Source organism: Rissa tridactyla, chromosome 5, assembly GCF_028500815.1.
Source record: "Rissa tridactyla isolate bRisTri1 chromosome 5, bRisTri1.patW.cur.20221130, whole genome shotgun sequence".
NCBI classification, from domain to species: domain Eukaryota; kingdom Metazoa; phylum Chordata; class Aves; order Charadriiformes; family Laridae; genus Rissa; species Rissa tridactyla.
Genome location: NC_071470.1, coordinates 81800129 through 81861076, shown reverse-complemented (window position 1 = coordinate 81861076; position 60948 = coordinate 81800129). Strand labels below are relative to the sequence as shown.

General features: G+C 47.5%; 1 protein-coding gene and 1 long non-coding RNA gene across 3 annotated transcripts; both read left to right on the top strand.

Moving 5' to 3' along the window:
- The first annotated feature begins 284 nt into the window (after positions 1 to 284).
- G3BP2 (G3BP stress granule assembly factor 2) lies at positions 285 to 24629 on the top strand. Of its 2 annotated transcripts, XM_054202771.1 has the most exons (12): positions 285 to 423; positions 7807 to 7925; positions 10224 to 10305; positions 11356 to 11529; positions 12427 to 12517; positions 13360 to 13462; positions 14247 to 14427; positions 15403 to 15501; positions 19992 to 20094; positions 22143 to 22271; positions 22464 to 22582; positions 23268 to 24629. In XM_054202771.1, the coding sequence occupies exons 2-12, from the start codon at positions 7831 to 7833 to the stop codon at positions 23538 to 23540; spliced, it is 1449 nt and encodes a 482-aa protein (XP_054058746.1). In that variant the 5' UTR covers positions 285 to 423; positions 7807 to 7830; the 3' UTR covers positions 23541 to 24629. The 2 variants fall into 2 exon arrangements, with proteins under 2 accessions (XP_054058746.1, XP_054058747.1); XM_054202772.1 differs by lacking the exon at positions 15403 to 15501.
- Positions 24630 to 28659: 4030 nt separating this feature from the next.
- Positions 28660 to 31234, top strand: LOC128910536 (uncharacterized). The gene is made up of 3 exons (XR_008466750.1): positions 28660 to 29046; positions 29561 to 29717; positions 30469 to 31234. It is a non-coding gene; the product is annotated as an uncharacterized LOC128910536 (long non-coding RNA).
- Positions 31235 to 60948: the final 29714 nt, after the last annotated feature.

Here is a 60948-nt window from a genome sequence, read left to right as displayed (position 1 = left end):
GAGCTTAATACAGACGGGAGCGAGGGGAAGGGAGACGCCCCGCTCCTTACCTTTCCTCACCGCCGCGGGCAGCGCCTGGGCCGCCCACCGACGGCCACCGGCTCTCCTCACGGCCGCGGGCGGGAAGCGGGCGCTGCGGCAGACGTCACCGCGGCGGGGCGGCGGGGATTGGCGGAGAGCGGGCGGAGAGGGCTCCGCCCCGCCCCTCCCCTGCCGGCCCCGCCCGCCCGCCGGCCCCGCGCAGGCGCGCTGGCACGCAGGCCGAGGCACGCGCGCACGGGAGCCCCGGCCGTCCCTCCCCCGCCCGGCCCCGCCGCCGCCGCCGCGCCCCGTCCTGCCCCCGCCGCGGGACACGCCGAGGGACACCGAGCAGGCCCCGGGGGGGACGTGCCCCGGCCCCGCGCACCCAGACTTTCCCCCTAGGTGAGCGATCGGGATCGGGGGTAGGCCCCGCCGCAGCCGTGGGGGGGGCGGCCGTTTAACGGTCGCGAGGCTGAGGGGAGCGGCCCCGCGGCCCGGCTTCGCCCTTCGCCGCCCGCCTCGCCTCAGGGCGGCCGGGCCCGGAGGTTGGCTGCCGGCCCGTCTTCTTGCCCGGTGCGGCGCGGGGGCGGCGGGGCGAGGCGGGCGGAGGAGGGGGGGGGCTTTTGTTCGCCGTCACCTTGGCGGCGAGCCGGCCGCCGGCCATCGCCCGCTCTCCCGCCTCGCCCCGGGCGGCGCGGGGGAGGGGAGCCTGGGGACGCCCCGGGCCCTGCGGCGCTCGGCCTGCCTCCCGCCGTGCCTCCCGGGGGCCTCCCGAGGTGTCTGGCCTCGGCCTGTGCGGGATGGCGCCGCCGCCGCGCTCGCACTGCGGGAGCAGCCGTGGCTCCTCGTCCGCCGCCCGGCCGGCCCTCCTCTGCCCTCCCGGGCCGGGACTGCGGCGGTAGCGCCGGCTGCAGCATCTCTCCCGGCTCTGCGGACCTCGCTTCTCCGCCGTCGCGACCCGAGCTTCGCCGTTTTCGCACGTAATATGGCTGAAGTTGCTGCCAGCACCTTTTATTCTGCAGATCTGGATGCCTCGAGTAGATCCTTGAGCTCGTCACATTTGTCATGTGAGCTGGGCTCGGTGTGTTCTCGGCTTTTGCTCCCCGTCACCTCGCAGGGCTAAAGTAGAGGTCATTGCCGCTCCAGTGTGGGTGCACAGGAGCATCCCCACAGCAAGGCTTTTAAATCCCTTGGTTAGTTGGGTGACCCTGGATCTTGAGCTGTGTGCCAAGCACCGCTACATGAAAGGACTAACGTGGTAGAGAATATGAGATTATTGTTTGATTTAACAATAATAAGCCGAAGGACTTAGTCAGTCGTGTAGGTTTTGTTACTGTGGCCTTCCATGTGGGTTTGGCAATTCCCAAACCCTCTACATCTTTTAGGCATTTCAAGTTCAGGGTGCAAGCTCTGCTTGGGTTCTGCTCTGCTACAGAAACAAGTGTAAAGGTACCCACGGTGCTTTTGATCTATTGGGGAATAGGGTAAGTTATTTTTTTCCTTGCTCAGTTCTTGTACAGGTAGACCACTTATATACACAAACTGTATGTTGATCTGTCATGGGATGCAGGAGTATGAGGGGCACGATATCCTCTCTTAGTAAGCATTTATTTTTTGCATGGAGCACACTCTGCTTTCTCAAGTATCTCAGGGTTTTTTTCATTTCTCTTATGGACACTTCTACTGGGGAGTAGTAGCAGAATAAAGATAGTGACCAATTTACAAGAAATGGTGCTGTCCTGCTCCATGAAGGCCCTTTATGTGAGGTCATATGGAGCAAGCACTGCTGTGTATACCCACCTTCCTGCAAGCAGTATAGCGGTATTGTCGTGACTCTGACTGAGTATAGGGTTTGTCAGCTTGCATCTGAGCAGAGAAGGTGGTGTTACTGACAAACCGGTATTGCTTTAGCTTCTGGAGTTAATTTATCATTAACGAGGCGTTCTGCGTTCATTGTGATTGTAAGTATGCCCATAGGGCCATACCTGCCCTAGGAAAGCCTTTTAATTCCGTCTTGTTGGGGACTCTGGTAGGTTGGGTGAAAGAGACAAATCTTTGTTTGCCATTTGAAATGTTCTTGTAATGTTCTGATCGGCAGATGTGGGCTTGCTGCGTGGAATTATGATCTGTATCATATGATTTTTCTATTAGCAGAATAAAACGTTTTTTTGTGATAGCTAATTTAAAGTGTAGAGAAGATAGAATGAGCTGACCATCCAGTCTACTTATCCGCTGCGGTCCTCACAAATAAAGTGTTTTCCGTTATGGAATGTAGGTTTCAAATCGTACATCTACTCTCACACTTAAATAGCATTTTACAGTGCTGAAAATTTGCTGAGGAAACACAGTATCTTAATGCACGGTGTTGAATTTGAGTCTTCCTTCTTACTGTAGCAGTTGTGACACTGGATGTCATTTCTTTTGAGAGTATTTGACAAATGAAGAACTGCGTTGCAACTCAAGGAACATGTGAAAAGATTAATATGCCATACTAATAGGTATATCTGATGAGATACTTGGCATTGGGTGGTGACAGGGAGAGAGAGGTGCGGTGGCTTCCCTGGAAGGGGTGGTGCCATGGGCTGCAGTTGCTATTGTTATTGCTATTTGGGTGAGCTCTTCTGGGTGGTGCAGCTTAACTGCCCAGAAGATGGTCTCCTATGGTAGTCATGCACCTAAAATACAGGGTGCTATTAAGCTCCTCTCAAAAAAAAAAAAAAAAAAAAAGGAAAAAAATAACAACAAAAAATCCAACCCAGCCCTGCAGGACAGCTTGATTTGAAAGAACTGCATGCTGTGCCTTGGGGCTCGGCCAGTTCAGACAGTAGCGGATTAGATAAAGGAGATCATAAAGTAAAGGGATTCTGGTAGATTATACAGGTTTGCTGGCTCTTAGTGCAGATGGAGGATGATCTGAGTGCTCGCCTCGCAGAGCATGACGGAGCGAAGGTGGTTTCAGTACTGAACTGGGTTGTTTGGGACTTTCGATTGCTCTTTCAGTACGTTTTCATTTTAGTCGATGCTTATTTTACTTTACGATGGAGTACCCGCCAACCTGTGCAGGGCTGTATTACAGATGCCCTGCCTTGCGCCAGCTGGACTGCCAGTTGCCGTTCGTTTTTTTAGCTTTATTCAAGGTGTGGCTGCTCACACAATGTGTTGCAGTAGTGGGATCTCAGTCACGCTTGTGGATCACGGTAGCAGGCACACACTTTAAGGCATCATTTGTTTGTCTACAGTAGGAAGCGCAGTTTAAAAGGGGTAATCTGGATTTAGGAGAAACTCCAAGATGGTGAAAGCTGCTCACCCCTTCCCTTCTGTTTTCCCTTGGCTCCCGTGGTGTGAGAAGCAGCACGGTGTCCCTCGTGGCTTTGCTTTGTGTGCTCACTGTGTGGGGAACATCTTTCTGATTCGCGAGAGCGTTTTGACGAATTTTATTTTTGGTTTAAGCGGCGTATTCAAATCTGATCAGCAACTTGCACAGGAGTTGCAGACTTGAGGATTTAAGAACAAGCCAGGCTGTTGCAGATCTACGTAAAAATATAGTTCGTGTACCTTTAGTCATGAATGAATTGTTCTGTAGACAAATTGTTCAGAGGAGGAAATTTACTTGCCAATAAAACAAAATATTTTACTTGCATATAGTTTTTTAGTAAAACAAACGGTGAGGCCTGCATCTCCCTCCCAAAGCTTAAAAGTTTGTCTTGATGGAGATTACCTTCAAATTCAGGTGATACTTTCTTGATGTCCCTTCAGAACTCGGTTCAGCTTTTTATCTTTTAATTTTTTTTTTAAGTGGAACTGGTGAAGCATCCAGGCAGCGTCGCTGTTGTTGGTCTGTCTTGAAACAGGACGGAGGGGTCTTGGAACTACCACTTTGGGCGCAACCAAAGGCTTTGTGCCTTATTCTCTGGGTGCCTAGGTTTGAGCACGTACACCAGCATTCTATAGCTCTGTCGTCGCCTCAGGTGACTTAATGCCTTGCCACAGATTACTAGTCACACTTCTTTTTTCTACAGGATTAGGGAAATAATAATGAGAAAACTTACATATATTTTAGGAAAAAAAGTCTTCTCTAATGTGAGAGGTGCTTATCGAGCAAGATGCGTGCTGGTGAACGTTTTGACTACTCAATGCATAGTGGCCTTCAGTACTTCAGAAACAAATTGCCCTCCTCTGCAAATTGATTGCTGATAGCTTGGTGGCTTGGTTTGTTTTTTTTTCTTTCAGTTGAAGAAGTGACAGGGGCAGTTTAATAAGTAAAGTTTTATGTCTAAAGATGATTACAGGCTGAATGAATCTGTATGCTATTAATTCAGTGTGGACTTGAGAGATTATGTAGCAGTTGTTCCCAAGTACTTCAGCACAATTGTCCTAATGTGCGCTGTATCTCATCCTTTTAGCCTTTAGCAGTTTCATCTTATTCCAAAGGCTAACTTCTTGCTTTGTTTGTCGCGGTTGGCATTTGTTATCCTGGGCCATTGAAAGATGTTTTTGCAGAGCTAAGCAAGGTCTGTAATAATCTTGTTCCTGAATCTAACAGAATGTTGCTGGGAAAGTTAAATGAATGTTACTGTATTTCAGCACTTCCCTGCAATTGTACTTGGTGTTGCTCTTGAGAGGAAAATGTCCTTTCTGCGTTTGTTCATTTGCTTATCTTTTCATGAAAATAACAATTCCTTTCTGTGCTAACTCTCCTATTGTTTTTGTTTTCTTGAAAGAAGTGGACGTGGAAATAACTCAAGACAGGAACTTGGTTGTTCGAGGTAACGGTGACACGCTTATCCAGTCCTGCCTGTAGGGTTAAGTTGCTGTTAAGTTGTTACGAACTTGAGTCATGCTAATTGAAGTTGCAAGAAGTATTGCACTGGCGCCTGCACGTGTTCCTTCAGTTCTGCAGTCTGGTCGCTCGGGTGGGTGCCTCTGGGTCCCTTACCTCTGAGCCTTGTCTGGGGAAGAAAGGCATTCCATGTTTCGTTGGGTCCTCCAGCTTGGCAAGTCTATTAGGAAATATATCTCGTGGCTGCCGATTCTCTTTCATTCAAGAATGCACTGCAAATCCAGTGTGCCTTCCTGGCAGCACAGGAATCAGAGGTGCTGAACAGGGTGCAAATGAAATCTCGTCAATGAATCGTTACGTCAGCTTGATGTAGGCAGGATTACCTGCGGACAGGCAACAGTTGCATGGGTGCGCACGTTACGCTGTCAGTGTAGCTTTTCTCAGTGAGCGTGATGGAGGGGGCTTCTTTAACAGTAGAGTTGCACCGTAAAGAAACTAGCAGATAAATTTATTTGATTTCCGGTGTTTACTATCTCAGCCTCAGTATTTTGTTTCTGGCTACTACGTACTCGAGTGCCTCCAGCAATAAGTTCTCATTAAGACACTTTTTCAGTGACTGCTCAGGCTGATCTAAGACTATGTCTCATTTTATTCAAGTGAGAAGAGTGCTCAGATTCTCCTTTCTTAGCTGTTATTTCTTGACTCTTGAGTATGTACCGATGAAAACTGGAAAAACAGCTTTTATAGAGCATGTGTATCTATTAGTGCTTCCATTAGTGCTTGGTAAAACGTGGAGATGCCGTTCTAAGCTTGGACTATTTAAATTGTTGATGCCCGTGCCTTGGGTTTTGGCTTGTATTTCACTGGTGCCTTTACCTCCGAACCCCTTGGGCCTCCTAAGACTCGGGTCCTTGACTTTAAGGAGGTGCTATACTAATTGGGACACTTGGAGATTTTAATCTTTTTAAAACCTGGTTTCATGGCACCCATGTTGAGAGCAAGGAGTACCTGCATTTTTATTTTACTGCCTTTTAATGACTTGGAAACCTGAACAGTTCATTAAGCTTCTGCTACCCCTATTGAGATCTCTGAAGAGATAACGAAAGGAAATAATACTGAGACGGGTGAAGAATTGTGCTGAGACATCCTGTAAAATACTGTGATTCTGTGGTGTAAATCGATAGTGCTGTCACTTGAAATATGGCCAGAGGTGGATGATACTCATCTCTCTGAGCATTTAAACCAACTTCTGTTTCAAGTCGTTAGGGAAGAATTGGCTGCGTGTGATGATTACGTGCTTGCCTTTGTCAGATTTTTCTGAAAGGTTTCATCGGCCTTTCCCGAAATAGCGCAGTTTCCAATGAAGAAAAGATCTAGTGTGATACAGATCTCATGTAGTGTAATGACTTGTCACAGATTATGATGTTTTGTACCCAGAGGCATTTTCAGTGTTCCTTGTGGTATGCCAGCAATTTGTTAACATACGTACTTTGCTTATTGCCATATTCATAAGAGTTTGTGCTGGCTATGATGTGCTTTGTAATAGTTTCTTTAAAAAAAATATATGTGGTGGAGGTCCATCCTTGTGTATCTCACAAGTGCTGCGGTGAAGATCGTATCACCAGTTTTGTGTTCATCATCTGCCTGTGGGACAGGGGAGAAGAAAAAGAAGAGTCTCACCTGTAGAAACTGAGGTCCTTGTTCCTTTAAGGTTGGTTTCTAAGTAAAATTCCCACGTTTGTCCCATTGCGGTAGTATGAGTCATGTTAGGAAGATCCCCAGATTGCTCAGATTTTGTTTCTTGGAAGGTTCCCACTTTGAACATGCACAGGGCTCAAGCCTCTGATGTACCTTAGTGTTCTTGACATTTGGGTTTGGGTCTGATTATCAAAATGGCTTCCCATGAGACACAACTAATACTGTGTTTGAGCCTTGGAAGGTTACAATAAAAATTTTGGGTAATCCTAAAATAAGTTTTCTGATTTCTTATGTCCAAGTTCAAAACCCGTATTTTGGGCTCTGCCTGCAGCCTTCCCTACACTTTTGGTTTTTGAGAGAGAAAGTAGATTAAGCTTTCTTTAGAGAACTGGAGGGAATCTCCTGGCTGCAAGCACTGGTATTGATGAAGTGAGTTCGACTTCCATCAGCTACCTGATGGGAGGGTGTGGGTCCACACTTCTCCGTGGTGCACCATGACAAAATGACAGCCGACAGCCACAAATTGCAAATGGAAGTTCTGTTTACATGTTACCAAATCACGTTATTCGGAACTTGTTTTAATGAGCAATGTGCTAGAAACTGGTCGTGCTTTGCGCGTGGGGTTGAACCAGGTGACCCCCAGAAGTCCTTCCCAACCTAAATTATTCTATGACAAATGTAAAATGCAATTAGCTTGGACGAGTAGTACCTGAGGCTTTGCTCATCTCCGAGGCATAAAGGTTTCCCATCCCAGTCTTCAGGGAATGTGAATCCAGCCTACATAATAGCTTCAGAATATCGGTGCTACCATCTTCGTGTTGCAGATGTGACAGTAGCCTTTAGAAGCAGATGTGCTTTGGGATAAAGGAATGGTACTGGTGGGCTTAAGAAAGTGTATTCCTGTTTGGTTTGCACTGCTGTTGAACATGGGGTTTTAATTGTTCATCAGCTGATTGCCAAAGGGTTAAATAAATGGTGCTAGGTGTTTTTAAGAGGGTGTTTGTTTGTTTGTTTGGGTTTTTTTAATTTTATTTTATTTTAAAAGCACCTGTTCTGCAAAGAACTTTGTCGTCAGTGTTCCCTCTTTGTCAAAGTAACACACAAATTGGCTGAAATCTTGTTATTTACTCAAAGGAAATGGTGTCCTGAATTCGTGGAGTAGTTCTGTGTGAATGAAGTTCCTGTTCGCATAATCGTTTCAATTCTAATATCCTTATGCTCATCCTTTTATGTGAAAGTTGTGTTATAGGGCTGATACAGTTGCAACAGGGCTGTCTTCACACTAACGTGAATATTTTTAATTACAGCATCTGACACTGAGTACCAAAGAAATGGTGATGGAGAAGCCAAGTCCCCTGCTCGTAGGGCGGGAGTTCGTGCGACAGTACTACACTCTGCTAAATAAAGCTCCTGACTTCTTGCACAGGTAACGCTTTCGTGCACAAAGTGACTTATGTTGTTGAACAAAAGTTTGTATTGTTCATTATAAATCAGATGAATGTTAATTTCTGAGTGTGGGAGGAAATGGACCTGGCTAACTTTTGGGCTCCTGGAAAACTATTTCATATTACTGAAAACTCCTTAGGCTCTAGAACCAAATCTGATCATCTGGATGTATGACAAGTCATCAAGGTATTTGCTGTGTGAAACAGTGAGCTGTGTCTCAGCTGATAAAAAGGTAATGAGGGCATATTTCAGAAATACTTTTCTAAAAAGACAGAAAAGGGAAGGAAAGAAAATGGCAGAGGAAGAACTAGTATTTAGTGCCTAAGACAAGCGAGCTAATTAATTCAGGATGCCGTGTTTTATATTGCCCCTGAGTTGTTGTCCAGGTTATGGTTGGAGATTTAAATATAAGTGTCACAGTGTGGACAAGGTAGGTGGAAAATACAGTACGTTCTTTTTCACCTGTGTCCACTATTTAAATGGTACTCTGAATGTGTTTCTTCCCTCTTTTTTTTTCCCTTTTTTTTTTTTTCCTTTTTCTGGTTTTGATTGACTACATACGGCTTGTCACTTAAGATTTTGCATTTCCACATTTGGACTTAGAGCAGCATGGATTTGGAATAAATAAAGGTGAAAGTAGCTTTGCCAGTATATGAAAAGGAAAAAAGCAATCAGTGCTTGGGCTGCTCTTGTCTCGGAACTTGACATAAGGTTGATGGTGAAAAATGGGACCGTTTGATTGAGCACAAGTTAGAGCTTTCAGGTGGCTTAGTTGAGAATTCAGTCTTTTGAATAATGCCGCTTTTCATCTATAGTTTTGAGGTAGGGAAAACGAATGGTATCATTTTTACTTAAATCACTGGTGCGCTGTGGAACCACGTTGTTTTCTGCATCTAAATCTATTTTTAAGGTGTCTAAGCAGTGTATTCCAGGCCTTCCTAACCTATGTTTAGTAATCTAACAAAAGTTGAAAGCAGCATTTTTAGCAATCGCAGATTTTTCTCTCGCTCCCAAAACTTAAACAAATGAGTCAGATGAGATCAACTGGACAAGTATGTCCATGTGACGTGACAGCTCTCTCTGACCCAAGAACCGCGTTCCTTGTGTACACTCATGCCTGGGTGTTTTCCACGGGTGGCCTGGGAAAGGACCTCTTGCCTTGGAGTCAGCTTCGGAAGCACCTCTTGGGCATGTCCGGCAGCAGTCAGCATCTTGTCAACATCCATAACTATCCATTGCCTGTAAAGGTCAGGCAGCTCTAATTCTTTTCAGAGACTTTAAAGGGTGTGACTATAGCAGTTTTTCAAGGCACCGTTTATATTGTGAGCAAGTGGTGAAATGGAAATCCTGATATCAGAACAGCAGGGTCATTTTTGAATGATAGAAAAGCCCGAGTTAGTAAGACAAGTTTCCCGTGAAGTGTGCTGTCACTTTGCTCTGAAATCCAGAAATTGTTTGCATAAATAAAGAGACAGAGAAGAGTTTATAAGGGATGATCAGGCCATGCTTCGTACCAAAGACAGAGGGAGAATTGGATCGGTTCTACAGTGAGATTGCCTTTTCCTTTTGTAACATTTATTTTCAATGGCAGCTAAATTGTATATTGGGGTAAATCACCCATGCCTCAAACTTGGTGTTGAAAATAGTCTTCAATTTTGCTCATAAGATCGTTTACCTGTAATGATAGTGACTGTAACCTTGGCAGGATTTGGAGGGGGTGTGTGTGTTTTGATTTAAGAAGCAAAATACCGTTGGTATGTTTTTCCTCCTTAACTACTTCAGTCAGAGGAGAGCCGCCAGCTGTTCCAGGTTTTCCATCGTATGGCAACATTACTTCCATTGGATCAATATTAACACACGCTAGGGGAGCATTACGGAGCTGGTGGTCTACATATGGGATGTAGACTGATGCTTCCTGGTAGGGGTGATAGGAAGTTGGCAGAAGTATACACGTGAGGAAAAATGGTGTCTGTGGAGAGATTTAGCCTGTTGAAGACAACTTTGGTGCTTTAGAGGACCTCCTCTAAGAGGTCCTCTTAGATTTTACTCCCACCCCTCTAAATCTCAAGCTTTACTAGAACAACTCTGAAATCCAGCTTTCCAAATTATGCTGTATGCCTGGTACATTGCGTGAGAATGGGGAATTGTCCATAGATCTTGAATTTCTGTTTGTGCTGAAATTCCTGATGCATTGAGCTCTGCTACTTCTAGTCAAAATACTTGTTGTATTTTGTTCTGTTTTTTCACGGCTCTGACCTTCACATCTCTTCATTTGCAGGTTTTATGGAAGGAATTCTTCTTACGTCCACGGAGGACTGGATGCCAGTGGGAAACCGCAAGAAGCAGTGTACGGTCAAGCTGTGCGTATCAAAATTGGTTCTGTAGTCCTCATTAATATTCAGAACTTACTGTATAAATCAGTCTTTTTCTTTAACAATTACTTTGACTTTCTTACCTGGTAAATAATGTATTGCCATGCTGCGTCCTGTTCAGAGGCAGATAGGAATTCGTTGGCTTCAGTTTTTTTATTTGATTGTTGCTGCTTTTACTGGGAGTTGTGTTTGGTACATCGGCTTTGCATCTGGACTGCAAAAAATGTATTTAGGATGGGAAACAAAATCCAGAGGACCTGATAGATTTGCCCTATTGATGTATCTTATTTCAGTTAGAAGTGGTTCCTTGTGAAGGGGACTTTGATCTTTGCAAGTTACGTGGAATTCTGTATCTTAACAAATTCTTCTGTGAGTGGAGTTTCCTGAAGTCAAGATAACTTTTGAAGAAGTGAAGTGAGTCCAGGAAACACAAGTTTTCGCTTCGGTGGTAGCTCTTTATCGGAATTGTGTCTGTCACCTTCAGAGGCATCTGTTCATGTGGTAGCCGCATCTTTGAGCAATGTGGCGTTTAGCCCAGGGCAGGTTTGGTTTCTTCCCCTTTCACCAGCAGATCCTGGTTTGGCAGCACAAAAATCTTGGCAGTGCAGATGTCACCCACTCCTGTGACATTTGGGTACTTTGTGGATGAGTAGGGGGTTGGGGTTTTTTGTTTGAGGGGGGAGACAGATTTGTGTTTTTTAAACACGAGGTAAATCCTGTCCCTCTCGCAGGCCCTTCAAAAAAAAGAAAGTCTTAAAATAGGTCATACGTTGTAATACAGCTGGAAAAATTGGACAGCAAGTTGTACGCTATTTGACTACTCTGAGAAGTACTTGAATCCTGGGGGAAAACTTCAGAGTGAAAGTTAGATGAGCTCAGGTAGACCGTTCTCAGTGAAAGACACTTCTTCATTCCTGTATTTAGCTTTTGAGCTTCAGGAGTGTCCTTTTTTTTGTGTTAGTTCGGACTCGGTTATTTAAGAGGTGTGAAGCTCTGTACAAAATGCGATGTAGCTAAAATGTAACTCTCTATTTCTAGGAGATACACAAGAAAGTGATGTCATTACAGTTCAGTGAATGCCACACCAAGATCCGTCACGTGGATGCTCATGCTACGCTGAGTGACGGGGTGGTTGTGCAAGTAATGGGAGAGCTGTCAAACAATGGGCAGCCGATGAGGAAGTTCATGCAGACTTTTGTGCTTGCTCCAGAAGTAAGTATATGTAAGATTGTGTTTAGCTTCAAATAATGATGATGGAAACCTGACCTGTAGCTACAAGTTGTCGTACTGGGGCAAAAGGTACGATCGGGCTTTTAGAGCTGGGCCTGGGGGCTATCATTAATTATGTCGCAGTATGTGAGTGCAGAGAAACGAGTGTGTTGGACCCATCCAGAGCTGTTTTATGTTCTTAGACTTGAAGTATTGCAGCAGTAATCCAAAGCAAATTGGAGCTTGCATTTGGGAGCTGCCATTAGCACAAATAAATAAATAAATACAGTGTTGAGCTCTGCAGATCGAGTCTCTAGTGTAGTTCTGCGCTTTCTTCAAGTCTGCTGGCAAGTGTGAGTATGGTGTGATGCTGTGCAAGTTACTGCTCAAGTTTAGCTCTTAGGGAGAGCAGAGTTGTGTAAGGGTAAAGGGCGTCTTGTGTCCTTTGTACTTCTTTCCCCCACTTCATCACAAACTATTGTGAGGTTGATTAACGTTTTAGAGTCTTGTTGAATTTCTTTGTTGTTTCTGTATGCCGTGCTATAAGCATACGGTCACCTTGTGAAAGTTCATTCTATTTTTTAATGTAAAGTTTTTGTAATAGGGAAAATTCAAAGTCCTTGATGAAACTGAGGGACTTTATGTTTAGTTAGCACCTTTGATCACCATGACTTAGCAAAATTGGGGGGTTTTCTGCTCAAAACTTCCTTCTTCAGTTGAGCAGAAGGTACCGTTCAGTTGTTTGCTTAGGGAAGAGGTACCCCTTGGAAAATGGCTCTAATTAAATAGTCCTATTGCAAAATGTTGGTGTGTACCCCGAAGCTTATATCTCTGATCCGTCCTTGTTGTTGACTGCTAATATATCGTATATGCAAAAAAATGCATGTTGCTTTTTTACAGGGTTCTGTTCCAAACAAGTTCTACGTCCATAACGATATCTTCAGATATGAAGATGAAGTATTTGGGGATTCGGAAGGAGAACTTGATGAAGGTGAGAAGAACTGTCTTGTTCCTCTAGCATGTATGCAGAGCTTTCAGAAGTGTCTAGAGGGGATGGAAGGACGCGAAGTATATTGCATTCTTAGGAAGCATAGTAATTTGGGAGAGGCTGAGGCAGGGAGCATAGGTTATGTCGCTGGAGCTATCTGCTGGTCCAAAACATTCTGTAAAATTAAGATCGTATAGTGGTACCTTACTCCTTGAAGGGCTGAGCTAGAGCTGGCTCAGGGTGGGTGAGGCTTGGCAGAGGATGGAAATAATGAGCAGTAGTACTTTCGCTGCCACTGTTTTCAGTAGGTAGACCCGATTTCTCTGATCAGTCAAATTTATAGGTAAAGTGATTTGGAGAAAAAAATGTAATTGGCTTCTCAAATATGACATATAGTTCATTTTGACATCATCATCATCACATTCACTAATTCATTTCTATTCAGGGGCTGAACTTGGCCTGGGTGGGTTTTTTTCCTCTATTCACGGAGGCAAAGCAAATCAGAGTACAGCCAGAACAAACATGTACATGTGTTCACTGGATGATGTCTGGAATTTTTTCATCTCAGTTCTGTGGAACAAAGCATCTCAGGCAATCTTCCTTGCGTTTGCAGTTAATCTTCTTAGTTTTAGACACCGAGATTTATGAGCTAATAATGCAGTCTTTTACTGCCACCATATGAAAAGCATCTGCTGCTTTAAAAGTCCCTTGAACCCTCTTCCCAGAACTTTCTAGCAGGAATATGTCTCTAGTTTCTCCCTTTTGTGAAAATAGTAAGAATTATTTTACATGTGGCGTGTGTACACTTGCAGAGATGTTTAAGGAAGTTTTTCTTTTTGTGTCAGAGTCTGAGGAAGAGGTGGAAGAGGAGCAGGAGGAAAGACAACCGTCACCTGAACCTGTGCAAGAGAACGCGAGCAGTACTTACTATGAAAACCATCCTGTAACGTAAGAAGTCCATTTTATTATATGAAGTTGCTTTTTTAATAAAAAAGGCAGAATTCCTTTGGCTTTGGATTCTGGACATGATTTAGCAGGTAGTTTAGGAAAATACACTTAACTTAATGTGAATCTGTGTTATGTTAATGTCGTATTATTTTGAAACATTGCTTCTTGAAGGGAGAGAGAAAGTGGGGGATGTTCTTACGTTTGTTATTGTCGCTTCTGGTTTCAAACGTGAGGTGAAAAGGTAGCAACCATGTTTATGCACACACTTCATGGAGTGAAGAACCTCAGATCCCTTATATTTTGAACACACAGAGTAGAGAAGTAGTTGCATGTGATTTTCAGTAAACGAGAGTCACGACTCCTTTGGTAAGGAACTTGTATGGCATTTTTGTAAGCAAGCTGCGGGTTTCGTGCCAAAGTCGTCTTCGTTTGTATGTATAGCTTAATCTTTCATCGGTCTCTTACTGTGCTTCTGTTCTGTTAGGAGCAGCAGGTCTTGAGTTTAGCACCTATTCCTTAAAGGGTTTATATGCGTGTGATTTTCAGATTCTCTGCAGAGAATTGTAAAACTTGTCTTTGCTTCAGCAGGAGTAAAATCTGGCTTTGTATGCAACTTAGGAGTACAGCTTAACTTCTCACTGTATTTTATATATAGGTACCGTATGGTAGCAACTGGAAACAGAAGGATCTTTTTAATACCAGCCGTTACCGTAGCGTAGCTTATAAAACGTCATAAAATAGAAAGCAATTGATAAGCTGCATAGAATGTGTTTGATTATTGTAGCAATGGGATAGAGGAGGCACTAGAAGAATCACCTCACGAACCTGAGCCGGAACTGGAATCTGAAACAAAAACCGAGGAGCTGAAAGCCGAAGTAGAAGAAAAGACCCTTGAGGAGCTGGAAGAGAAGTCTCCATCCCCACCTCCTGTAGAACCTGTTTCACTACCACAGGAACCACCAAAGGTTAGTTAAAAGTCCTATCTGTGCTTCTAGGTGCAGACGGTAAACCTGAAGATTCAGTTTTGAACTTAGCCTTTTTGAGTGGCCAGACTGGTACCTCTTTTCAGTGTTACGGTGTAGGAACAGCTAGACTTGAATCTTGAACTTGTAAAACTGCAAAGTTTCACTAAAAAAAGAAAGAATGTTGTTTTTAAGTGCTGCTCAAGTCACCTATCATAAATTTAATGCTCTGCTTGTAAAGTGTGTGTGTGTGGTTTTATGCATGTGTAAACCTTTTTAAATGTGGAGTTTAAGTATTTTAAGAAAACACGTCAAACTACCACCAACAAAAATCTCATACAATGGGAACCACTGCTCTTCCTTGAAAAAAACCATAATGCATTGACACCTGCGAAATTGCTGGCAGCATAGGTCCAAAATCAATGTGGGGGCATTGACCGTCTCCCTTAGAGGCAGGATGCCTAATAAAAAACCACCGTGCACACCGTGCGTCATCTGGTATGGTTGCACTTAGGAAGTTTCAAGGAGATGGGAGGAACCGGTGAAAGCTGGAGAGAGGTCGTTTTCTAGCTCCGGTGTGTCTCCCGTATTATTTTTTTTTCAGTCCTTTTTCTCTTTTCCGTTTTTACTTCTAACTTCTGGCATCCACTTTCTTTCTTTGTGCAGAAGACGCTCCACACTACAGTGTTTTCAGTCCTAGGTTTGGTTACATCATGGAAAGCAGTGATCTGGGGATGTTGAGGGCGCTGGGCTCGCTCAGGTGGCGATAGTGGGCACAGTACACACTTGCTCTACGCCGCTGGAGTCCACAGACGGCTAGGACTGCAAATCCTTCTGTATCTTCGTTGTAATGCTTGCACAGCAATTATTTAATAGTCAGAAAAGAACCAAAAGTGTATTTTCAGCAGACGAGTTTCCCTGTAGGAATGTCAGTGGTTTGCCATGATTAGTAGCCTAGGTTTGTTGCATTTCCTGCAGGCTTTCTCTTGGGCTTCAGTGACCAGTAAAAACCTGCCTCCTAGTGGTACTGTTTCTTCCTCTGGAATTCCACCCCATGTTAAAGCACCAGTCTCACAGGTAACCCATCTGTGAACGCCTTGGATTGTCTCATTACTTCTGCAAACTGCTTCAGTTTTTTAAATTAACAGATCAATTTGTTTGACTTCGATTGCACAAATTAATTATGTCTTAAATGTTAATGCGCTCACCTTCTTGTCGCAAGCAAAGGCACGTACACGTAGCAGGTGTAACTTTGGGTGATGGTGACGTTAAAATGTGTTCATGTGGAAACAGCAAATCACTACTGAAATTTTTTTGACTTATCTTAATGGGATATGGTTTGGTTTACAAGGGGAAAAAAAAAAACAACAAACAAACAAAAAAGCAACTCCCCACAAAATGGTAGTTTTCTAAAGTGTGTTTGGAAAGGGGTATTTCATTAGCAGAAGTGCCCCAGCAGTAAAAAGTGATAGCACCGCTTCTGAGAACGTGCAAGATTGCCTTGAAAGGCTAATATCTACAGAAATATGCTGGATTTCATTTTTCATTTATAATTAACTTGTCACAGAACCCTGTACCAACTTATGACTGTGTGAGGAATGGAAGGATTCACATTTCCTTGCCGGGACAATGCTGTCTTCCCATTCCTAGGTTGACTGGGTGAGGAGGGGAAGGAGGAAAGGAAGTTTGACCGGGTGATAGCTCACATCCTGCACATGCCAAACTGGTGTGAGACAGTCTGAGACGCAATTCCGCAGCCTCGGTCTATACAAAACCCCTCAAAATGGAAAATGTGTGCTCTAACCTCTTCTACTGACACTGTGTAGTGCTATATGTCATCATAGCTCATGTCCAACCTTCTTAAAAGACCGCAGTTCTCAGTAGAGCTGCTGGGTTATTGCAGCTGTTGTTTTCGCACTGATTTCTTCTCCATTTTTTACTGACAGAGGGGAACCTGTCTAGGATTGCCCTTCAGCCAAATGCATGTTAAAAAAGAAAACAGAAAAAAAAATTAACAAAAAACCAGCACCTTGTATGGTGTTGCTTCTGGTCTGACAGGGCTGTCCTGGAAATCAGCTAATGGCTATGTAATGAGTTGGGAAGGCTGTCTGTCTTCATCAGCTTCAACAGGACTTTGAGCACTTAGGTGGTATTTCAGCAGGAAAAATGGTGTTTCTTCTAGTACGGAATAGATTTTTCTTATGCAGAACCAACCTTGGTTTTGATTTATTTGCAGTAGAGCGGGTGGATTTTTGTAATATGACTGCAAAAATAATTCAAAATTATCTGTACAAGAGAGCAGAATATAGCTTATAGATGTCCCCTTAAACTCTTTTGTGTTGCCTCTGCAGCTTGTCAAACTTTCTGCCTTTTAGATTACTTTTGCTGTGACTTCATGTTTAAGTAATTCTGCGTGGAAGTTTGTGAACAATGCCGGAGTGGCAAGAATTCAGAGCCCAGCTCTTCTGGCGACAGAATTAGTTCTTAGCTCCTTTTCTTGCACACTTTTCAGACCTGGTATACAGAAAGCTGGAACAAAAGGCACCTGAATGATTTCTACAAGGGGTTACAGATCGGTAGCAGCTTTTTCGTGTTCTCTCGGACCCATTAATGCTAGATACTGTGCACATAAAGAGGACAGTAGATTGCAGTAGTGGGTGTGCGGCTCCTTTGGGATGTCGATCTCCCCAGCATCAGTGATGTTACAAAGCAGCTGTTCACTGCCCTTCTCATCCCTTTCTCTGCATCACTCCAGTTCTCCCCCCATCTTTTCTCCAGTTAAAAATACAGCCTCTGTAGTATTATCTCAGAGCCCCTCAAAGGACTGCACATGTACTGTTTGGGATATAAGCCAGTTTTAGCTCCTGTTTATTTACAGCTACGGAGTTAAACAGGTCAGCATTTCTTCCTCCTCTTCTTCTTGTGGGCAATGGGAAATCAGCCTGCCTACACTGATAAATCGAGCCTTCTCTTTGTAGGATTTTCAGATATTCTGACCTTCGGTTTGCATTAACACGTCAGCTGTCGCAGGGGTGCCAGAGGGGCAGAGGCAGGCAGGGTGCTCCCTGGCTCTTGTCTTCTGGCTCAGAAGTGGTGAGTTCAGGGAGAGAGGGATCTCTTTATAGACACTGCATCCTCTCACCACCACAAATCTGTTCGGACTCTGGATAGACTCCTCTGTAATCTACAGCACCTTTGTGGAAGTGATTGATGAGCGCCTTCAGTAAGTTGTGTGGTCTGCCTTGACCTCAGAGACAGTGTGGTAGCTATCTGAGGTATGCATCTAACCTAGCTACTGGAGTTATGGTGAGGTGATGTGGGATTTTTTTCTTTTGTTTCATGTGAAGTGTGGTTTCTTCTTTGTTTGCGTGGCTAGTTGGTTCTTTGCATGCATGCGTTTAGATTTTGGCAGGCATCTCGCTCTAGAGAAACTGTTAAGCCTTGTACGATTTCAAAAATAGGATTGTACCAGCCTTTGGAGCCACCTCTTCTCTTGCACTCTCTGTCCCTTCCTCCTCTGTTTCAGGGGGGTATTCAGTTCCAAGGCTGGTGAGTAGAGGCTGACTTGCGGCTAGTTTTGCTGGCATTGCCAGTAGCATTGCCGTAGCAGAGAGAGGTCCCTTTCCCTCCCCATGTGAGTACCTGAAGAGAAGAGACAGTGTCACCTTTTCCTTAATTGTTCTCACAGCTCCCTTAGGCTGAAGCTTGTGGCATACTTGGCTCCTGGGCTGAGGGCTCTTTTAGTCCTTGTCTGTTGAAATCCTTTTTCTGTGCCTTTCAGTCCACTTTGTGTGCTTTCTGTGAAGTGAGAGTTGCAATTAGCTGCTGCTTGGGCTGTAAATGGCAGCCCTTAATAGGCATCTTGTGATGCTGCTGATAATTGCAGTGTTTTGGGGAGCACAATTTGCGCAAGTGCTTTCCTCTTCGGGCAGCCCAGGGAGCACTGAGGCAGTCTTCTCTGTAAAAAGGGATGGGACTGATTAGAAAGCAACTAATGAGATCAGCTGTTTGTTGTTTGGGCAGACAGAGAGTATTTGTGCGATAGATGAGAAGTTCAGTGAAATACAAAGCAAGCGGGTAAAAGTTACATGTTATTCAGGATTTAGTAGAACGACACCAGTGACAGCAAGTCTTTGCTAGGGTTGATGGAAGGACTGAGTGTTTAAGCCTGACAGCCATAAGTACCTAAAAAATGGGGGTCTGAATGTATTGAGTTTGGCTTTTGAGGGCTAGTTTATACTGCAGTAAAGATGTACAAGTAAACGTGGCAAGGGGGCTCCAGTGACCCGTGAGGAGAGAGAATGAAAAGAGATTTAACAGGAAGGCTGACTTTTCTAGCTTATTCTTGGAATTGAAAAAATGGTCCTAGAAATGTTGGAAGGACAAGCTAACGCCTAGCTGGGTAGAGCACGAGAGATAGGAGGCTTGAAACATTTATTTGGTGCGTACTATTTGTACGTTTCATGTAAAATACAGTCTTTCTATCCCTGTGAGCTACTCTGTGGGTGGAACCGTCAGTTTTCTTGAGTCCTCAAAGGAAAATAAGGGAGATGTTCAACATAAATTACTTCTCCGGGCCTATAACCGTTGTCCGTGTGTTTAATCTTCCTCAGAAGCTAGTGTTCTTCTTTACGCTCCTAAGGATAATTTTGTTTTTCTAAGATAAGAACCCAGCACAGTGGCAGCTGCTGGACTGTAGTACAGAAAATGGAATGTAAAAAATGTTGGAAATAGCTTCAGTAACCAACAGGCTGCGTAGAAATATTTTTTTATTGTTCTGTCTCTTTTTCTCAAATTATCTTAAAAAGCATTTTTTGCTTGCGAAAACTGGAATAGATGTTCTAGTTCCTGAGAATATGAAGGGTGTGCTTTGAGCATCACGGTCTTGACATCAAGAAAGCTGAAGAACTATCTTCAGCAGGTAGTCTGTACAAATTGTCATTTCAGGCGCCTTTATTGTATCAGAAATACTTACTACACTTCTGAGGGCTTTTGTTTTGTTCTCCGCTCCTTTTGTTCTAAGATAGTTTCCTTATAGTTGTTCTGCACTCGAGGAAAAGAATCCCTCAGGAGCTCAGACAGAAAATGTGATTTGTCCATCTCTTCGTGTTCGTCTCGGGGTACCTCCTTGTCCGTGAAGTTTGAGCTTGGCGTGAGGAAGCTTTATTTATCTATGTGGGGTTTTTAATCAGGTTGAGGGATTCTTGAGTAACGGTGCGTTGGAGTCTCGATGCCTGGTCAAACACGGAAAATTCACCTGAGCCATGTTTTGGGGGGACGCTCTGATTGAGGGATGTTTGCTTTGCACCTTTTAGCAGAGATAACTGAACACTGCAGTCCTGGATTGGTACAGAGGAATTTATAGAGGTGAAAAAAACGTATTCCCAAACACGTTGACGTGGATGTCTAACTTCTGGAGTTCATTTTGTGCATGCCACTTATCTATGTCTTGTCTTGTGGGGCTTTTTTGTTTTGGTGAGTTTTGGGGTTTGGGGTTTTTTTTTGGTTTTGTTTTTGTTTTTTTACTGGGCCAGTGTTTAATAATGTATGTTCTCCTCCTGTTTTAGCCAAGAGTTGAAACTAAACCTGAAGCTCAGTCTCAGCCTCCTCGTGTACGTGAACAGCGTCCCAGGGAAAGACCAGGTTTTCCACCCCGCGGGCCTCGACCAGGTAACGTGGGTCATTGGCTTGTGTGTCTGCTTGGGACTAGCTAATGAGAGGCGTCTCCTTGACGGGCCTTGTCTGTTCCTGTGTTGTATTTGGCTGACGATGAACTGTCTGTTCCTGCTGCCTTCAACAAGAAATGGGGGAATATGATTTGGAGTCCAAGCTGGTGAGGAGTTGTTGCAAAGATCAGGCGTTATTTCCAAGCATCTGTTTTGTTGAAATGTTTTTTAATAGTCAGGCCGCTCGCCTTTATGCTTGAGTACTTTTCACGTGGCTTGATGCAGTTCTGAAAAGCTGGTGTGGAAATCTGAATGTTTTTTTCCATGTCCTCTAGTTTTGCTGAACCTTGGAAGCGAGAGCTCATAAATACCTGTTGTTGCTCTTTGTTTTGGAAGAAAACCTTCCCAACGTGTCAGCCTCAGTCAGTTAATAGTTTTATACATATTTTTCCATCTTGTGTAATTGTCTAAAATACCATTCTCGGTTTGGCTGCCTCGTGTTTGTCGTAGTTTATGAGCCGCCAGCTCTCTGCCTTTTCTTACTCATACAGAGTATCCAGACCTGTAGGATGGTCCGGGTAGAAAACACGCACGTTGCTCAGCAGTCGCCAGAAGAGGTGCTGGGAGGTGAAAGCCTCCTGAGTTGCATTCGTCAGTCCAGCCTGCTCGCTTGGCAAACCTCTGCGCAGCGCTGGGCAAAAGCCAGCTAATCAGGGGCCCCGAGTTACAGGATGTTGATCAGTCCGTCGTTTTCCCTAAGTGTGAAAATGTCACGAGTTGTAAGGGGAGGGGTGGTACTTGCGATTATCCTGAAGTGGGAGTGTAAAGCTGGCGGGAGCTGGCAGAGCGCTGCCTGCAGAAGCGGTTAGATCTCGGAACGTAAGCTTCTCCACCAGCTCTGGCTGAAGTTGGTTCTAGGGACAGTTTTCAGTAAGTGCGTACCAAACTGTGGCACAGGTTAGGCTTAAAAGTGCTTCTGGCTTTGATGGGTGCAAGTATATCTTCACTCAGGGACAACACTGAAATGGAAAGGATTTAAGGCACCGAGAAAGAACCGTGACGTCTGTTACCTGTTAACATTTTTTGGGGTTTTCAACGTGACATGTGCAGCAGGGAGCAAAAGCTGCAGCTCGTGTCTAAATGAGGTTGTGAATCTGCATTTCCACTACCCGTGGATGTAATACGAGTCGCAGAGAAAACACGTAACAGAGCTGATCTGGCCGTGGGGGTAGCAGAGGCGGGGGGAAAAGAGCTGAAATCTCAGTGACCAAATGGTAGAGCTTCAGCCCTACGGTGTTACTTTCAGAGGAGGTCAGCGAGCTTTTATCTGCTTAACGAAACCTTTCAAACGAGCTAGCAAGCTTGCCGAAAATGTCTGGTAGGGGAAGCTGGGGAGAGAAGGAGGTACGTACCTACGCTGTAATACTTCAGGCACAAAAGGGGTAACAGTGTGCTGCTGTCGCACTGCAAGGCAGGTGATGATTTAGTAGGGAGATACCAGGAAAGATTTTATTTGTCGTGTGCTAAGCGTGCTTTGGTTGAGCTGGAGAGAACATGAGGAACTCTCACTTGTATTTGGGACAAAAAGGCGTAAGATGAAAGCTAGAAGAGGTGATTGGCCAACACTTTTTAATCTGACTGCCAAAGTATACTGTTGTTCTGCTAAGAAACCGATGAAAAGGTGTCTTAAATCCAAATCTTTTTAAAAGTACATTTTAATAGGTAGTGAGCTCCTCTTCAGTATAATGATTTAAGATGTAACACAAACCTTTTAAACAAACTTGCCCAATATGCCAGATGTTTTAGTTCACATAGATTTATTTAACCTAAGCAGGGAAACCAGACAAAAATACTTTGCGGTCTTATCACAAAATTGTCAGGACTATGTAAAGAGGAAGATAGTATCCTCCCCACTGCGTCACCCGCTCAAGAGCTGAAGGTACCGGATTGTTTGAGTGAATGTGCTTGGTGCTGTTCGTAGATGTGTTCATCCCACTCCACACACACCTTCTAACCTCAGTGGCTCAACTTTCCTCTTTCTGTCGACGACAGGGCGAGGGGACATGGAACAGAATGAGTCGGATAATCGTCGAATAATTCGCTACCCAGACAGCCACCAGCTCTTTGTTGGGAACTTGCCGCATGATATCGATGAGAGCGAACTGAAAGAGTTCTTCATGAGTAAGTAGCAATTTCGGCTGCAGAGACTAAGAAGAAAAACTGTGTTGAAAAGTCACATAACATTCACTTGGAACCGCACAGGGGAACTTCTACACGATGTAACACTACAAGTGTTGTCTGCAACAAGCGGAGGGGTGGTAGAACCAGCACTGTGGTTTTTGATAACGTGGCTTTTCCCTTGTGTTTCCCCAGGCTTCGGAAACGTGGTAGAACTTCGCATAAATACTAAAGGAGTGGGAGGAAAACTGCCTAATTTTGGTTTCGTGGTATTTGACGATTCTGAGCCAGTCCAGCGAATTTTAGTTGCAAAAGTAAGTATTGAATAGCCTCCAAAGGATGGATGGAATGCCTTAAAACCTAGTTTTCGTACACGTATTTTGTCAGGAGTGTTCTGTAGCTTACGAAAGCCGTGCCAGGGTTCCTCAGACCGCGTCATACCAAATGCATGTTTTTTTACCTCTGCACATAGACACCACATGGAGCTTAGCTCTTGCTTTTAGAGATCCTTTTAAGCTGAGAGTCAAGTCCGTAACCTTTTGAAGGGCATCGCCTGGATCTCTGAATTCCTGGGGCTGGGAAAAAGGAGCGAGGTTATTTGCGGATGTGACTTGAGGAATTTGAGAGGAGAAAGCAGCGGTTTTCATTTCTAGTATGTGGGAGTGAGACCTGGTAGAGCAGTTCTTCGGGAACTTTAGCCCTGAAGTGAAAAGGCTAAAGCCAGCAGTGAAGAGGCTAAAGACAACCCTGCCCTTACTTGAGAAACACATTTTAATTCCTTGCATGCCAAATGAATTTCCAAATGCTGTTCCATGTACCGTAAACCTCTAGGGCTAAGGTTGTGTGCCACAGGGTTGTGTTACCGGCCAATTTTTGTCTTCCGCGTGTAAGTGAAGGTAGGCCGAGGCATGCAGCGAGTGCAGTGTTTGCATATGCCTTGTATAAACGGACTTTGTGAAATGGTGACTAACGTGTGCCTTGAAAACTCTTCCCTATAAGCCTATTATGTTCCGGGGTGAGGTGCGCTTGAACGTAGAAGAGAAAAAAACAAGAGCCGCTCGTGAAAGAGAGACCCGAGGTGGAGGCGATGATCGTAGGGATATTCGTCGCAATGATAGAGGCCCTGGGGGTCCCCGTGGAATAGTGGGTGGTGGCATGATGCGAGACCGTGACGGAAGAGGACCCCCTCCGAGAGGTGGCATGGCACAGAAACTTGGCTCTGGACGAGGAACCGGGCAGATGGAAGGCCGTTTCACTGGACAACGTCGCTGAAATCTCCACTGCAGGCAGACAGTCTTGGCAGTGGTACATTATCCATCGTGTTTGCATTCTTGTTAATTTTTTTTTGGCTTTGGAATGTGACACAGCCCTTCTGATCATTTCTTTGATGTGAAAGCATCCTTTGGTTTCCAGTTTAAATTGAGGTGGACGTTCTTTCCCCAGTTTCACAACAGGAGTCACGCTGTTAATTTATAAATGTAGACTTGGAGAATTGAGGACTGAAAAAAAAAAAAAAAAAAAAGAAAAGAAAAGAAAAAAAGACCGGTTAACTATCTGCAACAAAAGTGAACTAAAGGACATGCCCAATAGAATTCAGGTCCTTTCAGACAAAAACCCTCTGCTGCACATTTTGTGTGAGTGTTACTGTTTCTGCCTATTACTGTTGGAAACACAAATAGTGCAATTTGTGCAATTGGAGAAGCTTGCCTTTTTTTTTTTGTTCCTTCTTAGAACACTTGGCTCCAAACAAACTCGTGTTTACGCACTCATCAAAATGCACTAATGGGTACTCGGAACTCATTTATATTGACATCTGCAGGAGGCATCGGAGGAAAAAAACCCTTCATCCTCTTTTTCAGACAGAATAGCTTGTGAAACGATGCGGGCGTCTGATCTGCTTGCTGTGACCAACATATGTACACACACAAACCTTAATAAGACTACAAGTTTATTCCAGAAGGAATCCATTTAGCTGTAAACTAAACAGAACCCAGAGTTTCAAAGTCGTAGCCCTGAGTACGCAACAAGTTTGATAGTTCACGTCAGATTTTTCTATCTGCCCCTCTTTAGTACAGGGATGGCTGCTCAACACACTCCTCCTTCCCCTTTCCCCTTCGATACGCATTGTACAGTGAAATTTGTCTTGACTGTATTTGAGTTCTCTGGTAATGTAATAAGCATGATGGTGCCTTCTATGAATACATCATTCCAGTCTCGCTGGTGATTTTGTACAGTATAGTGTATGAATTACTGTGCTGCAAAGCCGATCGGCTGCAAAGCATTTAAAGGAAATCATTGAGAAATTGTATTAAAAAAAAAATTGCAGTATCTTTCAATCAGTAAACGTTGCTAAAACGATCATCCACCTCGCTCTTCAATTAACAAGTTCGCCTGTTTTTTTTGCAGAGGGGGGGAAGGGAGGAAGAAGGCATCCAGCTAGTCTCCAGGTTGTCTCTTCTCTTTAATCAGTGTCAAAGCTAAAGGAAACGGAGTCGAAATCTCTCTTGGGCGTGAATTTCAGAAGTCAGCCCAGAACGGTGAACGCTTTTGGCCAGCTGGTAATCGGTAGAACTGAGCATCCTTTGTGAGGGTGAGCTTATCAAACGAGGATACTGCAATTTTCAGAGAACAAATCAGCAGCTCTTAAGTATTTGCATTTTCTAGTTGTGCTTTTTTAAAAACTCTTAACTCATTTTGCACATAAGTCTCAGCTGAAGTTGACCCTTACGTGGCTCCGGACTGAAGGATAGCAAGGAGACGGCCTCTTCTTCGGTTTGACAGGGGGTTTGCAGTGGAGAGGTCTGCTTCTGGGTGTCGTTGTGCAGCGCGTTCCCGCGCCTGCACCCGCAGCTCGGGCCGTTGGCCGGATGCCGGGGCCCGCGGCAGGCGCCCGGCGCCGAGGCCTCGGAGGAGAAGGGGAGGGTGTTTGTGTGCGTCTGTGTGAAAGTGTGACCACTTAACGCTGCTTCTCAGCATGGAAGACCTCAAACGCAGTAATGGCAATTTCAAGCAAGAGCAGACAGGGCGTCATAGCGATCTGTCTCAGGATCATGCAATCGTTTGCTGGTTTCGAGTCAGTTGGAAGATTTTGCACATATTTTTCCGATACGTTAGGCAAAGTGAAGTGGCGTCTGTCTGTTTTATCCCAGACTCGAGGTCTTCTGTGTTCGATGGTAAGTCTTGCACTATTTTCATAGACATTTTTTCCGGGGCACATTTCTTCCAGTTCCCATTTTCGTATTTCAGTTTTTCGTTGAAGGTCTTACATTTTCAGCTGTTACCTGGAAATCTGTAGTACTTGAACTGCTCGCCACATACCACCACTTAGGTTTGAAGCCTTGGGGACAAATTGCTGTCAGCAGTTAGCAGTTTGTTTGCCACCAGTGTGTTTTGTGTAGCCTTTTTTTTTTTTTTTTTTTTTTTTATTTCCTTTTGTAGTGCTGTGGTGTTTTGCTGCCACCTAATTCATTGGTGTGGCAGATGGCACTGGGAATAATCTCAACAAAAAAACGGAGTATTAAAAAGAGCTACTGAGCCGTTCTGCTTTCTGGCTTGCTTCTTGTTTAAGTGACATGAACAACCGTTGGAACGTCATCCCGAGAAGTTTACGTGGTGATAGCTCACCTGCTGTGCTGCGGACTCTTACGTGTTCTCGACCCTCTCGATAGTAAATGTACCTCTTAGAGCAAAGGAAGGGATTCACTGACCATTACTGTTAGTCGCTGATTTGTGGATGGTGGGAGTATTTTGTCATTACGGTTCTATTTCAACAAACTTGGCTGACCATCTTGGCTTTAGTAGGTATACCAGACAGTGGATTACCATCTTTATTGCTGTAACGTGTCAAGCATTATATGCTAGTAGATTCTAGTTTAATTGTTGCAGGTGGAAAGTATTTTTACTTTTAAGTTTCCATTCTGAATGTGTTTTGACTAAACATACCAATAAACTACTGATGTCTGCAGCATTTATCCATGTCCCTAATTCTCTTGAACGCAGGTCGCTGTAGAGCGCTCTTCATCCCTTGCTATACAGAAAATGCTTTTTTCAGAAAATTGTCGCTGGTTTGTCAGAAGGCGCTGGGAAGCCGTAGTAGCGCAGTGTGACGCGCTTTGGTTGAAGCGTTTGAGTAGTCGGTGAGCTCTGGTTTGTCGTGGCTGGATAAACTCCTTTCCTGGGACGTTGGCTGAAGAAGACACACGCTCGGAAGCCCTGCCAGTGCCACTGAGAAGCTGTGCCCGGTCCCCTCCTGGCTCGCAAGGGGTCCTGCCTGGGTCGCTGGGGCTCCAGGGCTGAAAGGCAAGGAAACCGGACATGGTTTGGTCACGGCACGTGCGGCTGCCCCGGGTGAGGGTCGGTGCCCTCGGGGTGCCGTGGTCGAGGCTTCCCTGTGCCCCGTCGGGCCGTGGGGGCCGCGGCGCCGGGCCGTGGGGGTACAGCTTGAACGGAAGCTGTGGTGGTGCTGGGAGGAACTGAGCGGTCTTAGAAAAACAAATCTGCGAGTTGCTTCTCTAGACTTCAGTGTCACTTGCTCTCGATACTGTGGAACTGATTGCCGTACTGCAAGATAATCGCTGGTTTTTCCCTTTTGTGTTCGGTGGCATTGCCAGTGCCAGCATTCACCCAAAAAGGTTGGTAAAAGGGTTATTCGCACGCTGCTTGTAGCTAAATTGTGTCTGAATGATGGAATCGATGCGGAGCTGGTCTGCTGTGTCTCGAAGTCCTCTGCCCAGCACACGTCTTGGCTGTAATATTTTCTGCTAAATGGCAGTTGGGAAGTGTCTGGGAAGTTGCACGGTTGTGTGAGCTGAAATACTGGGATGGAAAAATGAGATCCTGTAGAAGAGCCCTAAGCCTAAGTCACCAAAACCTCTGAGGAGGAGGAGGAGCAGCCTCGACAGCTACGGGATCTGCTGGCGCCGAAGATCCCCAAAGAAACGCGATCCCCTCGGTGCCATCCCAGAGCGTTCAGACCATCCTATTGCTTTATTTTATGAATCTCGGAGGCCTGTGAATGCGCGTTAATCTGGGGCTGGGGAGGAGGTGGCACAGAGAATGGTATCTGAAACCGAACGAGGTCGGCAGGGCCTAGTTTTTCTTGTGCCGTGAAGTCTTACATGCTTTAAATCGTTGCAGAGCACATTTTATCAGCCCCTGGGACGATGTTTAGGTTTCGTCAATGACTGTGTAATGATCAGCCTGTACCCTTTGGTTTTTTTGTCCCTTTTATGTGGTTGAACGGAGGGAGGTAAAAGTCGATCCATGTGTGGGCCAGAATGAGAGCGGGGGGCTTGGAGCCGAGAGAACAGAGAGGAGAAGCCAGGGGGCAGCCGCAGGGTGTCTGTCAGAGACACGGTCAGTGCCGCGGTGGCCTCGCCTGTCCCTTGGCCGTCGCCACCAGCAGGTGCAGCCCCCACCAAGGGACCATCGTGGACTCCTGTGGGTGGGAGAGAGTGTCTGTGTGCGCACGTGTGTGTGTGTGCGCGCGTGTGTGTGTGTTTACGTGCGCTCGTGTGTGTGCGCACGTCTGCCTGTGTACAGGTGCACGTGGTGTGTGTGCGCGCGGGCAGTTTTTGTGCGTGTGAATTAACGTTGAGAACAGCTTTTGCAGGTGCTGACACGATGCTGTTCTGGGCCGCCTGCTCTCAGCGTGGATTCAATCGCGGCCCTTTCCATCACCGTGAATCCCCGGCCCCCCTGCACGCTACGGCACGGGAACCGAACCCGCAGCGGGTACAACAAGCACCAGGTACCGGTGGGTTTCCCGCTGCCCCCTCCGAGGCCGCCGCGGCCCCGTGCGGCCACGGAAACGCTGCCGGCTCTGTCCGGACGGACCCGGTGCGCAAACTGCGGGTCGGGGCGGCTGCCGCTACGCAAACTCCGGTTCGGGGCACGGCGGCGGCGATGTGGAGGGCGGGGGCCGGGTCCCCTCTGGCTCGGCTCCAGAGCGGCGGCTCTGCCGGGGGAGCGCGGTTCCGCCGCACCGGGCGGCAGCCGCCGGAGCTGCCGCCGCTCCCGGAGGTTGGGGGCGGGGCGGGGGGGGGAGCGTCCCCTGCAGCGGGGCCGAGTCCTGTCCCGGCGGGGGCGGGCGGGGGCACCTCCGCCACCGGCGTGGACCAGGGGGAGCGGGGAGCGCTGCGACACGCAGTGTCGCTCCGTGACCGCCAGGGGGCGCCGTCCGGGGCGGGAGGGGGCGGTGCTACAATTCCCGAAGCCGACCGCCAGGGGGCGCTGCGGCCATGAGCGGCGGCGGCCGCCAGGGGGCGCTACGGGCCGGGCCGGGCCGAAGCCACGAGCCCGTGTTCGCTTCGCCGGGCACGACCGCGGCTGCGGAGCCGCCTCCGGGCACCTGCGGCGGACGGACGGGGCCCGGCGGCGCTCCCCGCGGCGGGGCGGCCCCGGGCTGGGCTCGGCAGCGGGCGGCCATCCCCGGGCGGTGCCGGGAGCCCGGCTGGCCCCGCCGGGCTGGTGCCCCCCCCAGGGGGCCGGCGGTGCCCGAGCCGTGTCTGTGCACACGGGCGGGGGTTTTTTTCCAGACCGGCTCCTGTCGGTCGTAGCAGCGGCGCAGCGCCGCGGGGACGGGGCTCCCCCGGCCGCAGCCGCCGGCCGCACCTGCGAATTGGGAAAACCTGGGCGAAGGCTCCTGATTGATTCCCGGTGGCTGCAGGGGAACATCGGGGAGGACTAGGTTCGTTACGGGGGACCGGGCCTGGGCAGCGTCCGCCCCGGCGCACCCCGCGGAGCCAGAGCCGCTGCGGGCGGAGCAACGAGACCGCAGGTCAGCCCTGGGGGCCTCGGGGGCCTGCAGCCGGGGAGCGGGGAAGGAAAGGAGGCAAAGCCTCCGCTCTCTCCCGGGCCCTGCCTGCCCGGGAGGAGGCTCCCGGGGCGGCGGCGGGGTTTCTTGCTCGCCCGGGGAGCTGCGGGCGCCCGGCGTTGGGCGGGCAGAGCCCACTGCGGTGCCTGTGCAGAGAAAAGGAGGGAGCGGGCAGCGACCAACGGGGTTCGGCTTTACGCCTTGAACCTCTTACGGGCAGGGTTTGCCTCCGCTGCGCGGTTTCGCTGCCCGTGGGAGGAGGGCGGGAGTCCCGGCAGCAGCCGCGGGGACGCCGCGGTTGGGCTCGGCCGGGGGAGCGGAGCGGGGACGGCCGGGCCGGGCTCCCGCGGTGCCCCGGGGAAGGGGCGCTGGTACCAGGCACCCCGAGAGGCCTGTCCCGGCGTGGGCCGGGGGCTCCTGCTCGAGCGAGAGCTTCGACCCCCGGCTGCGACACTCAGGAGGGGTTTTGTCGGCGCAGGGGAGCAGCTGAGCGGCAGAAAGGCTCAGCTCGGGCCGGGGTGAGGAGAGCTCGGCCGGTCCCTCCCGGCGCAGGGACACGGGAGGATGAGTTGGGCGAGGAGCCCAGCCCGGACACGGGGAGCACCGGGGGACGCTGGCACGGGAGGAGAGGTCCGGTGAGCGCGCTGGAGCGGCCGTGCCGTGCTCCGGGGGTGCCTGGCGGGGCCAGGCACACAGGAACGCGCCTGGGCTGGGGAAGCTGGGCCTGGCTGCGGTTGAGGAGGAGGAAAATACGCCGTGCTTGTGGCTTCTGGTGCCGCTCGTGTTGCGGGGCCATTTGGGGCTGTCGTGGCTGCACTTTGCATCTCCCTTGTGCTTGGAAGGAAAATGATTTTGCTTGTGCTTTCTGGTTGTGTTGCGTGTCCTGCTGCAGGGTGGTTTGGGGCTGTGCCCCACGGTTGTGGGACCGGCTGCTGAGCAAGGCTCAGGTGCTGGTGCTGCTCCCCACACCATCAGTGACCACCTGTGCTGGCGTGGCTCTTGGCCACAGCCGGGCTGGGGACAGCCCTGCCTTGTTCCCTTGTGGGGGCTCCTGGTTGTTCTGGACCCCTCCTGAAACCCACGTGGCTTTGTTCGGCGGTAGTTGGTGTTTGGCACTGGGCAGGGCAGTGCTGTGCCAGGCTGGGCAGGAACGGCCCATCCTCAGCTCCACTATTCCTCGGTGTTGTCTTGTGCCTGAAACACAGGTGGGTTTCAGCAAGGTGTGCGTTCTCGCTTGCTCTTCTGGGGAGGAATGTGTATTTTCGGGTTAAGCCCTGAGCTCTCCCATCCCCACGGCCCCTGTGCAGTGCTGGGCGCCCTCCTCCTGTGGATTATGCGGGGCTGGGCTGTGCACCCCAACTGACGGGTTCTGCTCCCCTTGTGCAGGTACAGAGGAGACACAGATGCTGCCTTGCCTGTGCCCGGGAGAGTCACTTCATGCAGAGGGGGGCACCTGGCATGGACTTATCTCCAAGGGAAGAGATGGGGCTCCCCAAAAGATGACTCGCTGTACAGATCCAGCTGATGGCTCGTTACAGCTCCAGGTGACTTCAGCACTAGCCCTGAGCTATTCCTGCTAATTGATAGTTACGCTTTCCTATTACAGCTGCAGATGTAAGCACTGTTCTCCCTGACAGAGGCTAGGGACAGCAGATGCTCCCCTCTTCGACCGTGCTGAGGGCGCAGCCATGCCTGACGGACATCATGGCTTGTTACAGCTCCAGCTGTTCCTACTCAAGGGTACCTGAAGCCCCAAGTAATTTTGACTCCTAGCTACTGGACAATCCAGTATGTTGTAGCTCTGCCTTGTTTCAGTTTGAGGTAATTTCATGTCCAGCTTGTTGAAGCTCCAGCCTTGGTGATGAGATGTTCCAGCTCTGGCTGCAGGATGCTCCTGCTGATGAAGTTCAGTCCTGGTGATGAGATGCTCCTGCGTCATACAGTGCTGGCTTAATAAATGTTCTGTCTTCTTTCAAGCCAATTAAAGCTCTAGCTCATTGCAGTAATCGGGGCTTTTGGCCAGGTCGTAAATCAATCACTGTCATGGCTTGTACATGAATACGAACTGTCATAATTGTACATTGTCTAAATATTGAATAACTGTTCTGGTGGTCGTACCCACCTTGAATAAACAGTTGGACTCTCAACTAAAGTGTGGAAAGTGCCTTTTCGCCCACCTCGGACGTTTAATTCGGCCCGGTGCATGCTGGTGTCCCAGAGTTTGGGGAACAACACGACTGGATCCCCACCTCCGGCAGGGGTCCACGCACCCTGCCCACCCTCCTCCCACCCATGGTTTCCCTGGCCGCTGTTTTGGGAGCTGAAAACAGATGACAGAGCCTCTGTTTCCAAGTCCCAAAAACACAGCACTTAAGTCATTTTAAGACTTAGCCTGCCTTTTCAGGCACTGAAAACGCACGACTTCTTAGTCTTTTTTCTGAGCTGCAGAAAGGCAGTGCTCACCCTCTGCTTTAGAGTCCCAAAAAAAAGGCAGCACTTAAGTCTCTGTTTTTCAGCCTGAAAAAAACAAAGGACTTGTACTTTTTTCTGAGCTGTAGAAATGGAGGACTTACTTAACCTGCATTTTCAAGTGCTGAAAACACAGGACTTATTTTTTCTGAAGCTCAGAAAGAGACTGAGGTTCTGCTTTTGAGACCCAAAACCAGTCGCCCTGCCACGCTTGTTTTCAAGGCCCAAAAATGCAGCACTTAATCTCTGTTCTCCAAACGTGAAAACCCAAGACTTATTCTCCATTTTTAGTCCCCAAAACACAGCACTCAGTCTCAATTTTGGGGGATGAAACCCAGCACTGAAACTGTTTTCTGAGCCCATGTGTGATGTGATGTTGGGGGGGGCAAAGGGAGGGGAAGTGCAGCCCACCCACAGCCCCGGGTGCAATTTTGGGAAGTGCTTGGGAACAGGAGGGGGGAGGCGGCCTCCCTGCAGGGAGGGTCCAGCCCCGTGTCTCTGTGAGGCAGCACCCGCACGCGTAGGGAATCACTTTATTGAGCTTCACGTCACCAGCCCCACGCCCCAGTTCCCCCCCGGAGCACAGCAGCTGCACCCCGCGGGGGGCCGTGCCCAGGCACCCCAGGAGCACAGCCCCCTTCCAGGGGACCCTCTTTCGCGGGGGACCTCCCCCACCAGTCCCCCCAGGCCCCTCCAACGGCAGTCCCCCCAGGCCCCTCCAACGGCAGTCCTCCCGCACGCCCAAGCGAAGTCCACACCCCCGCAAACCCCCTCGAAGCGAAAGCCCCCCCCCAACACCCTCCAGTGGGGAAACACCGCCCCCCCAACACCCCACCAAGAGCCCTCGGCCGTGGCGGCGGCAGCCGGGGCCCTTCCCGGCCCGTCCGGGCACCGGGACGCGCCCGCCGCCGCAGGAGGCCCCCGGGCCGCCCCTGCCCGACCCGCGCCGGGAGCGGCGGAAGCTGCCCGGCCCCGGCGGCGAGGGAAGGAGCGGGCTGCCCCCGCTCCCCCCGGCCGCAGAACTCCCCGGCTACCGCGCTCGGCACGGCGCCCTTTCTGTCCCCGCCGGCCCCGGGAGAGCAGAGTCCGGCCCCGCGGCCCCTTACCTGCTCCATCGCCGCTGCCGCCCTACCCAGCGCGGAGCGGAGCGGAGCACGGAAGAGAAAAACGAGCGGCTTCTGCCGCGGCCGCTGCTTTTCTAGCTCCGCGCAGGCGCCCCCGCCCCCGCCCCGCCCCGCCCGGCCCCGGCCCCGCCCCGCCCCGCCCCGGCCCCGCCCCGGCCCCGCCCGGGCCCCGCTGCAGCGCCATCCCCACCCGCGCAGCCCCCGGCCGTCGCCCGTAGCATTGTGACGCCAGCAGGGCGCGAGACGCGGTGTCTCCCGCGCCGGGCGGGGCTGCCGGGGCAGGACCCCCCCCCCGCCCCGCCCCCGCAGGGCGCTCGGCCCGCCCCCGCCGCCGTCCCGCCCCCGCCAGTCCCCGGGCACCGTCCCCCGGCGCTGGAGCACGGCAGGGCGGCGACACGGGGCGGCGCCGCGGGCCCTCCGGTCCCGAAACGAGAGTCTCCCCGCCCCGCCCAAGACGATCCCTGCGGGAGCCCAAGCGCTCATGGAGCTGACACCAACAAATAAACAACAAGAAACAGAATGAAACGGTCAGGCCCGAACCAAAATAAACAAAGGCGAGGGGCAAAAAGAAACCGCCCCGGGCAGGCAGAGGCCAAACAAAGGAGTCGGGGTTTGTCCCCAGGGAAATGTCCCCTCCCGGGCAGCGGCCGCGGCGCGGGGGAAGGCCGGGCACCGGGCGGAGGCACGGCCCCCGCGGGCAGCGGCGGTGCGCTGAGCAGCGTCGCCCTCCTCAAAGTTTCTCCACCAAAAAAATGGACGTGAACCCGACCGGAGGAACCTGACCCCGCAGGTGAGGGGCCTGAAGTGCCGCCTCAGTGCCAGGAGCGACCACAACCTGCTCCTGGGCAGGGGAGCCCAGCTCAGTGCCCCTTTGCTCCATCGAGGGATGCCGGTCCCTCCCGTGTCCCTCGGGAACAGCCTTCCCCGGGTCTGAGAGGGCAAAAAGGCAACTCCCTTCCCAGGGTGGGGCTGCAAGAGGACAGGGAGCCACTGGCGGAGTGACAGCTCTGACACATGGTCACCGCCTCCAGGGTGGCACGGGTGAGCTGCCCAGACAGTCACTAGAAACTGCCAGGGAAACGAAGGCCCTTTCCCACCAGCCCCGCCTCCGCCCCGTGGGGCTGTTGCTGTCTGCGCTTGGCCCTTCTGCAGGCTGGGAGCCACCGGTTGCCCCCGCTTCCCCACTGCCAGCGCTGTGCAGTGCCAACACGGCACCCCCGGGGGCTTCATGGGCAGCATCAGCCTTCCAGACAAACCCAGCTCTCTGGGGACGCTTTTCTTTCCTCCAGCCTCCTCTTTCCCCCACGCCCACCCCCTTCCCCACAGGAGAGAACCTTCCCCTGAACCTTCAAAGCTAGAAACTGTGTCTGGGATGGGGACAGCCAAACGATGGGCTCACTGTCCCACGGGAGCATGCAGCTTCTCCTGATGGGGCTGGCCCCCAGGCAGTGACACAGGAACCGGGTGGTCTCGCTGTTCACTGTGGGTGACAGTCACGCAGCCCAGGGGACGCTGGGAACAGCCTGGCTCAGGGAAGACAAGGAGAACCAAGAGCAGGTAATACAATGTTGTCACATGCACCAAATACAGAGTAAAACTCAGGAAGTTTGTGGAACTGAGGACCAACAAAGAAAGAGAAAATAAGGGGATTGTGTGAGAAAAATGTCTGAAAATCTCAGCAGTGCCAGCAGTGAGGAGGACGAAACCCCCAGTGCCAACATAGTATTCCTCCTTGGGAAGGACTTGGGGTGCTGACAGCTCGCTGCACCCCCACCACCACCACCACCTTCTTGTGGTGCTGTCCCCCTTAGGGCCCAGGGGCAAGGAGGGCTGAGCACCCACCCGGCAGCTGGGGAGCAGCTGGGGAGTTTGTGTGTCTCAGCTGTAACCGTCACGGGAACGAGCTGCGTCCGTCCTGGGAGTGTTAGTGTCACCAGGCTGAGAAGTCCAGAGTGTGTCTGCCTGCACTCGGATCGGACAAAGCCCTCGGCTGTCCACACCACATGTGCTTCTTTAGCCCACACCGACTGCCCGGGGTGCGCTAGAGCTGAGATGGGAAGCTCGGAGCCAAAGGGGAAAAGTGCCTCTTTTACCTCTGCGAATAATTGTCCCCCCTGCATTCCTCCAGGAAGGTCACCAGCCACTCTGCTGCTGCCTGAGCACGCATGGGTCTGACGGCCAGCATCCCATCCAGAAATGAAGTCAGCGCGTCCTGTGCTAGGGGGACATACGTGCACCGCCACCGTCTGGAGAGAAATCAGAAACAGGGGAGAGCACATCACAATTCTGGCTCTTCAAAAAGGAGAGGAAACTCAGGCACGTGATTAGTGGGGCAGCCAGTTAGGCCTGCAGGATGCAGCTGCTTTAACGTCCAGCTGCGCACGTAGGGCTTTTGGTATTCTGGGTGGCTGAGAGATATGGAGGCGTCTCCCCAGCTCCCCTGCTGGAAGCAGGGCCGCAGTAACAAGGACCTGTTACATCCCTGCCGCGGTCTCAATTAGGGTAGAGAGGGCTGTGCTTGGCGTGGGCTGACACATCAGCCTCCTCGCTGCTCGCCACTGGGCAATACATGGTTGAAATTTGCCCTTTTGCTGATAGCTGCGGCTGTGGAGAAACTTGGTCTGATGGATGTGGTGCTTAGGGATACGATGAGCTTGTTGACAAGAAGCTGCTGTTGATGTGAAAAGCTTGGATATGAAACTGGACACGGTGACCTGAAACCAGAGTGATTTTATTCTTGCCAGGGTGGTGCACTGCACGCAGTCACAGGAAACCTCTGTTTCTCTGACCATCCTCTGAGACAGGAGGCCCCTAAAATCTCTGACCCGGCTACTGCCAAGCTTGCAGCTTTCCCTGCCACATAGTTACCACAAGCCACCCTCAAACTCATCTGCCACGTTGTGTGATGGCCCAAAGCAGAGGAACAGCTCTAAATTGTTCACTCAGTTTCCCCTCTCTCTCGTGGATCTCAGTGGATGAGCTTCCACTGTGGAAAGTTCACAGAACAAAGATGTGCAGGAAACCACCAGGGAAAGAAAAAATGCTAGAAGAAAGCTAGCAGAGTCTCCGAGGCTGAGGAAAGCTCCCTGAGCGTCAGAAGCCACGGGCTGGGAGGGGGCTGCCAGGGCCCAGGGGTCATGGAGCTGCAGAGCAGGGACAGGCCCCACCAGTGTTTCTGTGCCAAGACAAACGCTGGGGATCAGGGACACCTGGGGCACACATAGCTCTGGGGATCTCTGATGTCAATGCATGGCCATTCAGGGACTGCCTGCTGGCCAAAGGAGCTTTTCTGCCCAGCAGGTAACAAACAGGTACCATCAGAAGCCAGAACTGCCATGGGATTGTAGGATAATTCAGGTCGGAAGAGGCAGCGGGAGGTGTCTGGTCCAACCCCCTGCTCAGACCAGGGTCAGCTATGGGGTCAGACTGGGCAGCTCAGGAATGCACGTGGTCAGGTTTTGAAAACCTCCAAGGACAGGGATGCCACAATCTCCCCAGGCAAGCCGTTCCGGTGACCGACTGTCCTCCCGATAAAACACTTTGGTTGGATTCAAGTTGCTTGGGTGGCAGGAGCAGAAACTCCCTGTTGTGTGATTCACGAGCAGCCCAAAGACACCCTGCAGCAGGGGTCGGCACAGGTGCCTGGAGAGCTCACTTACTTTCCAAAAGTGTCTTTCATTGCTCCTTCCATTTTTCCCGGACCAAACCCATGCAGAGGAGCGGAGTGGACAGGAGCACAGAAATGGGAGAATGCTTATTTGCTGGGTTGTTAAATTGAGCAACTAAGGCAACATTCCTGACAGACTGAGCTCATGCCCTGTTTGGGATTTGCTTCCCCACCCCAGGCATCTTTCCATTTTCTCTTTCAATTGTTTGAATGCTAGAAGGAGAAAATGAGAAACGATGATACGTATGGATTTCCCTTTCTTTTTCCCCCCAGGCATAGCTGCTGGTAAGTTTTCCTCCTGATTGTTCCCCAACATGGCTTTACAGCAAAGCCGCAGTGACAAGAACTGCACTCTTCTCCCAGTGTATGGGACAGAAAGATGGGTGAGAGGAGGAGCAAGGAACACCCTTCTTTCCTGCAGGCCAATGATTAATTGCAAGTGAATGAAAAGTAACTCTGGTACCAACTCCACCTCCTACTTCTTGTCACAGGTTCATGGGAGACATTTGTCAGGTAAATATCTGCTATTTTTATGAGCATCGAAATTGCGTTCAGTATCCTCATTCTAGCCCATCAATCCCAATACGTGTCTTCCCCCCTCCCAGTGGGCTGAAGAAGCATTGTCTGCAGGGCACGATGTAACTTGTCAGCCAGATCTGCATCAGCTCCTCCAAGCTTTGAAAATCCAGTGCCTTTAACTGAAACCTACTTGACTGACATGTTCCAGGTCTTTATTTCAGTATGTGTAGTAGAGCAGGACTCAGCTGCTGGCCATGCCAAGCACTGCGCACACCGCAGCTGGGGACGCCCTCTCCCAAGCACCCCCACCTCCCCAGCCAAACTGGTGAGCATGCGGACAGGAGAGTGCAGCCGTTTCCACAGCCCTTGCTTTGCTGGTGAAGGACGTGGGTCAATCACCTCACCAGGACTGATTTCTTGCCGCCTTCCTTCTGTCCGGGCACGCTGGGCTACTGCTCGGGTCCACTGTGCAAACACCCAAGCTGGGCGAGGGACACAGGGACCGCTTGTTGGCTCAGGCTGCAGCTCCCAGACAGACAGACGGACTTGGTACCCTCTCCGGCGTCCACCTGCCTGAACCGCCCTCTGCCTCCCAACTGCACTGCAGAGCGAGCTTTCCTCAGATCCTCAGGGAACCGATCCCACAGGCAAGCACTGTGCCTGGAAAACTGCCCTGCTTCTGGTAAAGGCTCGGCCTCGGGTGAAATAACAGACCGGGAAAACCGTCCCTTTGTGCCACAAGTAATAGCTGCTGGGCGCTCTTATCTCCTTTTCTCCAGTACTGTGCAAATTCACCCTTTGTTGGTTAGGTTTTCCTGTTATTGAAACAAGTTTTGTTGCCGCTTCATTTTTGTGGCGTTCTTTTGTTGATTAAGGTCAGGTTGTCACTTACTAGGTAGCAACAACCTCCCCCCCTCCAAATTCTTCACAACCTTTGCAATGTCTGCAGAGAGACACCTCAAATAAAACAGGCAGGAAAATTAAATGTCTGTGCCTTTACGCAAAGAAATGATCTCCGCATCAGGACCACAGTTTAGACAAAGGAGGGAACAGCTGTGCTGCTGCCTGCACCTCCTCTGTGACTAAACAGAGCATTTAGATATTCAAAGCTGTCAAACAGTAATAAAAGTCTCACTGCATGTGCTAGAAGCCTTTCAGTGCTAGATGCATATTAAATCAGCCCACTTGTCATGTTTCTTCTAATGAAGAATTAGCATTAGTGTCAAAGCTTGTTAATGCGATATAAAAATTATTCTGTGAATATATATGTTACAAGCTCAATTTTGGTATGTTGCTATACTGAATAATGCAGGAGGGAACGGTGACTTGCCAATTATCCTTATGCTACTATTAAAGACAATCATTGCAGTGTCTTGGTTGGCTTACATACCTAGGAGAACTCCGGAGGGAAAGAACGAGAACATTGAAAATAATGAAATCTTGGCATCGTAATTATTATTTCTAAGTATGTATTTCTTACTGATACCTTTTGTTGAGGTAATTACTCTGGATAGTATTTTTGACCTCAGGCAGTAACTTACATGTATCAGCTTCCTCCCGAGCACGTATCAGCATGTTCCTAAAAGGAGTATGTTAGCTTTTGTTAAACAGGCCATGGAGGGCGAGCAGAAGTGGTGCTTATGCAGTAAGATTATAGGATGACTCTCTGCCAAGCCGTGCTCGTGATGTGCCAAATACAGATGTGGAAACTTGTGGCTTTAGCTTTCAAGAACCTTTGGATATGACTCGAGATTAACCTTGACTTTTCTTATCTTTAAATCTGTACCTATACCCACCAGTAACAGCGGTACTTTATCACCCAGACAAACAGCCAGAAGGAGAGACATTTCGGAAAGAGCTAATGGCTCGCTGCCCAGCGCTCCATCAGACCGGTGGCACCAGAATCCCCACGGCCCTGCCGGGGACCGGGGTGCTGCAGGGCACTCGCAGCGTGGGCAGGGTGTGCAGCTGCACCTTTCTGCTCACAGCAGTCCTTCCCCGCGGGCCCCAGTCGGACACAAGCTTTGGCAGGGCCCAAACGGGTACCGGCAGGATTGGGTGCTCGGAGAGCAGAGAGCAGCTGCGGCTCTCACTGAGGCGGTCTGGACCTGTAGCTGCTCACTATTACTCTAAAACATCCAGCCTGTCACAACCAATGCAGGCTGCCCAAAACTCGGATACAGCCAAAAGTAGATGTCACACTGTAGTTGATGGTGGTGTTACCTGTATCGTTTGCCACAAATCTTTCCACTGATAATCACCTGTATGATTTTTTCTATATAAGAAATGTTTGAGCTTGACTCAACCACAGAGAAACTTTTTTCTTATAGCCTTGATACTCAGTGTTAGATCCACGTGACCCTAAACTGTGCTCTCTAACCACTGCTGTATGAAATTGCTTTTCCTTTTTACACCCAGCACCCAATTATGCTCCCTTTCAGATAACCATTCACCCTCCCCTGCAGATCACTGACCTATGGGGAGATCAGTTAAGTTACAGTTAGGGTGAAACCTTTCTCCACTACCATCAATTTACCTCTTTTAGTTATTTGAAATTTTGTATGCCAGCTTCATTCAGGCTAAATAAGACTCAAGGAGGTTTATTTCAGTTTTCACAGCATCAACCTTCTACAGCGATCTTTGCCCTCTATGTTAGGACTAAACCAAAATAGCTTTCTTTCAGTCTAAACCAGAAAATATTTAGCTGAGACAAACCTTAAAAAATAAAAGTGAATGGCATTTTCCCATATTTTGAACAGGATGAGGATTTAAAAAAATCCAAAGCCTGTAAAAACCAAATACCTCCTGGCCCCCAGGGGGATAGTTTGGTACCACCCCTCCTGATGCATGTGAGAATACACATTTTTTCCTATAAAAGCACCTTATAAGAACCTCTAAATTCAATACCTCTAATACTTCAATCACAAAGGCGCAAGAGTGGGTATAAGGGCTTGGGAAATGATTAACTTTGCTGTGTCGACTGAGGTTGTTTTGGTAGTTCATTTTTGCCTCAGTTTCCACAAAAATAAAAAAGCCTTTCCTATAGCCAGGCAGAAATTTGAAGCCAGGGGAACTGGGAACATCCAGCCTTATATGCCTGTACCCTGCCTTCCACGTTCATTGATGTTCTTTGTGTTTGGGGGGTATGTGTGTGTGAAATGCCGGCCAAAAGTACTGCTCGTACCTGTAAAAAAAACACATGCTCTTTTAGTGGCTATTTTACTCATTTGAATCACTTCTGTTATCCACGCTGCATGGCAGAAGAGGTGAAAGTCCAAAAGTGTATGAACATCTCGCAAAGGAGGATGCACAAGTACACTTAAATGAAACAGCGCCTGAGCAGGAAGAACTTTTGCCATGAGATATAAAGACTTATCTTTGGAAACAGGTCTTATGTGATAAAATTTGACATTTGAGCAGCTTCAAAACATAGCAAGAGTTATAGAACCAGAGGATTTTTTTTCTTCTTGGTAGAAGATAGTCAAATAAAACCTAAAAACCACCAAACTATAAGCTCACATTATTGCTTTTTCAAAATAAAGGTGGCAGTACTTTTACTCTACAAGTTCTACTACCTATTAAGACTCATGTAGTTTTCCAAGTTTAAAAGCTGAGTAGCGCAAATTAACATTTTTAAATGCCTGAGAGGAAAGCTGTCGTTACGCTGCACCTTCTCTTAGCAAAACAATGCAGTGATGCTATTCACATATGAAAATTCAAGTTTGGATTTGGGGACTTTGAGCTAACACAGATCATCAGTGTGGTGTAACTCAGGATCTTCTCAACGTCTAACTGATAGGCTGCTGCTTCAGTAGTGTTGGCAGCTCCCACAAGATGCTGCAACCAGCTTCCCTTAGCTGTGTCGGCATGAGGACTCTTCTGAAGTGCATATCCGGAGAGGCAAGAGAGACCCTGCAGGCTTTCCCACAGAAACGTGTGGGGTGGGGCACTGGTAGCCGTGCCCTTTGCTGAACAAGTGATGTATTAGTACCAGAATCTGTTAATCTTGTTCTTCACAATAGCTTAGATCTCATTGAACCCCCAAACGAAGGTGAATTCTGCATTTTATAATGACTCATACCAGGATGAAAAAAACCGCAAAGCTTGAAATTCGACTACTAAAGAAGCAGGAACAATGCACAGCTATAGAAATCCCCGTATAGGGGATTCTTCTGCTATCCTTCAGAAGAGAGAGAATTTGGAGGCTGGTTTGTGGTAGATCTAACTTTGAAGCCGGGGAACAGAGGGTACGATGCAGCGACAATGTTGTTGTTCTTTCTTTTCCCTTTGAAAAATTATCTACAATACTGACAAGAAGTGGGTCATGGATGAGAGCACACTCACCACAGTTCTGTGCTTTAGGAGCAAACCTCAACTGAAATGAAGCATGCAACTTGGTTGAGACTGGTTTGTAAGATTTTTATTGAGATTATTATTTCTGCAGACCATCTTGTGACGTGTTGAATTTAGAGATAAACTGATAAAGGCAGTAACGCTGTTCTGTCATCACTATGTTAGCTTTCGAAGATGTCAAACTCCTTAGTATTAAGTCCTTAAAATTTCTAACATTATGAAGATGGACCATACCACGTCAATTTGTTTAAGGAAGCCTTTGATTAGACTGCAAACTGAAACAATCCCTCCAGAGCACCGTTTGCCCTAGCTGAGTACTGCTGAGATCAGGATCAATACACCCCCACAGAACTGAACAAGTCCCTTCTCCACCTTTGCTGAGAAAAGACAGGATGCCTGGTCTTAAATCCTGCAGCAAGTGTTGTTTTCCCTGTTCTCTCGCAGACAGCCTGGATCAGCACAGTTCTAACAGAATAGTCTCAACATAAATACACCCAGATACTGACCAAACCTCTGGGCTAGGCAGCTGCGTTTGTGCTGGGCACCACCACGGCTGGTGGAACATGCTGCTCGAAACACGCTCTCTGTCCAAAAGATGCCTCTGATTACAAAACCTTCACTGCAGAAAACTCTTCCTTTTGGAAGAGCCTTCCCCTGGCCATCACGATTACAGCTAACTCACTACCTACCTTCTCTCAAGCGGTGCTAACCCGAAGCATTCCAGAAACAGCAAGATCAGGGAGCTCTCGTGGTCGGTCACTCCAGAACACCTTTTGACAGGTGTCCCATGGCAATTCTTTGCTTTGCTGTTTCCGACACCTCACTCCTTTTCGTGTTCACACGAGACGTGAAAGGCACAGGATGGTGCAGGTTTCTAGTCTTGGCTCGCTGACTGGTGTAATCAGTGACAGAGTGACTCGGTTCTTGAGGAACATCAAGTAAGCACAGATACTGCAGACCAACTTCAGAGACTGCTGAAGTGCCCTTTGGAATCTTCCGAGTCCCCTTTCCCCTTCAGGAGTTTGGCATCATTGCATTTAATCCATCTGCTGTACTGTCACACCAGGATTTACTTGGAAATGCTAGGCATATATGTATCTATACCTATACACAGCTTTTATATTCTACGTATATTCTCCAATGGAACTCTCCGTCATAACCTTGGATTTTCATAAGGAAGTTGGCTCTGCTAAAATAACGAAGCTAAATTCAGGTGACCTAGGGCAAACCCTTCTGCACAAACTTGTTTTCATTTCTGTAGTTTAAAGGAGAATCATTTCAAGGTAATCTGAAATATCCCTGGACCTGAATTCCTTAGAAAAGAAATTGCCATTGGATATCTTAATGAACTTAGGAAACAAAGCCTTCATTTAAACTTAAAAGCACCAGCTACAATTAAAGCACCGCTTCATTTTGATAGGACCTGTTTAAACCACTGCCAGTCAAATCATAACAGGGGCCACCGATCTTCGATTTCTAACAAGCAATTAACTCTAGCAAGCTTCCTTAAAATAATGTAGTCCTGTACTAAATTAGGGAAAAGGAAAAGAAAAATAAAAGAAAAAGTCTAATAGCTGAGCCTGACCAGTTTTATTTCTTCAGAGCACCATTTTTTGTTGTTGAGTTGTAATTCCAATGAAATAATTACAGTCATCTACCCAACCCCCACCCCCAAACCCAAGAACTTAGTGGTTGATTTTTAAAGGAGAATCAAATATCTATACCTCCACACAACAGCATTTAAGTCAAAAATCAAAAAAGCAGGTGAACACAAGCTAGCAATAGCAGAGACTGATTTTTTATAAAAACATCTGTTTTTCCAGTACCAGAGCGAAATTCCGCACGAGCCTTACTATCTTGTGGTTCCGTTTGTTTTTTCTCTCCTGCAGTCTCACACCTCTGAGATGTGCACGGCCCCACAGCCAACAATCTGTAGAGGAAGTAACTAAAGATAAACTCTAACTGAAAACTATACCATGACATTTCTCCTGTTTACTGCCATTTAATTCGAAAAGCTCTTAAATGTTCAAGTGTAAAATTGCAACACAGTAACTGCTTTCTCATTAGGCGTGGAATAAACAGATGCTTATTTTAACCCATCTGTTCAGGCAGTTGCTGATAGTTATCTTGCCACTTGCTGTGGTCTGGGTAAACTGTGCTTAACAATTACCAGAGGCTGATTCCGCCAAACACAAAGAGCATGGCTGCCTGCAAGGTAAAAGCAAGTTTGAAAGTACTAACAGCCCTTCAGCAGCTGCGCAGTGTTAAGAAAATGTGATGTAACTTCGGAGCAGTGGAAACAGTAAAACCTCCTCCAATCCTAGTTTTCTAGCTGTGTTTTGTCAGCTAACCGCCTAAATCGCGGATTCTCGACTCCTGCATGGTCACTTCCGCTTCAGCTTGGGTATTTGTGCTCACAGAAATTCTCCAGAAATAATAATCCTTTCTGGGAGCTTCTTTGTTGTCTGTTTGTTTTTATTGCATGAGTGTGTGTTTCCAATTTTATGCCTCTTATTTCAGTTGCTGCTAATCTGATCATGATCTTGGGCAGTTAAGGATGTAGGCTGTAAAGGAGCTCTTTTCAATAATATGTTCTAGAAACCCTCTAAATCTAACAGCCTATCAAAGAAGGGAAATACCTGTTACCGTGGTGGCAAAAGTCATGCCGGTCTTTGTTTTTTGTTTTGTTACCATGCCTTTGCACGTTTTCCCTGGGTTGGCATTATTTTGTATCTCTGCAGGAGGGCTTGGAGACAGAGTCATCTCCTATTTGCTGGTGATCTTATGACTTTCTATAAAATACTACAGCAGGAGCAGACAAGATGAATACTTGCTTTTTCATCTCCCAGTTGTCAAAACCAGTCAGGATTTCATGAAAGCATTTGGCACATCTATTTCAATCTATACCCCATGAGCAACCTTTCCACCAGGATGTGGGAATACGTTTAAGAGAAAACTAAGTCCGTGATGCCTCGTCTGAATTTCCCTGCCTGAGCTTCCGTGCCCTGTCAGCACGGACTCTTGGCAGGTGGCTGTAGTGGCCAGGGAGAGAAAGAAGCAGCTTTGCAGGCTGGCAGCAGGTGGTGTCACCTCACTAGAAGAGACAGGCTGGAAATGGAACATAAGGCAATGCATCAAACTGGGGGAAACAGCCATCTGGCAAGCTCCACAACACTCCTAGATCCAGGCTCCAGTTTCTCTCCTAAGAGAGCTACTACCAAGAACACATGTCCCTCCTTAATCATAGCAAGCCAGTTACAGAGCTCATGCATGTCACGCTTCACATAAGTAAAGGGGTCAGCACTGTCCTGACTCCTAAGCTGTCATAAAAGCAAAGCAATTACTCAGAAACCAGGGCAGGAGAAGCTTCTCAACCGTTATCTCAACAAAAGGCTGCTTGAGGCACTTCTGTCATCCCAAGCAAAACAAAAAAAAATTTAAAGTAAGAACTAGTTCAACTATTAAGGTTATTACTCTAACAGGAGGAACCAAACCCCCAGCAGTCCAGCTCACCTCTGCCTTTGTCACTTCCTTCACCCTTATTTGGAATAACAGCTTGTTGCCCTAAGAAACTTTGTCAGGAAGCCAGAGAATGACTTTCTACCTCTCCTGCTAGCCCATGGTAACCTGCAGAAAGCACCACACTGCTCTGCACAAGTATGTACCCAGTAACATGCTTTGCTAGCACTGACTATGCTGCTGAGTTGCCAGCATGCAGCAAGTCACCCCGGGCACTTCTGTACCCCTGCTCAGTAGCTATACCAGTGGCAGAGCCCTTGCACCGCCTGCCTGGTCCCCTGAGGACAGCCAGGCGTCTCCCCGGCTCCACCTCGGCAGTACAACTTTTCCTGGTTCCCATGGTTTGGCAGCAGAGCCGGGTTACTCAGTGCGGCATTGCCCACAGCCTGCTGCAGAGCCACCCTGATGTGTCCACGAGGTACTGCTGTCAGCTCCTGCAAGCATCCCTTGAACGCAGCAGGAGAGTACAGCAAAGTATCTTGTTTCAGACACATCGGAGAACCAGGCAGCGCTTACACGGGCAGGGCCACCTGCAGGCACACAGCGTGGAAGCCCCTCACATATTCAAGAAAATATTCTCAGCAGAAGCAGGGAAAGGCTTGCCGGTGCAGGCACCCGTTTTGAAATACTTAGCTGCTTCGGTGCCAGAAAATTGCATTAGAGGGAAGACATGTTCATGGCCATACTTGGAGGTGCAGGGCTTAATCCACACCCTCCTGTTTTAGCACGTGCCTTGCTCAGTGTGGTGGCCTTGGAATTAAATAATGGAATTGTCACAGGTGCTTTTTAATAAAAGCCATCTCCACTAAGTTCCCTGTAGACCAGCTCTGTAAAGTAATTACCTTCCCTTGTACCAAGGGCTGCTATATTTAACTCATCACACCATTTAATAAAACAAAATAAACCACTTGAAAAAACAGCAACAGGTTCCTTCGCATGGGCCTGGCTTCCACCTTGACAAAAATCTTCCCATACAGGGAACAGATTAAAGGAAACAACTGACTAGGAATTGGCTGAAATCTCAAGACAGCAGGTGGGGAAGACAGGTTAACACTCTCTGCCTGGGTTTTGCTGCTGCACTTAAAGGGTTGTACTTCAACAGATATATCCTCCCTATGACTTGAGTTGAGTGTGATTTGTATTTCTGCCTACCTTCACTCCCTGCTGGGGCAATGGCTTTAGCTATCAGTATTGTCAATTAACTTAAACTTGCAGAAGTGAAGACAAGATAATTGTGCTCAGAAAAGAGCCAGGAAGGGGAGCTTTGCAGTAAGCTGCACAGAAAACAAAAGGTCACTTGAAGTCTCTACAGCAAGTTTCAAACTACTTGAAAAATATTCCGCTCCTGCTCCTTTATCTCCTACCCCTCTACATGTTCATTACCAGGTTTAGCATTGTTTTTCCAGCAAGACGGGGAGCTATACTTGCACATTTCCTACAGCAAATTCCACTTTCAACCAGTTGCAAAGCAATGTCCAGGAAGCAGTTACCTGAATTATCAGGGCAACAGGATACAGCTTCCAGTGTCATTCCTGATTTGACTAAGTGCTATAGCATTGGACAACTGTATAAACACCAGAGCGCAGCCTGGGAATGACCTGGAGTAAAAGTACGTTTCTGGAGGGAGCTTACAGGTGCAAACTCACGCTAGCTAGCAAACTTCTGGGAGAAAGGAGTTTTCCTTCACAATTAGATTTCATACTCTCCAAGTAAATAAATCCCAAAGCTTCCCCACACCCCTTAAACACCTGCCTGCTGACAGACTGCATGACCTTTCATAGTAAATCACCCCAGCTTGCATCCTGCTTAGTGAATACACCAGATTGCAGGAAACTTTAGTCTGTAAGGTAAAATGAGTCCCAATTCCCCCTTTCCCACACCATGAATACTTGGCAAAAACAAAGCTTGATGTCATTATTGGGTGGGTGTCAGCAACTTAAGTGAGCCATTTGATAAGATGTAGAGCTTCCTGCGGAGTTGCTACTGTTCCGAGCAGCACATTCCTTTCTCACAAGATGGGGATCTGCTGAACTTACCACTGAGAAAACCAGGGATTTATTCTGCCTAGTAAATACTTCAGCTCCTTATCAGCCAACATCTGGATTGAGTTATCACTTAAGACAAACTACTTTACAGGTTCTGCCTAGAAAAACATCAAGGATTTACCAAACTGATGCGTTTTGCAATCCTCAACTAGTGTGTGAGCTTCAGAATTTGTGCAAATCATTTTTTTCTAAATATTATAGAAAACCTTTACATAGATAGTATCAGTCTTCTTTACCAAATATTCTTTCAGTAAGTCATCTGTTGTTTATACCTCCTGCTAAGGAAAATATAGCCTACCAATAAACAGGACAAGCCACCCGCCATAATTAATTTCTCTGATTCTCACCATGTTTCTCAATGGCTCACGGAGCTCACGCACACAGCTCTAAAATGAAATAACCCAAGGGACTACCAGAAAAAAGTTTTTATTGCACTAAACAAAACCGTAAATTAAAAAGCTTTCAACATATAAGCAGTAATGGGGTAGCAAAGCTCTCTAAAGTGATTATAGACTCCTGTTGGGTATACCAGCCAACAAAATGTGATGACAATTTACAGAGCAATCAAGTCCTCACTTACAGCTGCACTTAAGCTTAAAGTATGCTTATAAGTACAATGGTACCTTACACTTCATAGCGAGCAGCGATCCATTTCTCAGGCGTTTTATTGAAGCCCTTTTGTTGCTACCCACTGCCAGTGATGGGCAATAGGCTGAAGCTTAGCATGCCTCTAGGAAGGAGCAGCAAAAGCAGGCTACTTCAAAGAAGGCAAGCCAGGATCTCTGGCTAACAGCCAGCAGGCAGGGCTGTGCCCTCAGCAATATGGGCACAGTCCCACCCTGCCTAAATAAAGCAGGCACAGCAGGTGTAACAAAGGGAACTGCAGCAAGCCACGACTTAAACTTTAAGAGACCACCCCACAACAATAAGACAACTCTGAAACACACCCAAAACAGCAGGACAAGACGACACAGACTAAAAAAAACAAATAAAAAAAAACAGCACAGCACCAAAACGGAGCTAAACCCCCGAGTCCAAGCTTAGATAAGGCTGCTGGGCCAATGAGTAGGGGGGGGGGGGAGGGTGTGTGATGGAGGCATCAGGTGTAGCTGGTCAGGGTAGCGAGGGCCAGCTGGGGTCTGCAGCTCTCTAACAGGTCTCATGTCAGTTGCCTCATGCAAATTCTTCTTATACTTATGTACAGGAATGGAAATACGGAGGTGTGAGTTTGAGCCAAGCCACCTGACCAGTATGAATACCTCCAGTATCTCCGGTCACCGTGATCCAAACAGTACGTGCAGACTGCTGATTCTCTATGGCGCCTGTGAAAAGGCAGCCCCAAAATGCAGCAGATACACTGCCCTAGCCATATAATTTAGCCATACTTCAGGAAAAAAACATCAGGCCTACTAACTGGATTGTAGTCCAGAAGAATGGAATAAGATGTGCCTCTGTGGGAATTAGTGATGTTCCTTAATGCCCATCAAGTTTCTACTGTGTGAAAGTAACCCTTGATTTTTCAGAAAAAAAAAAAGAGCATTAAAATGTCTTTATGTATCTTTAGATCTTCATTAAGCTGCTACATTTAGTGAGAGATTTTTCCAAAGCACCTCAGAGGATTTGGACATTCAATTTCTCTTGGTTTAATTGAGTAGTCAAATCCCCAGGCACCTTTGAAAATGGTGTCTTTAAAACTTTGTTCATGCATAGGTGACTCTCAGCTATAAATTTATGAAAAGAAGTGACTCTACTCAAAACTCACAGGCAATCCCCTGGGGTGGGAGAGGAAGCACAACCTTGTGGAAGTATGAAAAGAGGAAAGGTCTGTGTAAAGACTAGCAAAAGCTACAAGTGTCAGAGCACAGCGACTGTGGGTTTCTGTTTAAAGTCCGCAAGTGTAACACATTTCCATAAAACCCAGATCTCATTCACAAACGTTCTCTTCTTGCGCACGGATTCCGCCACAAGGACGGAGCAAAGCCATTTATGGAGCTTCTCTTTTATCTTCTTGCTTTAGATATACAGAGGATGGTTTTGCTCTTTCATCAGAGAAAGGAAGGTTTGCCTAATATCCAAAAGCAAGATTGGGATAATAACATCAACAATAAAAATAAATAAAACCGACACGTGATGTTCTGTTCCAAGATTTATAGGTGCTTTGAAAGGAATGTGTGTCCATTCCTCTGCTGTCTTAAAAGCAGAGTGAAAGTGATGGGGGGAGAGATTCCTCCGAAGATGAGACAAAGTGCCAGAAAGTTTGTCTAGCGGCAAGGTGAATGAATGGAGATTTGAACCCCTTGACTTTTCACACTGTGAGATCTCTGCCCTCAGAAGCGGCTGGCAGAGCATGGATGGGTGTCCTTTTAACTCTGAGGTTTATCTGCCCATAACACACATCATGACCTCAAGCTTAACACATTCTGACTTATTAGCAGGGAACACGAATGCCTCCTTGAGCACGGGAAAACTGTCCAGGGAGCTCAAGAAACTGCTGGCAGAGCCCCCCGAGGCGGAGGGGGGCATTGGGCACTGGTGCATTGAGCCGGCTGGGGGCTCCTCTGGGTTCGGTTCAGCAGTTTAGAGAGTGTTGACAAGCAGCAGCCCTAACCAAGGTCGCTCTTGCTGTGGAAAGTCGTCTCTCCTAAACAAAAGCTGGGCACACTCAGGTCATTCTGGTCCTTGGTGAAAATTAGTCTTTGCAGATTTCCTCAAGGCCTTGTTGAGATGCAGTCCCTCTACAGAAGCTAAGAGCTATCCGAAGGTTAAGTGCCCTGTACTGGTGTCAATGGATGGATCAACATGCCGGTTCTGTACTTTCTTGTCTCACTGGCTCCCAGAAATCCCCCTTCAGCTCTGTTTTTACACGGGGGAAGTTTTCTGTGACTCATATAATGTCCTTTCGGTTCCCTTTTTTAAAAGGAAAATTCTTACTGTCAGTATTTAAGCAGTTTGATAGTGCCCTGCTTTGCTCAGGCAGGCTTAAAACTTCGCAACAAAGCATTTTATTCATTAGAAAATGCAGCTAAATGGAATGAAAACTTTCTGCGTGAGGGTTTCTGGGATGGGAGGAAAACGAATTTGCTCTTCACGGAAAGAAAATGTTTTGATCTCGTATTTGGGAACGCTTCTGCACTTTGTTTCAGCACAAATGAGAGGGTATTAGCAAAGCAGAACCTGGACAGGATATTTCACTGTTAGCAAAACACGGCATTTTAGTGGTCCCCAAAGTGCTTTTTACCTCCTGCCCTAAGGCAGCCTCTAAAGAAGCCAGTTGTGTACTAACTGGTCAGCTAACCTGACTGCTGTCCTTGCACAGTGTGAATACCCTTTCCTCATTATCTCCGTGCTCTCTTCCAAGTGACAGGATATAGTCACTTGGCTGCACGCTTAATTGCTCTAAACAAGGAGACAAGTCCCTGGATCTGTATGTATCACTTGCTCTTCTCCAAAACTGATTTTTACGTGGAAACAAGCAAACAAAAAAATGCACAGAGCACAAATGCAATACAGCCCCATCCACCCATTTACTGTGTCTTGCTTGGCTCTGTAGAGTCTGCCTGGGTCTCTTCTGGTTGCATTTTGTGCCATTTTGTGGCTAATTTCACCTGGACACAGTTTCTTCCAATGCCAAATCACAGCCCGCAGAGTTCGTAAAATAGATCTGTTTTGTATTTTAGCCTTTCTAAAGGCTCAGAAGATGCTAGCAATGTAGCACATGGGAAGAATTTTTTTGCAGAGGATCCTGTTCTGCTGGTGCAGAGTCACTTGTCAAGGACAATAGCTGTTGGCAGAGCATTAATATGACAGAATTGGGCGTGCTGCCAAGGAAAGCAAACTCTTTTGTGGTTTATGCAATGTTTTCCTGGCCTGTCAGCTTGAGATCACCATTGACAGCAAACTGAAAACTGCCTTTCACCATTAGTAGCAAAAAAAAAAAGACTAGTCAGCAAAATGGATAATGGACTTCGCTGAACCCCCACAGCAATAAAAGCAGGTTGGGTAGATCACACATGCGTGTGTGTGTGTTTGGGTTTGTGTGTGTCTTACAACAGCCACCCTCTGTGCTGGAGGAGCCCTGCACACCAGGCAACAAAGGATTACCCTCTGCGAAATGGAGGTTGTCGTGAGGTTCGCTTCACATTGCCTTCTAAGAAAACTTGGAGATGATGCTGATTGCCTGAAACAAGGAGTCTTTCAACTTCAGAGGTTTTGACTACAGGACCATCTTTGTACTTGGAAATTCTGCCTGTTTGTTGTTCCAGGGATTGTGGGATTATCTAAATTGGCTTTAAGAAACTGCCTTGCTTTTACACAAGAGATCTGCTGACATTTAACAAACTAAATGGACAGTTGCAACTGAGATCCATGAAGTTTCAATTATTTCTTGAGATGTCTGAGTTAGGAAGAACAGCACTAATTGATTCTCATCCTGTCATTCATTCACGGGAAGTACCCATGAATGCTTGGAGAAAGGCTGTGTCTGAAAGGCTAAATGTCTGTAAAGATTGTAATTCCCAGAAGGAACGAGCTGCGACCACGCCAAGGCCTTAGTGATACCTGTGATTTAAGTCATCTGCCATCACAACCTGATTGCTCTGATCTCTAGACACTCTAACCTTTCCTTATTGCTCACACTTTTGGTCTCCTAACCCTTATAAGAGTCTGCTTCCTCTCTACTTACACATGCACTAAAATAAGGTAAGACAACTGAATGGTACTTTATTTCTACATGGGAATGTCCACACCGATTCACTGTGATCCAATGAATCCATTTTATCTTAGCACCTTTACGTCAGAAGACTCTTTCTGAGTGTCCTGGGGAAACCAAACTGCTGGTGTCAGCTGAGGCTTTTGAGGCTGACGCTGTACAGCATCCCCCCATACATTACGTCCTGACAGCCAGACAGAGACTGGGAATGATGGTGCGTGATGTAGCCGATCTCATCACTGGGCAAGCTGCTTCCAAATACACGAAAGAGCATATGCCACGAAAGGATTATGATCGTGCCCCATGTACTTCTAGAAACCACCTGCAATGCCACATGCAGACTGCGCAGGTGGAATTAAAGTGTGTGTGCTCGGAGCTTGCTGCCAGGAGGCTGGTTCCTCGCTCCAGCCGCTTGTACAGCGGCAGCGCAAGCTGCTGTAAGTTGCAGCCCTCTCTTTGGGGAAAGGCTTCAGGCCGCTGAATCAGCAGAAACCTTGTTTTCCTCCACCTCTCTCTAGCTGCCTGGAGTTTCATAGAAAAATGTTTTTAAGACAGCACTGAAGCATTTCCTCTTTGGCCGGAGCTTCCTGTTTTGCATACATAGTCCGTTCCCTGCCTGGAATGGCTCTTGCTTTTTGCACCTCTAGTGTCAATGTGCTCAGTGCGTGAAGAGAATTGCGACACCCCCTCCGTCACCCGAAAAATAACCCTCTCTGCACATTTGAACATCAAGGTTGTTTCAAAGGACTAAAAGTTTTCTGTATCTTCCAGTATATTTTATAATTTCATTGCCAAGCCATTTTTTCCAGATACTTGATTTGATAAGGGAAATGTATCGTTACAAAGAGGACACGCTGGGACTAGCAGGTGTTTGTGTCTCTTGGGTGCATGTGTACAGAGTGACTTTGAGTTCAGAAAGCATGACAGATCCTTCGCCCTTGCTTAAGGCATTGTTCTTAATTGGGTGACTTTGCTTTTAGAATAACAAAGTTTGCACATCACTGGACAACAGATAACATGCTAACCTGCGCAACCAGGAGACTGCCAGCAGCTCTGCTATCTGCGTTTGTGCAGATCACTTTGTTTAGCTATGTCCTGTCCAGAAAGCCTACCAAGACCTTAGAAGGGAAGACTGATTGCTCTGACTGACTCTGTGGCTCAAGAGCGGTGGCTACCTATGGGATGGAGTCCCAACTCTGGGGAGGAATCACTTAACTTGGGCTACAGCCCAGGCACCCTGCTAAAGACTTTGCAACCTGTATAAAATAGCACACGGACATCCAACAAGCCGGTATGAAGGGATGAAAGAAAGTGGTTTTGTGCTAAGAGCCAAGAGCTTCAGGAATTAGAGAAGCTGGGATAACAGCTTATAGGTGTGCTGCACTAGCGCGGCTCAGCAATGTGATTCAGTCCGGATCTGTTTTACATTATTAAAAAAATGCTTTTCACCAGAGATGGAGTCTGTGAGGAATGGATTATGGAAATGGCGCTATTTGGTTTTAGCATCCAATTGGGATGTATAAGGGTTTCCCCTCATTCTCACCTGGCATGACAAACAAGCAGCCAATATTACTGTAGCTCCCAATATAATTGTGTGAGCGCCTCTTTAAATGCCTGTCTTCCTCCACAGCAAGGATCAGTCAGGGACCTAGATCTGACCCATGAACAATATAAAGGGGCAAAGGAAAGCGAGCAGCTGTCTTGCTCTTCGTTTGTGGTGAGTTTGCTTCTGGGAGATAATGTCTATTTGTGACTTTATTCTCTCCTGTAAGGTATTTGTGTAACTTTTTGCTGTATATAGATGTAATCTTGTGCAATGCCTTCAGACTCTGCATCGTAGCACTGATGCTTACTGCAGCTGGTTCTGAACCAGTATGCTCGCTGGCCTGTATTTTCGTTATATTTGTAATGAAAATTGCTCCATTGAAACCTTAAATTGTGTAAGCAAGAGTGCTTCAGTACCATAATCCTAAGGATCCTGTGTTCATTTTAGGGGCAAATCCAGTTAGGGCTACTGGTTTCATTACTGCTGGTAGCGGGTGCCTGCTATCCTTTCAGCAGAGCCTGCGGGAGGCATCTGTGTTTATTCCCGAACTGGAGAAATCTTGCTTAACCGACCTGTACTAAGTACTTGGGAACTGCTGGACTTGGCGCTGAAGCAACTGAAGGTTGTTTGTGTATAGTGTTCTGTTGTTCATGAAGGGATGAGGACGGTGGCCTTCAGCAGAGGTAATAAAATAAACTAATGAACAGAAAACCATACAGAACATGTGTACTAACACAGATGTTGGCTCGGGCTTTACTATGGCCCTGAATTAGACAGTCACTCTCCTGGGGGGAGCACTGCGCTAAGAGATTAGCGAGGTGACACCCAAGCCATGAGGTGACTTGTGCCTCAGGGCAGGGTGGCTATTAATGCTGATAAGCGATTACAGCACGCTGTTCCCTCCAGCGCTCCAGGTAGGGCTTGTGCTGTAACTTATCTCTGGCAGAGGGACAACTAGACTGCACTTAACACAAGGTAGAGATTTCCCTGGAGGACTTATGTAAGTAAGGAGCAAATGACTCGTACTTCAAAGTAACAGTGCTGCAGGGACAAAGCTAAAGGAGCTCAGAGAGGCAATCGGGGAGTTACTCACACCTTTGATGTATCCTTATCTTATCAGGACATGCAGATAGAAGGCCTCTGTACCGGCTGGCCAAGCAGCAAGTTGTTGGTTGTGTAAAGACTGAGTCGATGGGCCTTGGTTCCTTAAGGTGAGCAAGTCCTGGAGGACTTCAATCCTAGAGCATTAAAAAAATAACATGACGTTGCAAACTCTGAACTGTAACTCTCCCCCACAAAGCAGTAGACGTAAGTAGATGGGACAAAGGCCTGGGCTGGGATACACGCAGCATGTTGTACCCTTGGGGATATTGCGAGTCCTCGCAGCTTCTGAAGTTCGAGGTCACCATCTCCAAATGCAGGTGGCTGCTCTTTGTAAACAAGATCCTGATCCACTTGCTTCAATTATTACAGAAGAGCCAGCTCTGTGGCTGCCTGCCAGGCAAGGGCCTGGATTACACTATTCTGGAATTGAGCAACCACTCTTTAGTTTTCAGTACAGGGACACTTGTCTCGAGGCTTCATGAGGCATTTGCTCTTGAATCTATTTGCTTGTTTTAACCCTCCAGAGGAGAAGTGGTTGATGGGGGGGATAACCGCTTGAAGGCTTTACTCTGTTTTTTTTTCCGTTGTTGGTTTTTTTGGTGTGTTTGTTTTTTTTCCCTATGTTATCTGCTTAGCAGCTGAACCAAGGAGGTTCTGTCTACCTTTGTTGCTTTGTGATGTTGCCACCCTTAATCTGTTACAGGCTGTATCTGTGCCACCCCTGGGGATGGCTGGTTTTTTGGGAGACAAAACGGGCCTTGGAGCAACACCGCTTGTAGATGCGTGTTACAGTGCTCTTCTTTACGTATCCTAAGATCGTAGTGGTTTATTTTCATGATGTCAGGGAGAGAACATTTCCTCTGAGAAGACAGCTCTCCTGTTCTTTGGCTTGTTAAATCCCATGCAGCGCTTCCGATAGGCAAGTGCCACCAGGCATGCTGTGCACCAAAGTTTAGGGTCTGCTTGGATGCACTGGGCATCTGCACAGAAGGTCTGTTGCGAGGCTGAACCTCTGTGTGTGTACAGTGGTTTGCAGAGGTCAAGTGGCCCGCCCAGCACTAATGCGCTGACTAGAGAGTCTGGAGATCCTGTGGGAAGCGTGGTGGGAAGTGATAGGGACCATGGGCTCTCACCCTCCTCTGCGCTAGGGTCTCTTTACAGCAGCATTTTTTTGTCTGTCTTTTCATTTTACCTGCTATAGGCTCTGGGTGAGCGGAGTCGTCAGTAGCTAAGCTCAGCAGGCACTGCTTTCTACCGGAAAGGAAATGACAGTTTTTCAGACTCCTTATGTTTGTTACAGGTCTGTTGTTTCTTCATCTATAGATGATCGATATTCAAATGTCAAACTTGTACTATAATATCAACAGCAACATTGGGGGTGACAGACCACCAAGAAAGGGAGATATCTTACTAGTTCTCTATTGAAATTATTTTTTGAAGGACTAGTAGTGGGATCTTTTCTTAATGATCAAGGAAAAGTAATGTATTGTGGAAATTAATTTTACTCAACTGACATGCCCAAGCCAACTTCTCAAATAGAGAAATATATAAAGTTGTCCTTTCTCGCCTTCAAAAAGGGAAAAGCCCACAAAAATATGCCTCATCTAGGTAAAAACGTTTCCCAGGAAGTGAGATGGCATCTGTCTGAAGCACCTTCTGAGCAGGTGACTCTGAGCATAAGGATGGGCATTGTGTGCTTTATTGCCACAGAAGCATAGCCATCTGTCAGAAGCATAATTTTGACAGATCTCATTCAGGGCTTGGCAGCCTGACAGGGCAAGTGCTATCACTTGCCCTCAGACCTCCTCCTTGAGAAAAAAAAGGATGACTGAGCAGAGCACTTCTGAAAAGAGAATGTCCTGGTTATCTATGTTCTTTCAGATCAGCTTAATTTTTCAAGTGCCCTCCAAAGATAGCCCAAGTGACTCTTGAAACAACTGCGTGATCGACTCTTAAGCATACGGTTCTTTCTCTGGCTGCCTTGACCTTTTACAGCTGAACCGGGCTGGCAGCTATCAGTTCTCCTGGGCGTTGAGTTCTTGGCTAATCACTAAGACCCACCAGCCACGGTTATATGGGGAGTCGAGAGCAGAGGGAAAGGCTTGATACCTGCTGCAGTGCAAGGTACAGAACCCCTGCCTCAAAGCCTCTAATTTTAAGGCTTCTAATTTCTGTCAGCTGAGGCTATCAAAGAGCTTCAATAGTTTACTTTTCTCCCTTTCAATTGTAAGGAAAAAGGCATCTCCTTTCAGTTTGCTGAAGTGGTGAGCCCAGTACTGACACTCGAGTGGTTAACAGTCTTATTTTCCCATCTGCATGGGAAAATGACTGTTCTTCTAAAGCTATTGCTATGTGTAACATGCTGCTGTCCTTCCTGACTCTCTGCATCTGGCGGTAACTTCCTCCCTTCAGATAAAGTGAAGTTTATCTGTAGAATTCTTAGTAACTGGGGGAACAAGCGAGAGGGGCATTCATGAGATCTGCTGGTAAGAGCTAGCCTCACAAAACCCAAACTGAGCATGCCTTCCCTCACCAGTGCCCAGAAGAACAATTTCCCCTTCGAAAAGGGAAACTGACGTTTGGCTCACCCAGCTCTGAGTTCTCGCACACAAGGTTGTCACGCAAAGAAGTTTAAAGAAGCACGTTAAATGTAATGGAGTAGGAATGTTAACACTACTGTCTCAGACTTGGTTTGTATACTGACGGCAGCATTAATAAATGAAGAATTTTGGGGCTCATGTTCTGCTTATTACATTTGGATTTTGTGACACATTTTATAGTCCTTAAAATGCACCGCTTTAACCACATAAATAAGCACAAATTATATCTACATGAACTGTGCACTGCCCTACTGTTTTGTCAGGAGTCAAAGGTGGGGGTTCTGTGTGATGGTACAAGTTCTGCTTTAAATTATGCTCTGAAGGACCTCCCCGTGTGTTTGTGGCTGTTTGGAGGCATTTCAGCACTAGGTAAAGAACACTGGCTTTTAATTACAGAAGGGAAAAAACTGACAAGGAAAAGAGTTTCAAAACACTATATAACATAACTAAGATTATTTCAAAAATGGATTTTAGAGTTGCTTAGCTCTGGGAGTGGCATGGGCTGCCTGAACCCTCAGGACTCAGGACCTGTCTTTGGTGACCCAGGTAGCTGGAACCAATTACCTCTTAGGTCTACACATCCCATATAGAGACAAATTATTGTCTCTAGTCAAGTTCCATGTCCTCGCCAGGAATGTCAGTTTGGTTCTGTATTCCTAGGACCATTGGTTTCTCTTTGCAGATCTATAACAGACCTTATTTCACTTAACATTAATCTGATTCTGCCACCTCTTCTTTGTGAAGACTATCAGCTCCTTGAGACAGGTGTTTTTTTCTGCTGTGATAGAGCCTTAATGTCCTTCTAAAGTAGTAAGTTGTCTTAAAAAAGGTAATTTACTTGATGGAAAGAGGGTGTAAATCAAACAGTGGCATTCTGGTATTACTTTCCTACGTCTTTCTAACAGAAAATGAGTGGCTTTGTTGTGATGATAGAGCACTCATACTCATTTTCTGAGACTGGTATTAAGAGCTGTACATGACATTTGGTGTTTTACAGTAGTTGATGAGTACCTGCTGCACCAGGTGCCATACAAGACAAAAAGGTAATTAGGTATTAAATAGCTCTAAGGTCCCTGTGGCTGTGCTCCAACACTAACACATGTCCATTGTTCTCCAGTGTCTGACAAGCTGAGAGCACTTTAGTGGGGGCTATGAAAGGGTCTGTCCACTACTCCTAATAATAACAAAAGTGCAGGACCCTAATGTCTTTGAGACACCCATGAAGCGTGAGTTCACCTTTCAAGCCATGCTTCATAAGGATCTTACTTCTGCTGGCAGTCAAGGTAGGGACTTTGGTTGGGTCAGTGTCAATCCAAAGTGGGAAGGAAGCCAACGGGCAGCTTGTACTTGTTCTTTTTGTCCCTGGGTAGGCTGGATTCGTAAGTTCTTGAAGAGGGAGGGGGAGGAGGTAAGAAACGAAAACAGCTCTAACCAGCTGGAACTAGATCCCTCCTAACTGGACAGTTACAATTTGTCACACAGAAACAATGCCTAACTGTTTGCCTTGCGAGTAAACACGTCCGGAACAAAGCCTCAGCTGTATGTCTGTGTGCTTGTGAACCTCCTTGCACTTACTTTACTGGCTGTCCACGTGCTGGTCAGTGTGTGGCTTGTATCTTTAATCAAAGACAAAAGGAGAGGGATGGGCAGGCAGCGACAGGCAAACATATCCCCTCCACGCACCAGGAAACCTGCAGTTTGTCCACGCCGGGCCTGTGGTATGCCTCTGGTACGTCTCAAAGATTTCTGCATGTAGTTCCACGTGTTAGTAAAAGCGGAGTTGGCAAGTAAGTTCAGATGAATTAGGACCAGCTACAATTACCCCATGGAGCTCTACAAAGGAAACAGCTATCCCAGTGAGGCTTATGAGCGTGGCTAAATTGGTTCCTAACTTGGTCATTAGGACTGCCTGGCGAGAGAGGGTGTGATTAGCAGCCTGGTGCTACCCATGCACCTTTCTTCTACATGAGCTGCAGCGCTGTTCAGCTGCCCACTGTATCACCTAGCATGCTGGAGAGGTGCTTTGCTGCCTGAGTAGTCTGAAATTCCCCTTCGATTTTGTCCAAGGGAACATCTCAGCTGTTTATCTTCAGCTAGTAAGGCACAGAGCCGGGGTTGGTGATAGAGAATCCACTCCTCTGCTTCATAGCTCTTGGCTCACAACACAACTACTCTGTTCTGATTGTGAAAGCTGCAAACAGTGAGGCTGATGCTTTATTTTCCAATGTCGTTTTCAACTGTGGAGTCTCAAAACAGTAACAATATGTAACTCGTTTGTCACTGCTGTAGTGATGGGAGGGAAGAATGAGGGGAATGTGTCCCATGGTGCCAGAGTGAACTGGAAACAGAACAGTGAAGTTCTGGTGAAATGAAATAAATTAGTTTAATTAGCCTGTCCACTCAATAAAAATTATTTTCTTTATGTCAGTTTGTCCAGGTTAAATGACACAAGGGGGGAAGAGCTGATGTGTGCCTAGGAACATCTGGAAAGTAATGACATTAGGGAGGGAAAAGAGGTGGTCAGGGAGCGGTGAAGTGTTGAACAGGGAACAGGAATGCTGGAATGAGAAAAACAAGTATTGGGAGTGATGGAGATTGGACGCTCAGTTTAGTTTACTTGCAGACAGTGAAGGATTTCTCATCCAGGGAAAGACGACTTGATGCTTCAATCTGGATACAGCACTGAGAATAGCATGTAAAGGAATTGCCCTCCCCATAAGTGCAGGGACAGGCTGTGTGATTAAGTCCCTGCAAATAGAGCGTTAAAATCCTCGCTCATTTTCTGTCTGCTTCCCAAGATCCTTGAGGAAGCTGAAGCACTATGTTCTCTAGTCATGCCTTAGCTATTCTCTTAGAGCCTTTCATTGCTGAGGTCTCTGCTACAACAGTGGTCTCCTCCTCAGCTGCCACCTTTCAGTCTGTTCTGACCGTGGAAGACGATGCCAAATGGCAGCATAAACTGATCCTTGGATCACAGTACTTGGCAAACCAACCCTGGAACTGATTAGCCTTTAACTTCACTTATCTGCTTAACAGCCCAGCTCTCTGAAGTAAAAGATTGGCAGTGGCGCCAGCAGGCTCGGGAAGGTGACACTGTATGGGCTCGTACCGACTCTATATCCAAAAGGTTTCCTTTACGGGTATAAGGAAAGCATTTCATGAAGGCCAAAGACTGAACGGCTTATTTCCTGATGTGCATGGGGCTAAGCTTGCCAATATGCAAAGGCAAGTGAGGTTTTTGAAGCCCTGTATGATGAAACAAAAGCCTGGGAGCATGGGTATGCCTTAATGGGTTATAAAACGTTCCCAGCGTAAATGAGGCTAACCTATCTTGTGTGCACTAACCAGGCGCCCAAGCTTAATATCTTAGACTTCAGGAGATGCAGCCACAGCGCTCAGGCAGCGAACGAGTAGTCTTTGATCCATCTGACACAGGTCCTTCACAATGTACTTCACTCAGTTCCTCTTTGGTCAGCCCAATCCTTCAAGGCACTTGCATCCCTTTTCCAGCCTGTGTATTGCAAGTCTGGAGTTGTACGGGTTGGGGATTTTGCTTGGTTGATCGTTGTAGAAAAAGCGAAAAGCTTTTGAAAACTTCCAAATTAAAAGAGGCAATTGTGTCAGAACTGAGAAACGGAGCATTGCCAGGCTCCTCTCATTGAGGGGAGCAAGAGCAGGACAGGGGAGGAGGGGGACGTGGAGAGAGAGCACAATGGCAGTTAGTGGCGAGTCCTGGTGTGGAACAAGACTGTCTCCTGGCAACGGGTGGCAATCGGTGGATGGAGAGAAAGGAGCCTGAATGAGGCGCCAGGGTCCATTTCAAGTGTTTTGGAGAAATTTGCTGTTCACTTATTGCAGACCTGCCTAGTTTATTAATAATGCCTCCTTCTGATGTAATCCTCGCTGCTACAGAAGTGCTGACGAGAAGCGCATGTAGGGCACAGATCTGCCTGCGGAAGAGCTGGGCAGCGCTTTTGCTTGGCCCTCTTCTGGACCTGTTCCTTGGCCGTGACGTTTTGTTGCCAAGCATTTGGTTGCCAAGCATTTGGTTGCCATGCCAACTTTTCAGCATTAAATCATAATCTAAGCACAGCAGGAGGCCAAAAGCCTTTTCAGGTCTAGCTCCCATTCTCTCCCCGTTGATCATATAACTGGTTGTGTGAGCAGGATCGGCTGGACGCTTCGATGGCTTGTCACCAACAGCCCAGGTGA

Excerpts from the sequence above, each read along its gene's own strand:
- G3BP2 (XM_054202771.1), top strand. The coding sequence starts at position 7,831 with ATGGTGATGGAGAAGCCAAGTCCCCTGCTCGTAGGGCGGGAGTTCGTG. Across the intron at positions 14,428-15,402 it reads TACCACAGGAACCACCAAAG|GCTTTCTCTTGGGCTTCAGT; the intron begins GTTAGTTAAAAG and ends CATTTCCTGCAG. Across the intron at positions 22,272-22,463 it reads ACTGAAAGAGTTCTTCATGA|GCTTCGGAAACGTGGTAGAA; the intron begins GTAAGTAGCAAT and ends GTGTTTCCCCAG.